Here is a 72,089-nt window from a genome sequence, read left to right as displayed (position 1 = left end):
AATTCTTCTATAAGAAGGTCAATCAACTCAAGAGATTCTTCAAGATTCCTCTTTAACTATTCTAGAACCATAGGGATCTTACTCAAGCTATTAAGCCTCTTTAGACTAAATTTTCTCTAATATCAATTGTTAGAAATAGATAACATTGAGAGTGTTAATCTCAGATTGGTTCTGACATATGAGTGACAATATACTTAGGTCATTTACTTAGTTCATGTCAAACAAGTAATAAATGTTGAGCATAAGTTATCTGATAATATATGCTGAGTGAGAGATATTTAGTAAGTGTCGAGTAAATAGTATGTACCGAGTCACTCAAGTGTTGAGCAAATAGTAAGTATTGAGTTATTCAAACATCGAGTGATCAATGGATGTTGAGTCATTTAGAGGCTGAGTTACAACATTGAAGTTGTAGTTGATGTCGAGCATCAGGGACTTCAAGTGCCAAGTAATATAGTTTTCACATAGTTGTTTGTAATTACACAAACTATTATGTAAACCATTTTGGAGCTGACTTGAGGATTGTTTTGTAATCCTAGATGATAAGGATGAATCTTTATTGAGAATCCTTATGTAGTACATACAACCAATCAAGAAAATGGAAGGATTAAGAAGCAATATGGGTAAATTGTAATCGTTGATTTATACCTAACCCTAAGTCACCTAGGTCTTCTTAAAGAGGATAAATCCTAAACTTTTCATTTGTGTATGAAAGCAGATAAAGAGTGAAGTTTACATGGATGACTAATGTAAAATTTTGTATCTTCATATCTATCTTTCAAGTTCTCTTTCTTTTATTAGATGGTCAATCAACTCAAGAGCTTCTTCAAGATTTATTTTTAACTATTCCATATCCATAGGGATCTTACTCAAGCTCTTAAGCCTCTTTAGAGTAAATTTTCTCTAATACCAATTGTTAGAAATAGATAACATTGAGAGTGTTAATCTTAAATTGATTTTGACATATGAGTGGTCATATACTTAAGTAATTTAGTTAGTTCATGTTGAACAAGTAATACATGTTGAGCATAAGTTATCAGATAATATATGCCAAGCAAGAGATATTTAGTAAGTGTTGAGTAAATAGTAAGTATCGAGTCACTCAAGTGCTGAGTAGATAGTAAGTTTTGAGTTATTCAAATGTAAAGTGATCAATGGATGTCGAGTCATTCAGAGGCTATGTTACAACATTAAAGTGCAGTTGATGTCAAGCATTAGGAACTTCAAGTGCCGAGTAATACAGTTTTCACATAGTTGTTTGTAATTGCACAAACTACTATCTAAACCATTTTGGAGCTAAATTGAGGATTTTTTTGCTATCCTAGATGATAGGGATGAATTTTTATTGAGAATTCCTATGTTGTACATGTAGCCAATCACAAAAAGGGAAAGATTAAGAAGCAATATGGGTAAATTGCAATCGTTGATTCATACCTAACCCTAAGTCACCTAGGTCATGCATGAAAACTAAGTCATGAATGTATGTATTTAGTATTTTTTTTTACATGCATGAATTTTGACATGGATGTGTGGTGAATGATTTTTTGATTAAAGTTTTAAGTATTGAGTTACCTCCCCTCCCCTCCTTCTAAGATTTCACTTTCCCTATTGTATTTCCAACAATCAGTATCAGAGTAGAATTCTCTAAAAAATAAAGATTTCTAGCTTCAATGAATGATCTTGGAAATGGAAGTCTAAAAGTTGGTAAAGACTATTAAGAACTAGAAGATTGAAATATAGCTTATGAATGAAACATGAGATGAGTTAAATTGATTATTGGAAAGAAAGAAAGCGATAGCTATTGAAGATAATGACACACATTACCAACATATTAACACTATTGAATTATTTGTAGATGGAAATGTAAGTGAATTTGATGCAATAGTTGGAAATATAATGGAAAAGAATGGAACCCTAACTGAAGAGGTCAAAAATCTCAAGATAGAACAAGAAGTCCATTCGGTATTTCTATGTGAGGTAATTGAGTAGAAAAAGAAAGCTTAAGAGGAAAAAGTCATGTTTGAAGATGACAAAAGGATGTTGACAATAGAATGGAAGAGAATGAATTAGAGGTGAATAGGATTACTCACATCCAATTGGAAACATTGAATCAAATGATGATTGTAAATCATGAAAATAATGAAAGAGATATTGAGATCACAACAATGAAGTTACAGAATGAACAACTGAGAAATGATCTAAGAAGAGAAAAAGAGGTTGTTAAAAGCTTCAATAGACCTAGTGAAGCTATTGAGTATTTTGAGAAATTGATGAGATCTACAAGATCTAATAGAGATACTACTAGATTAGGTTACACTAGTACTAAATAAGGAGAATCGTCGAAAAGTGGTGAAGAAAGAAGTAACAGAGGTAAGAAATCAAAACCTACTTGTCATAATTATGGTAACATAGGTCATACTGTCAATGTTTGTAGGAGCAAGACTACAAATCAAAATCTTAAGCATAAGTTCATGAGTCACTGCCACAAATGTGACAAACAAGGACATCAGGACATGAATGTAGAACCAAGACCACAAGAATAAAAATATTTGAAGGTTACTATTGTAACTATTAGAAGTATGGACATAGAGCATATGATTGCAGATCCAAGCCTAAATGGTCATCAAAGAAGAAGACAAAGGTAAAGCACAATGGGAACTCTTATAATTGGGATTATAACACTAGGTGTATATTTCACTATTGTCAAGAGTATGGACATGTTGCTAAAAATTTTATAAGAACATGTTGGAGTTTCTTAACTACTGAACAATAGAGGGCCTCAATATGAAAATGATAATACTTATGCAACCTAAGGACTAGCCATTTCCTATTTTTAGTTACACATGCACACCATTTGGATCCAACATTAACAAAACTAGGAATGGTTTTCTTCTCTTTGGGCTCTGTAAAACCAAGGTGGGTATACCTAAGGGATGACTCAATCTGACTATTGTTGTTTGCAAACTATCTTAGTTTCATTTTGATTCTCATCCTCAATCCATAAACATATAGCTAATTGTGACATTTTAAACAAAATACATCCCATTTAACAGATTTGGTCATAAAGTCTTCTATAGATCTGTAAGTATTCTTTGCAACAGTGGCTAACTAAGGCTAGAATATTTCATGCAAACAAGTATTGACCAACTTTGAAGATCTTTAGGAAATAAAAGTAAAATTGATTGAAATTTGGCATTTGATACTCATGTATGATCTATTTCTCTTTCAGCTAAACCAATTTGATTAGTGCCTAATCCAATAGGGTTCATAGTCTACTACAAATCTATAGATCTAATTTTTTGCATTACAATAAATATTATTAGTAGTTCTTACTACAATCCATCACTCAAAATATCCTTCTCATTATTTACATCAACCTTATCCAATTCATCAAAGAATTTACTCAATTCATTGAATTAATATAAGTGGTGAAGAGATATACAACCCAAGTGGATTGCATTCAAATGCACAAGCCTTTATTTACAAAACATCAAGATGACTAAGTAATAAAAAAGGAGACAAAATTCAGAAAGAACTGATAGGGGGACAACTCATAATTTGTATTCATTTTCTTTGAAAATTGTATACACTTGCAGTAAAACTTAGAATGACCTTAGGAAGAAACAAAGAGATCATTCTATATTAATATATCCTCAAAAACTAACAAAGAAAACACATCACAATACTTGCTCATATATTGGACCAAAAACAAACTAAATATTTCACCTATAGCATTAGAAATTGGACCCTCACATTGCCTTGAAAACTTACTGATATAGGCATGAGTTGCAACAAGAAAAGGGCAAATGTGATTGACCAGTGTCCTTCAAAAGATTCTTACATACACCTAATACAAGAAGACAAAACTATGAATAACAGAAAGATTGGTACATTGAAAATCATTTTTTAGGTCCCTTTCTATTATTCCACTTGGAAAGATAAAAATACTATGATCAGATTCTTTTATCATTCTGGTTCCTCAGGGTAGGTGGCCATCAAATGTGAAAGTGATGAGTCATCTCCTGCTACCTAAGGATTTTCTTTGTCTTTATCATCAACGGCAGGGGTGACTTCTATTTTTGTACACTCTTCTTCCTCATCATCCTCCACCTCATCAACTCTTACCATCTATTCTATAGACATAAATTTCTTTCCACTCATTGTAGGCAGTGTCATCTGGCCAATCAAAACTTAGGACCTCTTTGTGTATAGTTATCCAGGAATTTACAATTGCCTCCATATCCACAAGATCTTTTCTGATAGTGTTGTAGAACAACTGCACTTTTACAAGCTCTTCATTCATAATTTCCCATAATAAATGGCCTGGTTCATTTATAACTATATTTATTCTTTCACAAAATATTTCATCCAACTCCTTCTTCCAATCTTCCCTTTCCTTCACTTTCTCAATTGTCTTTAAAGCACAAGATAATAAATCAAATTTCTTTGTAAAATACTTAGAAAAAAAAATAGTTAATCTTCTTTCAAAGGAATCTTGTTTATCATCAAAACCTTGCAATTTATTTTAAAAAATCAAAAATCTTTTCTATCTAATGACATGTCAGCTGAATAAAAAATATACACATAGCATTGATATCTTCATTTCTTTTTGTCCATTTTTGTACAATGGGTCTAAATACAACTATATTTCCTTTTAAGTCATCCTTGATAGCTACAATCCTTGTTATTAAATCAAAAAATGATGGCCATTCAATTCTATCTACTAAATACATGATACCCTACCTCAATTTTTCTTCATATTGATTACTAAGTTCTACATCTAATGCATATAATTTATTTTTCTCCTCTTCAAAATCCTCTACAGTATAGAACTGAGGCCTTTCTAGGATATCTGGTATCTCAACAATTGGTGTTTATTTAAAAGGCTCAACAAGTGGCCATGGGGGGCATGCAATCCTATGTTTACTGGATTCTCCTAATTTTCTTTTCCCAAGAATCTTCACCATTTGAGTCACTTTATTTTCTAATGATTGTATTTGCATACCCCTCTCCTTATATGCTTTTAAAACTTCTTCAAACCTAGCATTGAGTTGGGAAAATCTATCTTCTTCTTGGCCAGACAACACACTACCAAATTTTAGCATTTCTGATGCCATTCCCATTATTTGTTTACTACCTACCTCTCCAACCCTGAACACTATCAATGCACCAGTATGCTCTGTAGTAGAAATCTCATGCATTCTATTATTGTTCCCTTTTTCCATAGACCAAATAACAAGGGCTTGGTGGTCATCACTAAACTTGACTCCTCTATGAGCCTGTAATATCTCTTCCTCAGTCCTTAATTGAACATCCCTCTATTTTCTTACTGAATAAAAAATAATGGCATTTACAATAACCCATTCTAGTAGAAGGAGGACTCCTAACTATTTAACTATCTGCCTCCCAGCTTCAGGATTAAATTGAGCAAAGTCATTCAAAAATTTAAACTTTACCTCTTCCTTAATATCAGAGTCAGGTTTGTCTAGATGTTCTTCCTTTATCTTCTCACAAGTTTTCTCAAAATTTCCCATATTTAATCTCCACAAAAATTGAGCAAAAACCCTAGATTTTAGAAAATTCTCATCATTAATAAAAATTTTTGAGGCTTGGGAAACTATGAAATCAATATCCTTACCTTGATAATTGGCCACAATGAGATCCAATGAAGGTGTAGGTGGTTCTTGAAGCTCTCCAATCTCCAAATCTGTGGAAGTAACAATTACATCTACCTCTCCACCAATTTTTTGAAGCTGCTCCCTTAGGGATGTTTCATCATCAATTCTGATAGGGGATTGGCTTGGGGAATATTGGGCCACTTGGGAAGAAGACCCTTTCTCTAATCTTTTTCTTTTTGGAGCACTGGGTATAGATGGGCTTCCTGGGTCTAGTCTCTGCTAAATAGGAACCTATTGCACATTTTGGATCATCACATATCCTACCCTTTTTTGAAAGGTATATTGGCCAAGGGCCACTACATTTCTTCTATTGATCCTCCTTTGCACCTCTACAACATTGTTTGGATATGTCTCAACATATGCGTCTTTCTTTTCATTCATAGTTTGGATAATCATAGCAAAATTGCTTATTAATGCTCGCATCTTGGCTCCCCAATATGTTTTATCTTTCAATGGGTCATACTAGGGGTCAAAAACATTAATAATTTCTAGGGTCTTGGTGAATACTATCCATTTCTCCTTTCTCAATTCTTGTTCTTGCAAAGTAAAAATATTTTTGATTATATCCTCTGGATAATAAACTTGTTGCACCATGCGAGAAGCTTTCACCCTCTCTCTTAAAAGGTCATGGAATCCTTCAAGATCAATAAATTTGGCATGAGATTCTGCCATGTTATATCTATCTAGAAACAAATTCAAGTGCTTCCACCCTTTTCTCACAAAGACAAAATCATGTACCACAGTAACAATTGGAAAAAAGGTACCATTCTTAGGCAACTCCCTCTCATCTATAGTGCCTATTTTCCATAACAGCTCAGCTATTCCTATCTTCAAGGGCACATGAAATGGGAACACATGTGGCTTCCCCAAAAAACCATATACTCTTATTACAATTGAAAAATTATAAGGGATTATATACCCCCAATTATGACTAACCAATAGTCCTTGTGCATGGTCCTTAGGTCTGACCAATTCTAATAGTGCTTGTGGAATTCTAGAGATGTCCCCTTTCAAAAGTAATCTAAGCTTTGATCCTCACATAACTAGCATCTGTAGCCTTTGAAGTCATATCCACACTCCATAACTATACCAAATTCCTCTCTCCATCCCTGGTTGTTTCCAACTCCATACCCTTAGAGAAAAAGGTAAATCCCTTGTACAAGCATATAAACATAAGTAATGAATACCAACAGAATGTTTTGTCTACTTTTCCTTGCGCTATCCCTACCAAACCATTGTGAAATTCCTTTGCAGGAAAACTAGCAAAATCTAGAATGGTGCTCATCTTGAATTGAAGAGTTTGAGCCATCACAAGAACAATTGAGCCTAGGATTTGATCAGCTTCATCTATCCCAAAAAAATTTCAAAGAGAAAAATATAATTCCTGAGCCCTAATGTTAAAATGTCTTCTTAGTAATGGCTTTGGAGTGTTGGCAGTAATCATAGACAAAGTACCAATTTTAGCAGCATGTTCTTGCAATGGCCCTGTCCTTAAGTAAATCCTTTGTGCATCATACCTTTCTTGAAGGTCATCCATATCAATAGTTTCATGCACAACATGATTAGGGTTGAGATTGAAAACTTCACTGATTAATTCAAGGCAAACCTTAAAAAGATTTACTCTAACATGGTTCTTTACCCACCCTATAATTGGATCATATTTTTTGGCTAAATCCATCAATAAATCACTATCAAAGAAAACTATGGGGACTGTTAATTTCCCAATATCAAATTCCCATACATTGCTCATAGGGTTATCTAGTTTGCACTCTGCAAACCATTTCTTGAACAACTCCAAACCCCCCATAGAAACCTAGGCATCTCTTACCCAATTTCCTTTATCATAAAAACCTTCTGCTACAGCTACCCTAGTTTGTTTTGGAATGAGTTCCCTCCCCTTAGTTATTTCATGTACTGATAAAAGGAATTGTTCAAGAAAATCATTGTGCATAGAATGTTTCAAATAATCTATTTGTCTAGTGAACTCTTTTCAGGGAGGCATTTTGAATAAACCCTAGAAATTTTATAACATCATATACTTGATTTTTAAAGAAACATAAAGTACTTAACCACTAAATTTGCACTTCTACACTATGTGATTTCTTTTGCAACTTACTGGATCGCTAGATAAAGTTTTTGTGCCCTAGCTCTAAAAATTTTGTATGCTCTGATATTCTATCTGCGCTTTGGTGATTCATTAATGGTGAAATCATGAGTTCTTTTCATGCATTGAAATTGCACGAATGAACTCTGAACCATATTTACTTTTGGTAACCGTTACCTCAAAATTGCAACCAAATTTAAATCCTATCCATAGATTTTCACTAGATCAGATGGCTTTGATTTAAAAACAACAAGCTTTATGGCTTTAAAAACAAGGCCACATTTTGCAATACTACTTACCCATGTTCCTTAAATTTATTGCACCTTAAAATTGTAGGGAAGCACCATTCATTGATCAAGATAAGATCAATAGTCAGATAGATCCACAATTGAACAAAGTCTAGTTAGCTACATTGATCAATAGGAAGCCTTTATATGAGTTTGTGCCTCTTGACAACTTCCACACCAGTGGATCCCATATCTTCTTCTGAGCAAGTAGGTGCTTGACATCATTCTTTGCACGTGTCAAGCTGGTGCATTCGCGCTTTCATTATTGAATGAACATCTTCCAATTGCGAGCTTGTGATAGTCATCAATTTTGTAAAGATACACAGTGAGACTACTTGGATCCTATAGGCCCTCTGAGATAGGGATAGTGACATCATCATGGACATGTGCCTACATGGTGCATACCAACATTCCTTAAATTTCTTTCATGTTCAAAATGTAGGCTTGCACTCATTGTTGATCAAGACAAGATCCATGCTGTAAAAAACTCTACACTTTATGATTGAAGCATCCACGTGGACTAATGGAATGACTCTTCTCAATCCTCATGCTCTGACCCATCTGACTACTGCATTAATTTTTGAGGTTTTTGTGCCCATAGCATAAGTACTTCCATCTAAGCACAATTGATGGACCACATGGCATGACTCATCATTTTTCCATAATTTGGCCCCACTGTGACACATGGCACAAAGGCACATTCCCACTTTCATTATTGAATGAGCATCTTCAAATTATGGGCTTACACTAACCCTAGATCTTTAAAAGATCTATGGTCAATAAAGCTTTGCTCTTATCTGGTAGACAAACTTCTTTAGTGGAACATCTGGCAGTACATATCAGTGATCATTTTATAGTGTGGCACACTATAGCATATACTAGAGATTTTTGACCCCACCTTGCTACATGTCAAAAATTGCTTGCCCGCATTACTTATCTCTTATGTAGCTTGAAAATGCGAGCATGTACTGGCCTTTGATCTTTGATAGATCAACGATCATAGAATCAAGTGTCTTAAATACCACATTAATTGCAATGATGAATAAAATACTTCCATCCATTCCAACTCATCTAACACTTTCCACAGAGGACATCTCAACATCACCCTTGGGAACGGTGGGCCCATGTTGTTAGACTATGCCACTTGTCCTATTGATGCTTCCCCGCATTAGTTGATTTACGAGTATCTCCTTTTTGTAGGAAAGTGCTAGCCCTTGATTTAAATGAAATCAATGTTTGATGAATCTTGGTAATAAAGGCATACCTCTATTAGTAACTCAACCAATGACATTGCAGGAATTCTAGAACATGCAACAAAAGTACTGACAAATCTACAAAAGGTTTTAACAACTTATGAGTCATCAAAAACTTTACGACTCACTAAAACTTGTAAAGGGCAAGGGCTGTGTGTCACCAAAGTGCATGCCCATATTATTTAAAAACCTTTCATCTTGAAATTGTATGAATGTGATACCCATTGATCTGAACAAGATCAATGATCATATAAAATTTTTATCACAACGAGTATTTCTTAATAAAATGATCTAGTGATTTGTAGGCAAAGCATGACCACCTAAGGTTTTAAAAAGACTTTAATGAAGTCATGCTTGTGCAAGCCCTTCATTGGGGAAAAATTAATATGCCTTAAGAGCATTTTTTGAAATATTACTTTCGAGGGTTTCCAAGACTAAGGTAAAATGTAACAAAGAATTAGGGTTTTTCAACTGATTGCTTTAATGACAAACTTTGAGAAAATGATAAAATTCCAACAACATAGAGATCAGGACATGAACTAGGGCAATCTAAGAATTTAGAGAAATACAATGAGAAAACCCTAAATTGCATAATATAATGCCCTCAAATGACTTTTCACTGATGTTTTCAAAAATTTCTCTATACTATGAAAAATCAAACCAACAGAACACATTTCAGAAGTGACTAAAAAAGATGCTTGAGTTAAGCTACATGTTTTAGTTGTTTAAAGATAGGTCACATAAGCATGAATTGTCCAACAAGGTCAAAGGCACCTACCGGTGAGTTCAACAAAGGAAAAGGAAAGGTAGATGTTGAAAATTTTTAAGATGAGATGAACAAGACATGGGAGAGGAAGGAAGATTGCAACACATTAAGTTTTGATGGGATCACTTCACTGAATGGGTCAGGTGATCACACAACCTCCAATTAAGCAATCAAGAGGTATGTGTGGGAATGATATTTAAAATACATACTATACATTAGTTACAAGGTTTTAATTTTAAAAATATTATATTTTTGTAAAGAAAGATGCAAAGTGTTGTTTAGAATCTAGAAGAAATCTTTAAGATTTGTTAGTTATCATGTTACTGCCAAGCAAGAAAAGTTTCATTATGGTTTTTGAGTGAAATATTGTTAGTGCCAAGATATTGCAAGCAATAGTGTTGACCAATCTTGTAATGGTTTCTCAGTGTAAAGGAAACTACATGGAAGCTGAGTGAGTTGAAATTTCTATTCAACCTCAGCTTATAGTTGTGTAAGTACTAAGCATTAATTGCACAATTTTAAGGTCTAGTTATAATCAATTTTCAGCTCATTTGACATCATTCAAAACTAGAGAGAGAATGAAGAGCTAAAGAAAAAATGAAGAGATCATTCCAATGATTCATAGAGTGAACTTAACCACCATTTGACATCATTCATCAAATTTGTGAAGGTTTTTATCATGTGCCAAGATACGTAGTTTGAATTTTTGCAAACCCTAGGTAGTAAATATGGTGTCTAGTTCTTTTGATACTAAGGTAAAAGAGGGAAAATAAGTTTTAAATGTTAAACTTATTAGCAATGAGATTAGACATCCAAATTTTAAGCCAATTCTTGACATTGTTTATAAACAAGACCCATGTAGTGTGTTACCCATGATACCATCACAAGTCTTAATGATTCAAGATGTGAGATGTTGTTACACATGCAAGGTTGGTAGCATAGGAGATATGGAAATCAAAGACCTATATGGAAAATTTTGTAAAAATGAAGTACTAAAGGATGAAAACAAGATTATAGAGAGAAACGGTTAACTCATGCCCTATAATTTCCAAACATCTTGAAGACAAATTGGATTAAGATTATCTTGACAAGAATTTATGATAATTCTATATGTATCAAGATCACTAAGAACTTTACATAGAGGATAACTTGGTATCCAACTCAAGATAGGTGCAAAACCATGAGAACTGATCGAAAAGAGGTGATTGAGAAAAATACAAAGATAGTGTGGAATGAGGGAGGAATGACAATTGATACCATCATAGATCCCCTAATTTCTTTTGTAGTAAGGATTATTTCACACAAATTATTTCAATCAAGCAGGTTGAACAATTTACCTTGTATTTTTGTTCATGTGAGATACAAGATAGTAAACAAGGATCATACTTATGACCTTGGTGAGCTATAGTTAAAACAATTATTAGAAAAGTTGGGAGCCATAAGGAAAACCAAGAGTGCACAATGCAAGTTTGGATCAATACTTGTATATATATTTTTCTATGTGTAGAACACATTTCCTTCCTTTGGAAAATTGCATTGAAGACAAATAGGTCTATTGTAGTACAAATAGGTGAATTTATTGAATAGATGTGAGAAAATTTTGAGTCTATTATGACTATTTATTTTGAGGACTATAAGAAGTCTACAAAACAAAGACACAAGATTCCAGTTTCACTAGTTGAGAAACATTTTAAAGATTCTTTCTTTCTAGTTAATACTAATTTCACATCTATAGAAGTTGCAATTCTAAGGGTAAGATTGTTAAGACCTCTAGGATATGAGATCAATGTAGATGAGGCATCTACATCAATTATAGCTTTTCTTGTAGAAGAAGTAGATACTAATGCTACTACCTTTGGAAATTATTATATTGCAAAATCAAAGATAACTATGGACTTGAAGAAGGCATCTGTAATAAGAAAAAAGAACAAAATTGTTAATAATCTTCAAGAAAAATTTGGTGGAGGAGTAGAGGAAGATGAAGAAGAGGAAGGAAATGAAGCTGATGAAGAAGAAGATATTTCTACTCAAGCACCACTGACCCTAATTGAAGGTCAAGGAGAAGATCAAGGTCAAGAGGAAGTTGATTTTGAAGAAGGTGCCAAGGGAGAAGAAGCTAGTGAAGAACCCATAGTCACAGAGAAGAAGAAGAGGAAAGCTAAAGCTCTAGGAGTCAGCAAACCAAAGAAGGTTGTAAAACCTAAACTACAGTTCTAGCTACTTGAACCAACACAAAAGCTACTTTTAACAAATCTCAAAAAGTGGCAAAGCCAAAAGAAATGAAGGCTAGAAAAGCTACACAAGATGATGAGTTTGAGAAGAGACTGTGGAGAAAGTATGTTGGTTGAGCCAAATTAGATGAGGTCAGGACATAATTTGATGATAATAGCCAATTCAAAGTGGTAAGTCACAATTGTTTTCTTGATTTTGATAATCTATGTGAAAATATAAAGAATAATGTAGATTTGAATGGATTTTCACACTTTGAATTTGATAAGCTTGGAGAGTTAGATATGGATAAGATAGAAGATTCAGTATATGCCATGATGGAAATGTTCAAGATGACTCCAATTGAGATTGCCAACTCTCTCCCAAAGAATTTATATGATAGAGTTTAGCAAAGATGGAAATATAGTCTCACAATAGAGAGAAATACAAGAGAAACTACACTTGCAATAGTGATGCTAGATTTAGATAAATATGAGATGACTAAGGCCATCAAAAGGTATGTAGGAAGATTTTATCCAAAGTACTGAGCATTTCATATGTTGTAGAATAAAATTGAAGATGTTGTTCAGCAGAGTACCCAAATATGGAAGGAAATTTATGGGCTAACAACACCCAGGTAAAAGTACAAAGTTATGTCACCTTTTAGGCTGACTTATTAGAATGACTGAATTTGAGTATTTTTATATAAAAATTAAGTTTGTTCAAGTATATGATCTAGATAAATTCATTCTAGCTAAGTTATTTATGCTCTCACACTTTTCCAATTGGAAATGTCTCCTAAATGTATGTTTTATACTAGTTTGTATCCAATTACTAAAGAAATAAAAAAATTTAGAAAAAAGAGGTTTCAATAACTCTTACTATTTTTTATGATATTTTTAAAATATCTTAAACATCATTTTATAGATCTCAAACTCAAGAATATTATCATATAGAGTTTATAGTGTTTTAATTAGATATAGTATATTGTAATTAAAAAATTCTACAAGCACATATTTTAACACTCAAAAAGATATCAATTTTGAGAAGGAAAAAATATTAAGTCATATGAAAAAAAATCTAAAAATTATATTATGTTCTAGAGGAGAGTTTCCTCTTCTAGAATGTATAGTTTTTCTTCTAGTTAGAATAGATTTGTTTTGAAAAATCTGATGGGAGATGAAAACCATTGATTTCATGTGAGCTGAAATTTGAATCATTATAAAGGAGAAAATATAGGTCTAAAGCCTTTATTATTATTATTCCAGATATATATGTTATCTATAACATAGTCTGAGATCAAAGTGAAATGAGTTTATTTCCATATAGTTTTATGGTGGGAACTAGACCCCTTATTTTTAGTGGTTTTCAATGAATAAAAAATAACCTATGAAAATTAGGAAAATACATCAATTCTTATTCCAAGTAATTATTAAAAATTATAATCCTCAACTTCTTCTATTTCTACACATTTCATTCATTTACTTCATTTTCAAATTCTAAATAACAATACTAGTATCATGTAATTGAAGTTGAACAATTATACTTTTGTTAGCCTTTTCCTTTACAAAAGGGTGAGATAATTTTGTGGTTTTATCCACCTAAGGAAATTGAGTAGACATTTTTTGAGGTAGATGATGAAAATGATGAATAAGAAGTAACTAAGGTTACTATAGTTGATACTGAGAAAGATGCACATGTGGAAGGCAATAAGACAAATACAAATACACAGGCAATAGTTGAACATGGGCAAAAACTAAAACAAATTATACCATATATACATATGTTGTTTGGTAGTCCACAACATGTGACAAAAGTAGACACTAAAACTATAAAGATCAAGGATGTTTTTAACAATGTGAATCAAAACATCAATCCCCTAGAAAATATTGCAAGACACCACCACAAAAGTACAGTTATGTAGTCATCAAATATTGGTGAGTTTAGATGAAATTACAAAGGTAGAGAAGAAATATGCAGAGGTGGAAACATAAGACATATCAAAAACACCTCAATTTACTATGATACAACCTGCATTACCCCTTGCAGTGTATCAAAGAAAAGAGCCATCCATGACCAACATCAAAAAATTTGTACACATTGTGTCAGTACCAAAAGTTTCTACAGAAGCCCAAGATACAACACAAGTTCCAACATGTTAGGTAGACACTCCTACACCTATAGCACAAGTTCAAGGTGCAATTACAATTAAAAGGCAAGAAGAGAAGAGGACTGAAGAGTCATCCTTGACTACATAGCCTTAGGAGCAATTAGCAATACAAACCATGTTTGCTTTGCCAGCAATTACTACTGCTCCAAGTCAAGCACTTCACATGATGAGTGTAGAAGCTACACCACTACAATCATCAAGGCCTATTCCTAGTACATCCAAGATAGATGAAGTTACATCATTTGCTTATGTAAACTTGGATGAAGTGATTGTTCAACCGAAGTTTGACCTTGCAACTATCACTATTGAAAAATTGAGCATACTATAGGATGTACCTACAAGGAAAGAGCAACAAGAATTGCTCACAAGGGAGCTTAGGTAGAAGCAATAATTGCAAAACATCAAGGACATATTTCTTGATGCATTCAACCTACCAAAACCTAAAGAAGAAAAGCCTATCATGGATCAATTAGTAAACATTATAGAACAAATCAATGATATAGACCTAGATTCCAATATTAAATTACTTGAATGGTCTAATAAAAAATTTCAAGGAAAGGAAAATGAAAAGAGATCAAGTGTTGTTGCACCTAGTCAGGTTGAGTTAGCAACCAAGATTGACAGCGTAAAGAAACTCTTAGAGAATAATTTCTCACTTTACACTAAGTTGTGTGATACAACTTTGTTCACACAAGAAGTGCAGTGCCATATTAATAATTTTAAAGGAGATATAAAGAAAATAGGTACAACTCTACCTCATTCTTTAGCTTAGATTTAGATGCACTAAAGGAATTTGATGAATTCCTAGGGTAAGTTGTTAGCTTTGCATGCTCAAGATGCAAATATTTGAACTACATTGATCAACATCCAATCCATGTTGACACCACATGTGGAAATATTGTACAAGGAAATAACCTTTTTAGAGATATTAATACAAAAAGATCTCCATATTTCAACACATGAAGGCTTAGTTCATCTTGCTACTAAGTTATCAATCCAAATCAAATCATTGGAGATAGCCTATGATAACTAGGATGCATCTCTAAAGATAATAATTGAGGTCCAAAAAAATTTCTTGGAAAAACACACTATAAGTGTACATCCCATGGCATAAGTTTCAAAAGGGAGATCATATATAAAGAGGGAGAATGCATGATAAGGATAGATAAGTTTTGAAGATCAAGCAGAAACTAAGTTAGCAAGTCATCATATGCAAAATCTACTTAGAAGGAGTATTTAGTTTTTCAGTTTACAATGGGTCAATCAACTCAGGGGAGTTATTGAATTTTGAGGTATGACTAATGAGTCATAAGTTTTTGCAAATTTTTTGAAGTTTTGAAATTTTTGAATGTAAAGGAATATTATCTAACTTATGCTTGAAAGGCTAAAGTTATTCATGCACAATCAAGTATTTTGCCACTCATGTCAAAGGGGCATATTGTTAATCTTAGATTGGTTTTGACATATGAGTGACAATATACTTAAGTCATTCACTTATTTCATGCCAAACAAGTAATTCATGCTGAGCATAACTTGTCAGAGAGTATATGTCAAGCGAGAGATATTTAGTAAGTATCAAGTAACTAGTAAGTGTTGAGCCACTCAAGTGTCGAGCATATAGTATGTTGGTGTTTCAAACTATTGAACAATAAAATATTCAATATCATAGTGAAAATACTCACACAATCTAAGGATTAGCCAATTCCTAATAGCAATTATATGAATAAACCACTTTGTCCCAACTTCAACAAAACCAAAGGATGGTTTCCTACTCTTTAGGCTCTTCTAAACCAAGGTGGGTATACCTAGGAATGATTTTAATGCAGACTGCTATGTAGACATTCATTTAGTTTCATTCTAATTCTCATCTATTACCCACTAACACATGAGCAGTTCACTTCACCTATTTTAATGTTCTCAAACTTGTATGCATCCCTTATTAGCAGATTTGGTCATAATTCTCCTAGGATTTACAAATATTCCTAGAAATAGAAGCTACCTAAGACATAGAGAATAGATATAAATGAGTAGTGACCAGCATTTATAACTTTGAACAAAATAGACTGAAAAATAATTTTGATTTTCTAATTGGTTTGATATGCAGCAACAACATTCATCCTTGTTTACTTCTGACTTAATTGACCAGTGCCTTATCCATTGGGTAAAAAATTGACTATTGGCGGGAGATCTAATTCAAATAACTTGTAAATGATTTAATCAATTTTAATCATCCATTCCAATTATTATTAAGTATCCCTCTGATAAATTTATAAACCCTACTAATTCACTGATGCATTTCTATAATTCCTTGAATGAAAAGCAATAATGAAATCAATATACAATCCATCCAGATTGCATTCAGCCAATTTAAACCTTATTTAAATAACTTCAAAGTAGATAAACCCATAAAATGGAGATAGAAATTGATTGCATAGATATAGTATAAATACCCTTTTGTATTATCCCTTTAGATGACTAACACAATGACCAATAGAATGGAAAGCCCATAATACCTTGCTAATTCTATCATTTCAATATATCATTAAAAAGTAAAATTGGAAATAAAATCAAAACAACTACACACTATTGGACCGACGATATTCTCTCCAAAGACTAAAAATTATACAAAATTTGGACCCTCACATTGGCTTGAAAATTCATTTATATATGCATGAGTTGCAACAAGCAAAGGGTAGATGTGATTGATAGGTGTCCTTCACAAGATTTTTTACATACACCTATAACAAAAAGACAAAATGCAAATAATAGAAAGGCTAATACATTGAACATTCCTTTGTGGGTCCACTTCTTTTATTTCCTTTAGAAAGGCAAAAATACTTTGATAAGATTCTTTTAGCATTCTGGTTCCTCAAGATAGGTGACCATCAAATGTGATAGTGATGAGTCATCTCCTACTACCTGAGGGTCCTCTTTGTCTTTATCATTAGTAGCAGAGGTGGCTTCTACTTTTGTACCATCTTCTTTATTATCATCCTCCACCTCATCATCTCCTTCTACCTATTCTGTAGACATAAACTCTCTCTTCCACTTATTGTAGGTAGTGTCCTCTGACCAGTCAAAATTTAGAACTTCTCTTTGTATAGTTACTAAAGAATTTGCATTTGCCTCTAAATCAACAAAATATTTTTTGATAATGTTATAGAATAAATATACTTTTACCAACTCCTCATTTTTCATTGCCCATAACAAATTTCTTGTTTCATTTATAACCTTATTTATTCTTTCACAAAAGACTTCATCTAGCTCCCTCTTCCATTCTTCCTTTTCCTTTATTTTATCAATTGTTTTTAGAGCACAAGGGAATAAATCAAAATTTTCCACAAAATACTTAGAAAAATAAATAGCTAATCTTCTGTAGAAAGAATCTTGCTTATCATCAAAACCTTGCAACTTATTTACTAAATCAAAAAATTCTTCTATCTGATGATATGTTTGCTGAATAAAAAATATACACATAGCAGTGCTATCTTCATTTCTATCTGTCCATTTATGTACAATGGGTTTGAATATATATTCGTTTCTTTTCAATTCATCCCTTATAGCTGAAATCCCTGCTAATTGATCAAAAAATGTGGGCCATTCTATCTTGTCTATTAAATACATGATACACTGCCTCAATTTTTCTTCATATTGATTATTAAATTCTACATGCATTGCATATAACTTATTTTTTGCCTCTTCAAAATCCTTTGCAGTATAGAACTAAGGCCTTTCTAGAGTATCAGGTATCTGAATAATTGGTGTTGATTTAAAAGGCTCAATAGGTGGCTGTGGGGGGTATGCAATCCTAGGTTTACTAGTCACTCCTAATTTTCTTTTCCCAAGAATCTTCTCCATCTAATTTACTTTATTTTCTAATGATTGTATTTGCATACCCCTCTACTCATATGCTTTCAAAATACCTTCAAACCTAGCATTGAGTTGGGAAATTTTATCTTCCTCTTGGCTAGATGCCATGCTAGCAAATTTTAGCATCTCTGATGCCATCCCAATTATTTTTTTACTACTTATCTCTCTAGCCCTCAACACTATCAATGCACCAGTATGCTCTGTAGTGGGAATCTCATGCATTCTAGTATTTTCCCTTTTTTCCATGGACCATATAACAAGAGCTTGGTGGTCATCACTAAATTTTTCTCCTCTATGAGCCTGTAGTATTTCTTCAGTAGTCCTTAGTTGAACATCCCTCTATTTCCTTACTGAATAAAGAACAATGGTATTTGCTATATCCCATTCTAGTAGAAGGAGGACTTCTGACTGTCTAACTATCTACCTCCTAGCTTTAGGAGTAAATTGAAAAAAATCATTCAAAAATTTAGATTTCACCTCTTCCTTAATATCTTAATCAGGTTTGTCTACTTACTCAGCCTTGATCTTCTCACAGGTTTTATCAAAATTTCCCATGTTTAATCTCCAGAAAAATTGAGCAAAAGCCCTAGATTTTACAAAATTCTCATCATTAATAAAACTTTCAAAGGCTTGGGCAACTATCAGATCAATTTCCTTACCTTGGTAATCAGCAACAATTAAATCCAAGGAAGACATAGGAGGTTCTTGTGGTTCTCCAATCTCCAAATTTTTGGATGTAACAATTACATCCCCTTCTCCACCAATTTGTCTAAGCTACTCCTTTAGAGATGCTTCATCATCTATCTAGATTGGGGACTGGCTTGGGAAGTATTGTTCTTTATGAGAAGAAGAAGACCCCTCCTCTAATTTTTGCCTTTTTTAAGAGCTGGCTGCAGATGGACTTCCTGACCTTGGCCTCTGATGAAGGGGTGCCTGTTGCACACTCTGAACCATGACATAACCTGCCCTTCTCTGCAATGTATACTAGCTAGGAGCTACTATATTTTTGCTCCTTATCTTCCTTTGTACTTCTGGAACCTTGTCTGGATATTTCTCAATGTACATGGCTTTCTTTTCATTCTTAGTTTGGATGATCACAACAAAATTATTCATTAATGCTTACATTTTGGCTCCCCAATATTTATTGTCTTTCAATGGGTCATATTGGGGGTCAAAAGCATTAATAAATTCTAGGGTCTTGCTAAATACTATCCATTTTTCTTTCCTCAGTTCTTGTTCTTGCAGAGTGAAAATATTTTTGATTATATCCTTTGGATAATAAACTTGTTGTACCATGCGCGAAGCTTTCACCCTCTCTCTTTAGAGGCCATAGAATCCTTCAGGATCAATAAATTTGGCATGAGATTCTGCCATGTTATATCTATCTAAAAAAAAATTTAGGTGCTTCCACCCCTTCCTGACAAAGACAAAATCATGTACCACAGTAACAATTGGCAAAAAGGTACCCTTCTTAGACAATTTCCTCTCATCTATAGTACCTATTTTCCATAGGAGCTTAGCTATCCCTATCTCTGAGGGCACATGAAAAGGAAACACATGTGGCTTCCCCACAAAACCATATACTCTTATTATAGTTGAAATACTATAAGTGATTATATCCCCACAATTATGACTAACCAATAGTCCTTGTGCATGGTCCTTAGGTCTATCCAATTCTAACAATGCTTGTGGAATTCTATGGCTATCGACTTTCAAAAGTAGCCTAAGCTTTGATGTAAAGTATCTATCAAATCTCACATAACTGGCATCTATAGCTTCTGAAGTCATATCTACACTCCACAGCTACACTGGATTCCTCTCTCCATCCCTAGTTGTTTCTAGCTCCATACCCTTGGAGAAGAAGGTAAATCTCTTGTACAAGCATACGTGCATAAGCAATGAATACCAACAAAATGGTTTGTCCACTTTTCCCCATGCTATCCCCACCAGGCCATTGTGAATTTCATTCACAAGAAAAATAGCAAAATCTAGAATAGTGCTCATCCCAAATTGAAGAGTTTGAGCCATGATAAGGACAATAGAGCCTAGGATTTGATCAACTTCATCCATCCCAAAAATGTTGCAAAGAGAAAAATATAATGCTTGAGCTCTCATATTGAAATGCCTTCTTAGCAATGGCTCTAGGGTGTTGGTTGTAATCACAGACAAGGTGCCAATTTTAGGAGCATGCTCCTGCAATGGCCCTATTCTTAATTAAATCCTTTGTGCATCATACCTTGCTTGAAGGTCATCCATATCAATAGTTTCATGCATAGGACAGTTGGGATTGAGGTTAAAAACCTCACTAATTAATTTAGGGAAAACCTTAAAGAAATTCACTCTAGCATGGTTCTTTACCCACCCTGTAATCAGATCATATTTCTTGGCCAAATCCATCAACAAATCACTATCAAATAAAACTATGGCGACTGTTAATTTACCAATGCCAAACTCTCATACATTGCTCATAGCAGTGTCCAGTTTTCACTTTGAAAACCATTTCTTAAACAACTCCAGATCCCCCATGGAAACCTAGGCATCTCTTACCCAATTCACTCTATCATAAAAACCTTCAGCTATAGCTACTCTTGGGTGTTTTGGAATGAGTTCCCTCCCCTTAGTTATTTCATGTACCGATAATGGTAATTGTTCAAGAAAATCATCATGCACAGAACACTTCAAATAATTTGTTTATCCAGTGAACTCTTTTCGGGGAGGCATTTTAATTAAAACCATAGAAATTTTATAATAGCATATACTTGAATTTTTTAAAGAGTCATAGAGTACTTACTCACTAGAATTTGTACTTCTACACTTCTTCTACAATTTTACTGGATCGCTAGCTAAAATTTTTGTCCCTTGGCTCTAAGAATTTTGTATGCCCTGATGTTCTTTCTATGCTTTGTTGATTCATTAATGGTGAGACTATGAGTTCTTTTCATAAATTGAAATCGCATGAAGGAAATCTACACCATATTTACTCTCAATAACTGTTACCTCCAAATTGTAACCAAATTTGAATCCTATATGTCAATTTTCACTTGATTTGATGGCTTTGATTTAAAAGGAAACAAGCTTTATGGATTTAAAAAATAAGGCTACGTGTTGCAATACCACTTGCCCACATTTCTTAAATTCCTTGCACCTTAGAATTGCAGGGAAGCACCACTCATTGATCAAGACAAGATCAATGATCAAATCAAGTCAGCTATACTGACCAATAGGAAGCCTTTATATGAGTTTGTCCCTTCTAACAACTTCCATGCCAGTGGGTCCCATATCTTCTTCTGAGCGAGTAGGTGCTTGACATCATTATTTCCACATGTCAAGCTAGCGCATTCCCTCTTTCCTTATTGATTGAGCATTTTCTTATTGTGGGATTGCACCAACCATTGATTTTTGAAAGATCAACAGTGACACTAATTATACCTTGCAAAGCTTCTGAGTTAAAATTTTAGATGTCACCATGGACAGATGTCTATAGGGTGCATACCCACTTTACTTAAACTTCATTCAAGTTATTAATGTGTGCAAGTGCCCTTTGTTGATCAAGACAAGATCAATAGTGTGAAACAATTTTGCATTTTATGCTTGCATAATCCAAGTGGGCCAATGAAATGATTGATTTCAATCCACATGCTCTAACTCATCTGACTATTGCATTAATTTTTGAAACTTTTGTGCCCACATCATAAGTATTTCCAGCTAAGCAGAAGTGGTAGACCACATGGCGTGACTCAGCGTTCTTCCATAATTTGGCCCCACTGTGACATGTGTTGCAAAGGTGCATACCCACATTCCTTATTTGACTAGAAGCTTCTTAATGTGGGCATGTGCCAACCCTCAATCTTTGAAGGATCTACGGTCTAACAAAACTTTAGTTGATTTGGCAAATGAAACACTTTATTTGCATAACTGGTAGTATATATCAGCAATTTTTTTATAGCTTGGCACATCCCAGTGCACACTGACAATTCTCAACCCCACCTTGCCATATGTCAAAAAACAACTTGCTCACATTATTTATCTCTTGTGCACCTTAAAAATACGAGCATGCGGTAGCCTTTGATCTTTGACAAATCTATGGTTATAGAATTAGGTATCTTAAACACCACATTGGTTGAAGTGATGAATAAAAAATTTCCATCCATCCCAACATATCTAACACTTGCCACAGAAGACATCTCAACATCATCCTTGAGAACAGTGGGCTCATCTTGTTAGACTGTGCCACTTGTCCTATTGATGCTTCCGCACATTATTTATTTTATGAGCATCTCCTTCTTGTAGGAAAGCGCTAGCCCTTGATTCAAATGAAATCAATGGTTGATGCTTCTTGGTGATAAAGGCATATCTCTATTAGTAACTCAACCAATGATATCACAGGAAATATATAACGTGCATGAAAAGTACTGACAAACCTGAAAAGTTTCTGACAGCTTATGACTCCCCACAAACTCTATGGTTCACTAAAAATTTAGAAAGGCAAGGGCTACATTTCACTGAGTTGCATGCCTACATTATTTAAAACCTTGCATCTCAAAATTGTGGGAATGCAATACCCATTGATCTAAACAAGATCAATGATTATAAAGACTTTGTGTCATCAGAGGTATTTCCTAATAAAATGATCAAATAATTTACAGGCCAAGCATGACCACATAAGGTTTAGAAAAAATTATAATGAATTCTATGCTTACGCAAGCCCTTCCTTGGGGTTTTATTTTTTTTAGAGAGTTTTTAAAAGTAGGGCAATCTAAGGGTTTGAAAAATACAAGGAACAAACACCTAATTTGCAATATTTTAAGACTCAAATAATTTTTCACTAAAATTTTCCATAATTTCTGCATTGTGAAAAATCAGACCAACAATGGCTCTGTTTGGTGATGACAGACTACCTAAGTCTATGCAAGAATTCAGAATCTATGGAGGAGAAGACCACATACTTGGTGCAAAAATGACAACTTCTTCAGAGAGCACAGAGCAATACAAAAAAACAAGAAACTAGACTACATAGGGATATTTACAAGGATTTACAAAATATACAGAATGTACAAAAATACCAAGAAACCCTAAAACTACTGTTCATGGAAAATAGATACTTCAAGAAAAGCACCTCTTCAAGAATTATCCATGAACTATCAATTCAAGAATACCTCCAGTTAAATCTTTTAGAAAATATGAATCTTCTCCATTTCTATCACAAATGTTATATGGACAAGGCCAGATTGGGTCAAATTTACCATGCTTTTCCTTATCTTCCATTCTAGCATTCCACATTAATACCATATCTCCTATTTCAAATTTCCTATTACTGGCTTTTTTGTCATACAAATGTTTCATTTGTGACTACAAATTGGCATTTTGAACAACAGATTCTCTCCTTGTTTCCTCTAGCTACAATATATCATCCATTCTGAGTTGCGTCTCATCAATGATACCATCTTCATACAATTGAACAAATATGTACATCTCTTTAAGGTTATTTTGTGGAATTCTAGCCTATATACCATAGACCAAGTCAAATAGTACACATAAAAATGGCCTTTTTCATAGTAACCCTATCAGCCCACAAAGCTAATGGCAACTTTGAGTCCTAGGCCCTCTTGTTTTTTGCCAAAATCCTCTTGATGATTTTCAATATACTCTTATTACTAGATTCAACCTAACCATTACCTTGAGGGTGGTAAGATGATGATGCTTATTCTATAATTCCATACTTTTTACAAAAATCTTTATATTCCTCTAATCTAAAACACATGGCATTATCAGTTATAATCTTCTAAGGACATCGAAATCTAATTATAATATTATTCAGGATGAAATTAATCACCACCTTGCTTGTTGCATTCCTAGTAGGGATTGCCTCAACCCACTTGGTGAAATAATTAGTAGCCACCAAGATCCAAGAATGACCTCCACTAGACTTGTTTGTGATTTCTCCTATAAAATCAATTCCGCATTGTTGGAAAGGTGCTTGCATCTCAACAGGTCTTAAGGGTAGATTTCCAGAAAACTTCAACTTCCCACTGAATCTTTGACAAGTATCACATACTTTCACAAAGTTATGAGCATCTTTAAAAAGTGTAAGCCACCAAAACCTAGCCCTTAGAATTTTATGAGCAGTAGTTTTAGCCATATAGTGACCACCACATACACCTTCATGCATGTCTTTCAAAATCCTTCTAGACTCATTTTCATCCACACACTTTAAAAGGACTCCTTCCATGCTTCTCCACCTCAAGTATCCTCAGACTATAAGATATCTTATAGCATGAAACTTAAGGGATCTATTTTGATTATCAGTTAACTCTAATGGAGATTTCATAGTTTGCAAGCAATAGATTACATCCTTGTACCAATCAGAGGTGTCCATATCATAGAGATCTTCTCTACAATTATCATCCAATTGATTAATTTGGATTTTCTCTAGATTTTCTTCTACCATCAACTTGGCCAAACCTTGTCCTCTAACCAATTTGGTAATCTGGATGTTAATATTGAATTCTTGTATTCTATTGATCCACCTACACCTCCTGCCAGATACCTTTTGTTGTGAGAAGATGTCCTTCACAGTACCAGTAGGAACAAAAGCAATGAAAGTAGCTCCCATTAAGTAACATCTAAAATCTTTCACCCCTTTTACCAGTGCATATGGCTATTTTTCATTGATTTCATACTTTAGCTCAGCTACTTGTAAGGACTTGCTGAAGAGTGCCATTGGTTTCTCATAACCTTCTTCATTTTTTTGTAACAATAATGCAGCAACAGTGTGAAATGAAGCAAAATAAAATATGTGCATTGGCTTATCATAATCAGGAGCTCTGAGAATAGGGGCATCTTTAATAGCTTTCTTAATTTTCTTAAATGCAATATTAGGTTCACCATCCCATTTTATCTTAGATCCTTTCTTTAGCATCCTTGATATAGGGCTACTAATCTCTACAAAGTTAGTCACAAACCTTCTGAGAAAATTAATTTTTCCAAAAAATGATTGAATTCTCATAACACTTTTAGGCTTCTAAATCTTATCTATTGCTTCTACCCTTTCAAGATCAATACTTACTACATTCTTGCCACCTAAATGTCCTAACAACTTTCCTTCAGTGACACCAAACAGACACTTTTTGGGATTTAAAGAGACACCATACTTGAGGGCTCTGATAAAAACCTTTTCTAAATGCATGCAATGATCATTTTCATCCTTAGAATAAGCAGTTAAATCATCTTGACATACAACCAAGAATTTATTAATGATATCAGCAAAAGCCACATCCATTTCTTCTTGAAAAGTTGCCCCAACATTGGTAAGCCCAAATGGCATTCTGACATAAACATAAGTACCCCATGGAGTAGTGAAAGCAGTTTTAAATTGTTTTGATTCTTTAACAACCACTTGGTTGTAACCTGGAAATCCATCCATCATTAACATAAGCTCTGAACCAGTGACCCTTTGCAACATGGCTTCCATATTTGGCAAACCATAATTATCCTTTAATGAAGATATGTTAAGATTTCTGAAATCAACACACAACCTTATATCTCCATTTTTCTTCTTGAAAAGAACTAAATTTGATTCCCAAGAAGAATGTCTAATAGGTTTTATGATCCCAACATCTCTTAACTTAATCAATTCTTCCTACATTTTGGGAGCCAAGGTTGGATTTATTGATCTTTTGTTTTGTCTAAAAGGCTTAGTATTTGGTTTCAAAGGGATTTCATGTTGAAAGAGATCTTCCCTATAGGCCTTTAGATCATCATACGACCATGCAAACACATGTCTATATTTCCTTAGTAGACCTATCAAACCCTATCTTATCTTAGGAGACAATTTTTTACCAATATATACCTTCTTAGGGGTTTCTTTAGTTCCCAAATTTATCTCCTCCAAATCCTTAGCATTATATTCACTAGTATCCATTTGAGATCTATCATGATTATCAAAAATAGTTTCCAAGACAACTAAACCTTTTGGTATTTTATTTGTTTTCAATTGCACAACTTCTTGTCCAAAAATAGTATCTTTTCCATCTATGTTTTCTACATATGTTATAAAATCAATTTAATTGCCCTAATAACATATACTCACAATTCAAAAACCTTAAAATATCTTTATCATCCTCAAATACTTGCCAATTTTGGACATTGTCAGGAATAGAAGGCCTGATTTGAGTTTCAATTTTAGATATACTACCTAATGTAATATCATCAAGTTTTATTGCTATATTTTCCAACAAATCCACCATCTTATTGTTAGATCTGTTCTTCCAAATTATCATGAATGCATCAAAGCACTCAATCATATCCCATACTACATTTCTATACTGTTTTAACCTTTTATTCTTTGACACATAAACATTTCTCACCTGGGATACAATTAACTTAGAATCCCCTATTTCATGTAAACACTTTATGCCATGCTTGTGAGCTAGTCTAAGTTCTAACAACAAAGCCTCATATTTTTCTATGTTATTAGTATAGGGGAAATTCAATGTGAAAGAAAATTTGTAAGTTACCCCAGCAAGAGAAATTAATAAAATACCTACACATGCTCCATCTTCGTAATAAGCACCGTCAAAGAACATGGCCCATAAGTCACCTTTATCTATCTTTGTATCAACTTCCATTTCTATCTGAGATTTTTTCTTTCTTTTCTTCAAAGTTAGGACCTTAGCTCTAAATGCATTGACATCTGTATCCACAAAATTTTTCATATCATCCTCAACTTCCTCTACTATCATATTTATGTTTTTTGGCTCTTTATTGATCCTTACAAAATTTCCATCAATATTAAAATTAGCAAATGATAGGTCATATTGTAAACTTCCTCCCATGGCAGCACTCCATTTTCTACATAATAACATACCATATTGAGGTGGTATGTAAACAACCAATACACTCATAATGAGTTCTTTATTCGGATAGGCTGTCAATCTATAGGGTAGGGCACTAATAGTGCCTATGACTATAACCTCCCTTTTATCCATAGCACAACATCTTCCTTGAGTAGTATCTACCTTCAAACCTAATTCTTTCCTTAACTCAAAAGGCATAACAGTACTAGAAGCACTACAATCAATCATACAATTCTTTAATGTCTTACCATTCACTAAGATGCTTAAGAAAAATGTTTCAACATTTCCCAAACATTCATTGATAGAGTTATCCAAAAAAATCTGAGCAATCTGAGACACAACCACTTCAGTGTCCTGTTCCTTTACCTTTTCCTTTTTCAAGCTTTTAGGAACATGATTTTCATTAAATTCTTGACTTACCTTTACATCAGTATTCTCCAACCATGCTATGGCTTTATCTCGGTGCACTAGGATTCTCAGTAACTCAAACAAAGGAACCTTAATATTAATATGAGACAAAATAACAAACATATCTATAGAAGAATCAGAAAGGTTATCATTATTCACATTCCCTTTCTCATCATGCTTACCCAAAGTGTTTAAGGGATTATGATGACTCTTATCTTGCTCAGTGACATTCTATTATATCTTCCCATCTCTTTTCTTGGAGATATTATTTGAGTGCTCTATATCCTTAGGGTTGTCCCCTTTCCTTATTTCCCATTTTTTATTTGAAAATTTAACCTTCACAGTAGGGGACTCTTTAGGGTTTACAATTTCCCCTTTCTTATGGTCAGTCCCCTTTATGAAAATACTAGCTACCTTATTCCCCTCACTTCCTTGAACCATACTTCTAGTTTGAACCTGAGCCACCATATTAGTAGTAATTTGGTTGATTTCTTCTCTAGAGGGTTTTCTCAGGGTCACTTCTTCCTTTGAACCTATCATGTTACACACATTATCCTCAATATCACTTTCATAAAAAAATACTTCTTATTGATTGACACTATGAAAACATCTTTGATCATTTATGCCTCTATCACAACCTTCATTGTCAGAAAAATGTGAATCGAACATGTTACATCCTACATCATCATTGGTTTCCTCCTGTTCCTAAAACTTTTCTGGACTATATTTTGATTTCCAAAAAATGACAAAGCTACTACACAATATTTAGGGGCATGGGGTACTTAACAAGCAGAACACCATGTAGGTTCAGCAGAGAATTTAGGATCATCCACCAAATTTATAGAGTTTTTGGATAAAGGATCAGGGGTCACCTAGTTATTTGTGTTCTTGGGGGGAGGAACATTAGGTTGACCATCCTTCTAAGTAGTGTTATAAGGGAAATTTTGCATTCTATTTTTTCTATTGAAATTTGATTGGTAAGGGACCCTATTTTCAGTGGGGTTCCTATCATTCTTTACCTGAGGAAGATTCAAACCTTTTATAGCATTTAGAATTTGACTCATTTCACTAGGCTCTTGCTTTTTCCCTCTAGTAGCTTTATGTTCTTCCTTTATATTTCCCTTATTACCAAATAACCTAGGATCATCTATTTTTCTTTCTAACCTCCCTGAAATCCTTAAGTTATTTTCTATATTAATGGCAATTCTGAAAGCATCTCTTAAAGTCCTAGGCTCCTTATCCCTAAGTTGGTATGTCATTTTACCATCAAAAGAATTTAGATAAGTAATCAGACATACCTTTTCATCAATTCACATGGCTTGCATTAGCTTGTACATCCTTTTTGGGAATCTAGTGTTAGATTCAGTTATAGATTCATTAGGCAACCTCTTAATATTATTGAATTCACTCATAATATAACTCTGATTTTTCTTGTCACCATATTGCTCTTTGAAATAGTATTCAATATATTTCCAACCAATAATAGATAATTCGAGGAGTCTCTTGAACCATTCTCTAGCATCTTCAATTAGTGACTGAACAAACAACTTCATAATGACATCTTCAGCTTCAACATCATAGTCACTCATCATATCAAGAAAACTCCTCGAATGATCCTCACAATAGATAGCATTATTTCCATCAAATTTAGGCAATATTTTCCTCATTTCTTGTCATATAGGATTAGGAAAACCAAGGATCCCATAAAAACATATTTTCCATTAGCCTTCTAAGTGGACAGGTCTCCTTTGTACATCAATCTTAAGCTGATTAGCACTATCTTTCTTAGTATTATTCATAGTGTCACTAGTGCTAGCATCACCAATAGATTTTTTGAGATCTACTTTTAGTGAAGATGAAGACAAGAAAGAAAGAGATACCTTAGTAGTATTATAATTTGCATCATTAGATCCATCATTATCTTTAGGCATAGCTGCAGATTGCTTCGTGGTATTTTCTAGGAATTTGATCTTATTGTTCATTTCAACTATAGCAGCCTCATTTTCTACAATCTCTAATCTCTTGGCTAAAGCATCCCTTTATTTCCTTCTCTTTTCCAATTCAATATCAAAGAGTCACATAGAATCATTTATTTGAACTGTCTTTACTAGTTCCTTGATCTTAACACCAATCTCCTTTTTTTTTCCTTTGTCCTTAGCCCCTACAACAGGTTCCACATTCTTTACTCTATTGTTATCAACTTCTAGAGTAGTATAGTTCTTAACTTTCTATATCATAGGTCCCTATAGATTCATTTTCTAAGTTTCGAGCAACTTCTTCTCTTGCCTCTTAAGTTGTTCAACTTGTCCCACAATCGCAGGCTTCCATGCACTAGCTACTATCTCATTTTTCTTCTTTAGAGTAGCAATTTGCCTTAGTAATTCTTGTTTTTTTTCATAGTTCCTTGTAATCACTGCTTCCCTTTCCTTTTGAGATCTCCTATTAATAGCTTCTTGCTCAAAAAGCTGTGCTTTCAAAATTTCATTCTCATTAGGATCAGGAATAGTGAACTCAGACCTAGATGTTTTCTCATCATTAAAACTTTCAGGTTCTAAGTGTCTAGGTCTGATCTTTTTAGGGGAATAATCTGACAAGAAATAGTTTGTACTATGTTGGAAAAGATTATTACTAGTCCTTTCCTCAAGACTAAAAAAATGTGGTTGCACAATCTTCTCCTTGCATATCATTTCAAGGGCATTATAGAAATCATCATCAGAAAAAATTGGATGAGATCTCAGACCTTTGGAGAAAGGCACTTTTTCAACAGCAGAATGGTGAGCATTATCTTTCCCTACTACTTGCTCTTGTGAATAGCTTCCTTTCTACATTTGGTTTCCTTTCATAGCCCAATTCTATATTACTCTAGGATGGAGATTAGTTTGTAATTTGATTATCGAGTTTTTCCTCACATTTGCCAGTGTATTTCTTTTATTCTCCATAATTTGGGACACTAATTTTCTTAATCTTGACACTGGTTAAAACCTTTTGAGTCACCACCCACTCTATCAGAATGGGAAAAAGAACTAAAAAAAAGATAAATCATTTAGTGATAGTCTTAGGCAAAATGTATGAAAATTCCAAATCCACGGGAAACTTCAGCATTAAAATCTGCAACTCTACCCAAGGAGACATAGATCTCTAATAATTCACTATTTATAACAACACTAAGTGTAATTCCCTAGTAGAATCACCATTTTGTTGGTGTTTCAAACTACTGAACAACAAAATGTTCAAAAGATCAATGATGACATTGATTATACCCTACAGAGCTTCTAAGTTAAAATTTTAGATGTCACCATAGACACGTGTCTACATGGCACATACCCTCTTTACTTGAACTTCATTAAAGTTCTTAATGCGGGTAAGCACCATTCGTTGATCAAGATAGGATCAATGGTGTGAAAAAATTCTACATTTTATGCTTGTATCATCCACTTGGGCCAATGAAATGACTTCTTTCAATCTGCGTGCTCTGGCTCATCTAACTATTGCATTAATTTCTGAAACTTTCTGTACCCACATCATAAGTATTTCCAGCTAAGCACCAGTGGTAGACCACATGGTTTGACTCAACATTCTTCCATAATTTGGCACAATTGTGACACGTGTTGCAAAGGCACACACCTTCATTCCTTATTTGACTAGTAGCTTCTTAATGCGGGCATGCACCAGCCCTCGATCTTTGAAGGATCTACGGTCTAACAAAAATTTAGTTGATTTGGAAAATGAAACACTTTATTTGCATAACATGTAGTACATATCAGTAATTGTTTTACAGCTTGGCACACTACAACACACACTAACAATTCTTGACCCCACCTTGCCATATGTCAAAAAACTGCTTGCCTGCATTATTTATCTCTCATGCAGCTTCAAAATGCAGGCATGCACTAGCCTTTGATCTTTGACAGATCTATGGTTATAGAATTAAGTATCTTAAACACCACGTTGGCTAAAGTGACGAATAAAATATTTCCAACCATCCCAACTTATCTGACACTTGCCACGGAATACATCTCAGCATCATCCTTTAGAACGATAGGCCCATCTTGTTAGATTGTGCCACTTGTCCTATTGACACTTCCTTGCATTATTTATTTCATGAGCATCTCCTTCTTGCAGGAAAGTGATATCCCTTGATTCAAATGAAATGAATGGTTGATGCTTCTTGGTGATAAAGGCATATCTCTATTAGTAACTCAACCAATGCTATCATAGGAAATCCAGAACGTGCACGAAAAGTACTGACAAACTTGCAAAATTTTTTGACAACTTATGACTCCCCACAAACTTTACGATTCACTAAAACTTTAAAAAGGCAAGGGCTACATGTCACCGAGTTGCATGCCTGCATTATTTAAAAATCTTGCATCTCAAAATTGTGGGAATGCAACAGCCATTGATCTGAACAAGATCAACGATTATAAAGACTTTGTGTCATCAAAGGTATTTCTTAATAGAACGATCAAACAATTTATAGGCCAAAAATGACCAGATAAAGTTTAGACAAAATTATAATGAATTCATGCTTGTGCAAGCCCTTCCTTGGGGTAAATACAATAAAAAAAAATTGAGGGTTTTTTAAAGTAGGGCAATCTAAGGGTTTGAAAAATACAAGGAACAAAACCCTAATTTGCAAGATTTTAAGACTCAAATGATTTTTCACTAAAATTTTCCATAACTTCTGCATTGTGAAAAATTAGACCAAGATAGTAAGTGCCGAGTTATTCAAATACCAAGTGATTAATGGATGTCAATTCATTCAGAGGCTACATTACAACATTGTATTTGTAGTTGACGCTGAGCATAAGGGACTTCAAGTGCCAAGTAATAAAAATTTGACATTACAGAATCAGTTAGAGGAGAATAGAGGAAAGGAATTAGAAGACAATAGAGATGCATCTGGTCAAGAAGGATCAAGTACACATCAGGTAAAAGGTGATCTATCATAAAGCAATAGAGTGCTTACCAAAGGATTGTTTTTGAGGCATTCTAACAAGTCAATCAGTTAAATCTCTAAAAGAATAGTCTTAAAAAGTTGTTGTAAATCCTTTAATAGGGTGCTTACTTTATTGTAAGTCAAATTCCTTTTACCAGACACACTTCTAATAGGGTATTGAAATCCTTTAACAAGGTAAGATCTAAAAATATTGTAAAGCCTTTAATAGGGAAAACCTTTCACAAGGTAGATCATGTTTCATGATAAAAATATTGTAACTATAGTAGTGAAGATTTTTGGGTGTCATCCCCACCCCAATTTTATCTTCTCCTTGGAGGGTTTCTCGGTAACCCAATATCTTGTGTCATATATGTGTTGAATGTTAATTTACTTTCAAGTTATGAATGCATGCATCTAGTATTTTAGTTTACATGTCTAGATTGTGTTGGCTCCTAATTTAACAATTTTGAAAATAACCAAGTAACTAGACAAATGCATCTAAGGCTAGAAAATTCCTATGAGGGATACACTTGACTGTAATCTTGGGCCAACTATAAGGCATAACTCCTTCTCCACTTCATGCTCTATAAGACCTGGTCAGGTTAAGCTTGAGGTTCTGACATATGGTACCAATGCAATTCAAACATAAATCTGAACCTAATAGTCATAGATGCAACCCTTTATCTCTCCTATTAACTCATGCAATAACACAAATCTATAGTAGCTAAATGAAAATCTATGAAATTCACAAGTTGAGTGAGGGTTAGAATTTTCAGCTCTTCAACATGAAAGGGGGAAAAGAATTTGATTAATAATGTTGATTTCAACAAAACCCCTAATATGTAGTAGCATGAACAAGTGATCATGTAACTAATCATTGCCTAATCCACCAGGCAATTTTATAAATGAAATACATACATATGAGTACTTGAGACATATCTGTATCTTTAAATATCTGATCTATCCATTCACCTTGTAAATAGAATTCAATGTTCAATCTAAATCTCATTCATACTTGATATCCTCATCACTAAACTTTCAACCCTATTGATTTCCTTGAAGCATTTGCATAACCCCTTGAGTTATAAGCAACAATGAAACAATATACAGCCTTAAGGGACTATAACTATGACTTAGGCTCTTTGTTCAAAGATCATAAAACATTGAAGATTATTGATAAAGGAGACAAGATTCAAGGTGAAACTCAACCTATTTTTCTTTGTATTAATTTCATTGAAATAATACATTCATATGCTTACAATTAAAATGTAGAAACACTTAAAAGATTTGAACTATCTATGTTCTCTTCATTACTATTGTTCATACAAAAGAAACTTGCTAAAGGAAAATGTGGTGTCACGGTATGGGAGCACATCAAAATTGGAACCAAAACATGGTATCATAGTAGTGAGTGGTTTTTCTCCAAAGATTGGAACCAACCCTACAATGGGTGAGAGAAAGAAAGACATAGGAGAAGATTGAATTTCCAGATTTGATCAAACAATTACAAGTGTCCCCTCAGAATTCTTTCCCAAGAAGCTGAAAATATCTCTCTAATCTCTCCCCTCAACTGCAAAATCAAATCCTCATCATTTGACCTATACAAGCACAAAATATCTGAGATATTTGGTTGATAAGATAACTGATTTTGATGCCCAATTTGGAACTAAAAACCAAAGAAAAAATCAGTTGAATGACCTCAAAAATATAATATAATCTTTTCAAACTTTTTTTTTTCCACATTCAGGCTTCAAAAAGCCTTTATATCTATCTCCTATCCAATCTTGATGCTTCATAATGAATTCTGCCCATTCTGTTGAGAATGCCTCAAAAATTGTAAATCTGCTTATAACTCGAACTAGTGAAGACTCAATAAAAAACTAACCCCAAATCTAGAAAATTCATCTTCTCTTGGTTCCTATGGTATATTATAGTGCCTATTTTGAACAAAAAATTCCCCTTGGTAGTAGTTTGAAATTCAAGCCTAGGCTATGACTTTGCATTAAAATGGAAAAATTTAAAATTTTATATAGTTTGAACTATATAAAAACTTAAAAATTTATTCAAATTTTTTATATGCATTTGAAACTTCTAATTTTCATTTGATATTTATACTCTTCCTTCCATCTACCATCACCATGTTTTGAAATCTGATTGGTTGTGCAACATTTGAGACATTTTTAATTAATTAATATTTTAATATTAATTAATCTTCTTAATTTCTTACTTTATGTTCTCACGGGCACTCACATATTTATGCATATTAATATTTTCAATATCCCATAGCACCAAAGGTCTCCAAATTTTTCTTTACATGCATATAGGCTGGGCCTTTATGCTCACATGATGAAATTTCCCTTTACGCTCATACAGGCATGTAAACCTTCAGCCCTTAAAAATTTGTTTTCTAACCATATAGGGAGCTTTCCCATAGCATCAAGAAGCCTTAATTTTATCCTTATGATTGTATGCTTGAAGCTTTTGCGTAGCATTGGGAAGGCTTATTGCTTCAACCTCTACTTATACACATGAAGTTTTAGATTGTTCTATGTATCAAAATATGCCCACATTACCTATCGACCATGGCCAGGCTCCACCACATGAGCCTATGGCTTCAAAAGTCATGTGTCATTAGGCACAATAGCTATTGTGTGTTGTTATATTTAAACAACGAAAAGAACTTTCTCAATTTGAATGTGGAATAAAATCTCATAACATTCAACCTTTGACCATGAGTTCAGACTAGATATAGAGCATGGATTCATGAAATCTTCACACCCACATTATATCATGCAGGTGTTGAAGCTTCTTTATGTCACACCTACAAAAAAATACATGCTATCTAATGCCTTGTTGTTTTAATGTCCAATGCTATTGTCCCTATTCATGCAGGAAAGTGGATGCCTCTTTTCATGCCACTTCCAGAGATTTTCCCCTTGTCACTATGGCTTCTTCTTGTTGCAGTTTCTTTGACCAGTAGTTTCTTACTTTAAAATGGCACTTCCAACTGTGCTTTCTTCATGCTTGGATGCTTGAAGCTTCTCTTCAATGCATCAACTGCTATCATGGGCTGCCTTTTACAAGACTCTCTTTGGATATGTGGAGTTTCTTATACTATTGCAGCTTCATCTCTTTATTTAGTGGCTTATATTCCTTGCACATCCCCTGCTTCCTTTTAGTGGTGGAAGCATCCTTCTATTTTGGCACCTCCCTTTGTTCAAAATGATTGCTTCCTCAGCGTGGGTTTCCTATTACAATGTGGCTCTTCTCTTGCATGAATCTTCCTTCAAACATGGATTACTACTTTGTATCTACCTCTTGCACTTCCATATCCTCCCAATCCACCATATGTATTGCTTGACCCATACATACCAAAAGTATATCCTGAATTGTAAGGTGCCATAGAACCATAGGTAGAATTATAATTAGTCAAGAAAGAAATCCTCCATAATTAATTCCATAGCAAGCCCCATGATTTTTTTCCCAAGGTCTCATTGGCATAGATCTAACAATATTATTTATGTCAGCAATAGAGACACTTCTTTCAGTATCCATAATCTTCGGTCCATTTTTTTATATCTTTAGCTACCTCTATAATAGTTCTTATGGGACCATTTGAAGAAGGCATGAATGGAGAAGGACCAGATGAACTTCTGCTCCACTCCCATGGCTTTTGTAGAGGCATATTACCATTTGATAGAACTCCCCATCTAATGTATTTGTAAATTGAGATTGATTGGATTCTGTAAAACTCTGCAAAATTGTCCATAAAATTTCTAGTATTGCTAACTCCCCACCTCTGTGTGTTACTCACATAAAATGAGGTAGGAGAAAGTATTTCATTATCACTCTCATAAGTCCTTCCTTCCTCGGATGTTATATCTAAACTGCCACAATTTATTGCAAAGTGAAAATAAGTACTACAATTCACTTAGTTCTGTAACATATGAAGGGATTTCACCAAAAATCTCATTGTTTCTTAGAACTAATTGAGTTAATTTCTTCAAGCCTTGTAAGAATGTCAATGATCTAACACCTAAAGTTAAGTCACTTATTTTTAATGTCATTAAAGAGGTTAAGTTGGAGAAGCTTGAAGGAATTGGACCCTTGAGAGTAGTTCCCTGAAGTCTTAATTCAATTAGATCAACCCAGCTTCCAATGAAATTAGGTATTGCACCTGTGAATAGATTGTCATGTACCCATACTTTTTAAAACTTCCATAGATTTCTAAAACTGCTTGGAATCTCTCCACTTACTCGAGAACTATCAATATACAGTTGTTCCAATTGAGTTAGGTTGCCAAGCTCCGAGGGCAGTGTTCCATTTAAATTGTTTGATGAAAAGCTCCATCAAAGCATCCATCATTTCTTTTTCATTGTGCTGGAACTGATCACTTGGATCTTTCTCAAAAGAAAGAGATTGTGCTCTATGTTTCTGATGTATTGGTACCATATGTTTCTTGAAATTTGGCTTGTGTAGATTCCTTACACACAAGATATTTCCACAATCCTCAATATTGTCACAAATATGATGAATTTAGCTTGGCCCCAAAGTGGATCTGGCCTAAATAAATTTCATTTTCAAACACTTGAACTATCAAACTAATCCACTAAACACTTGAATCTGATTGGAAATAATCTATACCATTGGTTCAACTTTTAAAACTCATTTTCATCTCTTCTTGCAACTTTTTGACTTTGTATCGGAGGTACTTTGGCTCGCCTTAAAACTGACAAGGACACCTGATTTGGCTTTGAAAATTGGCATGCTAACTCTCTGTTTCACCTACTTGCACCCTATTAAATCTCATCTCATGAAGAATTCTTTGTGAAAATATATTGACTATCAAAGTTTCCTTCTTAAAATCACCTACAGATAAACATGTAAAAAAACACTAAATTGTGTTCGGATTTGGCTTCAAAAATTGGGGAAACTGACACTTGGGGGCACAAAAACTTTGGTGTAGGTTCATTTTCATGAGGAGAGTATAAATATATGATGTGGGATCATCATGAATAATAGGATTCAAATGGAAAGTGGTCAAAGTAGGCTACTTAGAATTGGCAAACTAGAAACACTGACAAAAAAACATCTTTTGTGAATGAAATAGATTTAGGAAAGTATGCAAATGGATTCATAAAAATGTGAAAATTGGCACACTTAAAGTATTTTCGAAGTACACCATAGTGATACAATCCATTAAATCTCACCTATCACAAAGTCCAATTTAGAACATCACGAATAGGGGTTCTGACAAATTTGCATTTCTTGACACCAGTAAAAAGTTAGAAATTACATTTGGAATCACATTTGAAAATTGATCAAACGGATTTTTCATAAGCTCAAACTTGAAACATTGAAATTCTCTGACCTCTAAAATGCAATGTAAATGGAATTTCAGCATTTTGGTCAACTAGGTCAAAGTTATAACACGTCAAACAAGGCTTCCCAGAATTAAGAATAAATTGTAGTAGCATGACATCAGTGAATGACCAACATTGAGGGGCTTGAAACCTAGTCAAACAGACTCAAAATGACTCAAAATCTGAAACATAGGCTCTCTGATATGGACACTAAACACTCCCAAAGTAGAAAGTCATGAAACACTACTGGGTATGAGATATTCAATGGAAAACATAGCCTCTTGTCATTGTTTGACACAAAATGTAGATTTGACAAATGCTCAAAATTGGACCGCACCAAAAGACTCAGAATAGTAGTTTAACTTCATTAAATGAGTATATATTTTGAATGCAAGGTTCTAGAAACATTTAACACCTCTTATGCTTCAAATGGACAGCTGGGTACATAGGCATCAAAAAGCGCTTATAGGGCTTAATTTTCCCAATGGTGCTCAAAATCGGGGCTACAATTTTGAACACCAATAGATTCTGAGATGGATGTGTGGTGACTAATTTTATGGTTAAATTATTAAGTACTAATTCACCCCTACCCCACCACCTCACAAATTTTACTTTCCCTATTGTATTTCCAACAAAGAGGGGGGTGGGTATTGAATCAGTATTTTACAATTTTTTTCCCACAATTGAATATTGTTAATTAATTTATATCTTGTAAATGAAAGTAAACCAACAATTATGAATAGTAGATATAAACATACAAAAAGAGAACTCATAACACCATTATTTTTTAACTAGGGAAACCCTGGCCAATAGAAATCCATGATGGGGATGATGCCCAATAGATGATTCACTAAATAAAACAATCTTGTTTAGGATATTGACCTTATTAGGAGTTTGTGAAGTACAAATAGGTCTTGAGTCTTTATTAGAGGACTAGGCCATGTTGAAATAATCAACCTTGTTACTAGTTGCTTCAGCATTGATAGAAGTTGGTAGATCAAATAGAATGTACACAAGAAGAGCCCACTGTCTTAACATGCATTAAGCAATAAAGTTCTTCACAACTATGGCTACACATACAATACTTTCTCACTACTAAAACTCGCACTTGATTTGATCATACATCAGATTTTGTATCACATAAGGCTCTTATATCTTTTATGATATCTTAACAGTAGTTCATATGTCACATATCTTACACATTATTTATGCAAGATAAGATCTTTACTTATATTGTGAAAATTAACAAATCTCTTCTTAGTTAGCCTTCATATCTTCACACACTTGACTTATATAAAATTAATTAGAAAGTAGTATCTATAATGTTAGCTCATCATGAATTTTTTATTATTTTGTCATGAAAATGATTCCTTAAGTCGCACATGTCATACTTATGATATGCTATGTTTTATCTTGTTAAATACCTAAAATCACATATCAACTGTAACTTGCATCATACTATACATAAACATCTCCACAGTAGCCTACATCATCGTGACATCATCATATAGCTATCTTAAATTGTGCATGAGCTAACTCAAAGTGTTTTATCCATACACATCACATTTTTCTCTCTATTATTGCAAACTGTCCAACAATTTGATAATTTTCTAACTCAAAATACATAAATGAAATATTGAATACATGTTTCCATAAATGAAAAGAGTGTAGACATCTAACTTGCCATATTGCCAACAAAAGTAGCTAATGATTGGAGGTATGTAATTATGTAATGTAATGTATTGTAACTCATTTTTGGAGACATGTACATATGATGTATATAGTGAATTCTTTTTGAAGATTGAGCCATACTCTAAGGGTAATGCTATTTTAAAATTTTCAATGGAATGATTAGTCATAAAAAAGTTTTTTTGGCACAAATGTCAAAGGGGGAGATTATTGATTTACATGCCATGTTGATTATTAGTGACAAATGCATAATCATTTCCTAGGAAGAGTTAGTCATCAATGCAACTGAGTTATCCAATGAAGGCAAAATAAGTATGGACTTATTTATATTTTAGTTTGAGCTAAGAAAGTCTTAGGTTAGCAAGCACCCTAGTATAAACTGAGTTCCAATTTATGCAAAGTAAAGAAAGTAGAAATTTTGCTAAGCAAGGTTAGCTCATGTTGAGTCACACAATTAGTGCCAAGAATATAGAAGTTGAGGGACAATATGTTCATATCAATTATGACCAAGAGTCAAGGTATTCAAGTGCCAATTAAACCAATCTTAGTACATGTGTTTGTAATGGCACAAACACTTATGGAAAATGCTTTTTATCCAACTTCTATATCTGGTTTAAATATTGTAGAGATAGATAAGGAGTTGTTTACACATTTTTTCAGAGGTCACCAATCCCTATGAAGGTATTATAACCAATCAAAAAATTGGAGTGACTAAATGAAAAAAGGGAGAAATATAGATCATTGATTATGATTGAGAACCTTATCCAAGTGGTTATTTAAGGAGGGTCCAAACCCTGAATCAGTGAGAGAGATTGTGTATGTGTGTGAGAGATAAAGAAGAGATTGAAGAGTCAAGTGTATGAGAGAAAAAATGCTAAGTTTATATGATTAGAAGCTGAGATTAGACTAAGAAACCTACAAGTGAAGCACAAATTTTTTTTTATTAGATAAGGGGATCAAATCAAAACTAGAAAGAGGAGATCTCTAATCCAACATTAGAGCACTAACCCAAGGATCGAGAACCGATATATTTTAGCAAGTGAATTATGGTAAATATCATAATAGAGTGGTTCTAACAAGCCTACTCAAATCTCCTAACAAAGTGATTACTTAGTTGTGAGTTTAAATTATTTAATCAAGGTTGACTAGATAAGTCTTGTAAGCTCTTAGCAAGGTAGAACCCTCATAGGGTAGATCACAATAAGTGATAAAAAATTGTAGCCTTAATAGGTACAATTTATTATTATAGTAGTGAAGTTTTGTGGGTATCATCCCCACCCTAGTTTTACCTTCACCTTGGAGAGTTTATGAGTAACCAAATCTTTTGTCTTATGTGCTTATAATTATTTTCATGTCTATGCATGTGATGGATAGTTAGATCTATTTTATTTTATGGTTATATGTTTCACAATGCTAATATGAGATGGGTTAATGGTGATGTTGGAAATTTATGTGGGCCTAGGTGACTTTAAGGGGGGGGGGGGAGTTGAATTAGGAACCAATTAAACTTTAACTTAGATTCACCAATTAATCCTTCATAAGCTATTTTGATCTAATTAAATGCATGAAAGACTGAAAGAAATAAAACATTCATAACACTTGGCATAATATATGGTAACTTAAAAGCCTTCCAAATAGAAAGTAAAGTTGGGGTGGGGATGATACACAAAAGCTTTATGAATGCAATATAAAGTTGACCTGTTAAGGCTTACAATTGATCACTTATGGTTACTTTCCTTGTTAGGAGGAATAAGGACTATTAAGTCCACCTTGTGAAATGATTTATAAAATACAATGAAGTATGCAGTCAGTTAAGAGATTTAGCATAGGATATTTAAGTCCACCTTGTTAGAGGATTTGACTAATGCACCTTTTAGGATGAACTAGTAGTTGATCTCTATTCTGTAACTTGGTTTTTTGTATGAGATTCCTTTAATGTAAAGTGACCACCTTTATGTAATGGATGAGACTCTCCTTTTCATTATCCTTCTTGTAGCCTTTGTTTTCTAATTCACATTCATTGTACTTCTTACTCATTATAAATTTTTACTTGGATATGAAGAGTTGTATTGCAAATATGCCAATCCAATTAATTACCTTCTAGAATCAGCTACAACACTAAATTCAAACAATCTTGAGTAAGTTGGCTTACTATTGTAACTCAGGTTTTGAAGACCACTCCAGTGATATTTTGACACTTAGCAAGCTCCAACACTTGGTTGACATTGGTTTTTGGTTCACATCGATCACTTTGGAGTAGACACTAACCCTGTTATCATTTGGTGACTTGAAAAGCACTAGAGATCTTGGTAGACACTAAAGGGTTGCGTTGACACTATAGCTCGATCAACACTACCTTCTTTCTACTTTGTTAACACAGATAACTTGGTAGACCTTATTAGCTCATTTAACACTACATCCAATTTGGTTTACACTAAAAAGCTCAATAGAGTCTATGAAGTTTGCTAGAAATGTACCCAATCAAATTGATTAAGTATTTAGTCACTTACTAAAAATTGATTTGACCATTAGGTCAAAAATCTCCCCATTTCGTATCAATGACAAAAAAACTTATCAACCAAAATAAGAATACTTAAAATATAAGTCAAAACTCCCCCTATCAAAATTCTTGGGTCTCCAACTCAATTTTGACTATTGTGTTGACAACTCAGTAAACATTGACTTTGTGTTTGAATTTTCAAAATTGTTTTTTATAGCTTTGTTATACATAACTACATTTCCCCCTTTCCATATTTCCCTTTGGATGCCCTTATATATATATATATATATATATATATATATATATATATACATACATATATATACATACATATATACATACATATATATACGTATAGATATGTATATATATATGTATGTATATATGTATGTATGTATATATATATATATGTATATATATGTGTGTGTGTATATATATATACATATATATATACATATATGTATGTATACATATATATATATACATGCATATATATATGTATATACATACATACATATATATACATACATATATGTATGTATGTATACATACATATATATATATGTATGTATGTACATACATACATATATATATGTATGTATATATATATACATACATACATATATGTATGTATGTACATACATACATACATATATGTATGTATATATATGTATGTATGTATATACATATATATATGCATGTATATATATATGTATACATATATATATACATACATATATGTATGTATGTATATATATATACATGCATATATATATATATATGTATATATGTATGTATGCATGTATGTATATGTATATGTATATATAGATATACATATATATTTGTATATACATACATACATACATATGCATGTATGTACAAATATATATATATACACATATACATATACATATACATATATATACATATATGTATGTATATGTATATCTATATATACATATGTATATATATATATATATATGTATATATATATATATATATATGTATATATATATATATATATATATGTATATATATATATATATATATATGTATATATATATATATATATTTGTATATACATACATACATACATATATATAGCACTGTATAGTATGATAATAACTATTTTTCCCTTGATTTTGACACAAATGCCAAAAATTTATATTTACAAGTTAACACCAAAATGTGAAAGGAAATCACTCTCTACCTTCCAAATTATGGATATGGTTTTGTCCCAATTCTCTTGAAAAACTTTGGAAGCATGAAAATTTATCTTCACTATAGTTGATAATCTCATCATTGTCATGGATTAATATTTTTCAATGGACAATATGTTTTTTCATTACATCCATTTTGGGGATTATCATATTCTGAACATCTACTAGTATAGCCCTTATTTTGGCTTCTTCTTATCATATTCTGAATATCTGCTAGTATAGCCCTTATTTTGGCTTCTTCCCTCAATAATTTTTCCTAGAACTATGTTTGATACTTGATGTTTAGAGAATGTGCGGAGTTAGTGCCGAGGTCAAGTGACAAATAGTGTGTGCTTACTTTTAGATCAACATCAATTTTTGACCTATGCTTTGTTTTCTTTCTAAAATTTGTAGTGTCACTTAACTTTACAAATAATGAAACAACATTATTAATGAAAAAAAATTCAAAATTTCCAAGAATATTGTACAATTCCACTTGATCAATGGCAATGTTTTGAGCCATTTTTTCCAAAAAAAAAAAAATTTAATTTCCTTTTTGCCCTCTGCAAAAAAATTGCTTGTCCACTCAATTCTTCATTAAACTTGTGCACAATGTTTACATCTTGATCCAATATAAGTTGCTTATACAAATATATATATATATATATACACATATACATATACATATACATATATATACATATATGTATGTATATGTATATCTATATATACATATATATATATATATATATATGTATATATATATATATGTATATATATATATATATGTATATATATATATATATACATACATACATACATATATATAGCACTTTATAGTATGATAATAACTATTTTTCCCTTGATTTTGACACAAATGCCAAAAATTTATATTTACAAGGTAACACCAAAATGTGAAAGGAACTCACTCTCTACCTTCCAAATTATGGATATGGTTTTGTCCCAATTCTCTTGAAAAACTTTGGAAGCATGAAAATTTATCTTCACTATAGTTGATAATTTCATCATTGTCATGGATTAATATTTTTCAATGGACAATATGTTTTTTCATTACATCCATGTTGGGGATTATCATATTCTGAACATCTGCTAGTATAGCCCTTATTTTGGCTTCTTCTTTTCATATTCTGAATATCTGCTAGTATAGCCCTTATTTAGGCTTCTTCCCTCAATAATTTTTCCTAGAACTATGTTTGATACTTGATGTTTAGAGAATGTGCAGAGTTAGTGCCGAGGTCAAGTGACAAATAGTGTGCGCTTACTTTTAGATCAACATCAAATTTTGACCTCTGCTTTGTTTTCTTTCTGAAATTTGTAGTGTCACTTAACTTTACAAATAATGAAACAACATTATTAACGAAAAAAATTTCAAAATTTCCAAGAATATTGTACAATTCCACTTGATCAAAGGCAATGTTTTGAGCCATTTTTTCCAAAAAAAATAAATTTAAATTTCCTTTTTGCCCTCTGCAAAAAAATTTCTTGTCCACTCAATTCTTCATTAAACTTGTGCACAATGTTTACATCTTGATCCAATATAAGTTTCTTATCATTGACCTCTATTCTTAGTGCATCAACAAATATACCCTTAATGTCTTCAAGAACTTGATTTCTCTTCTTCTTTCCATCTCTCAACTTTTGTTGTCTTTCCCTTTTCTTCCAAAGCTCTCCTAGCATGTCCATTTGATCAAGAGTTATATTGGAGACATCCCAATGAAATTGTATGAATATGTCTTTCTCTATATCAAGCTCATCATTGGAGGCTTCTTACTTTTTATTCTTTTCTTTCTAAATAGTAGAATGAATAATTTCTTTTCCTTTGCTCAAATCCTCCATGCTTGGTTGAGGCTTAACCTCAACTATAATTACACTTATTGGTGAAACACTAGAAGCATGAATAATATCAATTACAAAAGAAACAAAAATAATGCAAAAATGTTCACAATACCTTGCTATTTAACTCATCCTAACTCATTGGTATGAAGATTGGGGTCTAGTGCTTGGATGATGAAGTGGTGGAAACACCACTCATTATTGTAATTGGTAAAATAGCTCCAATAGTCAATTGGGTTCATGATGGAATTATGTTTACCTCAATTAATTGTGACTCATTAGTAACCTTCTCTGAGCTAGATGGAACTAAGGCTTTTCTCTGAGAGTTATGAAGGCACGTCATTACCTCTCTTGCTCTCTTTTCAGGATTAGAGTCTTGGATATCCTAAATCTTAGGTAGATTGTCACTGATTGAGTGATCATCCAAATCTTTTTCATCATCTTTCTCATTATCATCTTCCTTATCATCAACACCATCTACTTGTACAACCTCCTTAGTAGGTTTTACATCATGCAATCCATAGATGTTCCTCCATGTATTTTTATTTGATTGCACCACAACTTCAATAGCCTCTTACAAAATTAGGAATTCATTGAACCTGGAAATTAGTTTATGTACATTCTTAATTCAATGCTTCCTTCACTTTGTTGTCAAAAAGATTTGTCATTATCTTTCTTAAGGTCTGTGTGTTGATATCTCTAGCAATATTTACTACATTTTCCCATTGATGTGCTATAACCTTTAGTAAGATATGAGGAACTTGTTTGGTTAGTTCTTCTAGAGAGTACTTCCACTTAGCCATTTTATCTACTAGGGCTTCTTCAATTTACTTTTTCTCTCCTTCACTCCTTGTTTCATAGTTAATAAATTTAAAGTCAGTCATATCTCCACCATCTTTGATTTTCTTAGTCTTTCCTCAAAAGTGGGAGAAGACCTATTAATTTTTACTTACTACCCTTCTTCATCTTCCTCTTCATCCTACAATTTGAGTTTCTTCCTTGATTTGGCATGTCTTCTTATGAAGAAAACCAAGTAAGGACTTCGATGATTTCTTTATTATAACCTTCCCCTTTTTCTTGGGAGCTTCTTCTTCTTCTGGTTCTTCTTATTTTTCATTTCCTCTTCTTCTTTCTCTTCTTCAATATCATCACCCTTTCCTTCTATCAATGAAAGAGGGGAAGTAGATTTCTTTCTCTTCTTTTGATTTTTCTCAACCTCTTCTTTTCCTCTTTTCAAAGCCTAAGGTAGCTTAGTTTCCAAAGAGATTCTACTCTTAGCCTCTTCATAGGTGCCAAAATATAGTGCCTTAGGGTCCATTGGATCATTGAAAATATCCTCAATGATATCTCTTGTGTTATCAATGTTTACCTCATATCAAAAGGTTTTTCCCATTCTATTATTGGCCTAGCTATCTGAATATGCATCTTATCACAATTCACAAGAAAATAGATATCTTGTTCATAATCATCAAATAATTGCTTGGGTATTATGAATCTTCTTTGCATTCCTTCCTTGAATGTCTCAAAATATGTATCCATGATACCCTCAAAATTGTCTCCCATTTTAGCTATGAACTCATTGTTTGATAAAGAATAGGTCTATCTTTCTTCCAAGCTATGGTACCTTGGGAAAGGAAGAATTTATGAACATAAAATAATAGACATGCCAAAGGTGAGCCAAAATTACATAGATGTGTCATGGATTCTTGGATGCTTTCCATATTGTTTCTTAATTAGTTTAGCTACAACTTGGGAAGGTCAAATGATAGATTGTTCTTGACCACTTTGTATGCTAAGTCCATAACTTAACATAGGACACTTTTTTAGTTTGTTTGAACTATAAATTTTGTGAGCAATCACATGAATTCTGAACTTTCTTTCCAAGTCTATAACACCATTGAACTTAATTCCTCTACCATCCTACTTAGAAAAAGTTTTCTTCTCTAGCTCAACCCAAGCTAGGGTTTTCGTTGTTTTTTCTTTGTTGAGCAACAAAAACCCTATGAATTATTTTCTTTTTTATCTAAATAGGTTAATCAGGCCAAATTTCATGTCATGGACATGACTCAAGACAAATCTAAACTATTTTATTTTGAAATCCCTTGGCATATGTAAAAAGTGAGTTAAACCTTTTATTTCCAAATGCTTATGCTTTTATTTCAAAATTTCATTCATACATAATGCCTCATATGCTTGATTCATCTCAAAAGTACCCAATTCTAGAATTAAACAATTATAGATGAACTAATGTCATAAATCAAGAGTACCTTTGGAGGGATTTGTAAATGAGCTCTGACTAGGTCTAGTTCCTCTGTGATTGTTGGACATAGTTTGAACATTAGGGTTCTATATCTGACACCTCTAATCAACATCTTAGAACCTTTCTTCATTGTTTTTTAATGAAGACACCATTACATTTAGTAATTGATGATAAAACCCTTGAAAACTTCACATTAAATCACTCTCAATTTCTTGGGGGCTCAAGAATGCTCTACTGATGTAGTGTAAGGCAAGAGTATCCCCAAAGGAGATGTCCTAGGCCCCAAAGATATAACCACATAGAAAAAACACAATATCAAGAAGAAATAATGCAAGATCTTATACCAAATTACAATAATTTGTTCATAAAATATAACTATTACATGCAAGGTGTCGAGCTATAAGGCCTTCCTAGTTACAACCAAATATAAAGTAATTACAATTATAAATTTCTAAAAGATCCCTCAAGATAGAATCCAAACCATAGCTAGTGTAGATCACACTCTATTAGAAACCTCTAAGGAAGATCTAAACTTGTGCTTGCAAGCCCACCAAGCAATCTCCTTGTTTTCCAAGCCACAGCTACTAGCTCTTCTCAAAATTCACTCGTCTACCACATCCTCTTCTCCAAGATAGATAATCATCCCCAAAAGACTTCACCACAACCCCTTACCTATACCAATATAAGCCACGACTCAGCCCAAAATGCCAAAAACTAACATTAAATAGTTGAAGAGCCACAAGTTGGCCTCCAATAGAAATTAACTATCTAGAAATTGATATCTGAGAAAAATTGCAATATCTCCTAGTTTTGATTGAATTAGAACTCAAGCTTTAAAAAAAAGGTATAAATTTAGGTCCTCTACAACCCCTTAAAGGTACAAAGTTTTATTCACCAAGGATAAGTGCAAATCCAACTTGAAAGTCATGCATAGAAAAAAGTTAGATATAACTACCACAAATTGATACTCTAGGAGAATTGCTATATCTCCTAACTTATAAGGAATTAGAACTTTCACCTTTCATTAGATATAGTAATATGGGCCTAATTAAATCCTTGAAAATAAAATCCTCTTATTCATTGCAAAAAATTAGTTACATGCCCTACAACAGGCACCTAGAAACCAAAAAACATAGTTCCAATAGCAAGGTACAAGCAGCTCAAACTTCAACTCAATCCATCCAATCTCTATGCAATCATGAGGAAAGGTTCTCCAATGTGTCTCTAATACATCCATAACCATGAAAATCATAACTCCACCAAAATCCAAGCTCGATGCTCCTACATTAGACTGCCCAGGTAAATAGAAAATTATGTCCCATACTTTGATGCCCAAAGAAAGATCTGTAACCAACTTCATATTTAGCAAAGGCTTCCACTTCATCAAGGTAAATAGAATAAATATGAAAATCAATCATCTATGCTTCAAGCACTAAAACATAAAAATAAAATACATATTAGCAACCCAATCAACATGCTCACACACAAGAAAAAACTAAACATAATGCTTCAACAACAAACCCTCAACCACATCAACAATTAGTGAATTCACACTAGCAGAAAAATACCCCCCATCAATAGAAACCAACTCCATAGCAATAGTAATATGTAGATATCCATCAAAAAATTCCAAACTCACACTACTAGCAATCTCATTGTTCATAAAAAGATGCTTTGCAACACACAACTCATCACCAACATCAACCAGATCATTCATGACCAAGTGCTATACAATTTCCATTTTAGAATCAGCCAACTAATCATGAAAACCAACCACTATTCTAGTATCAACAAGGATAGGAATATCTTTAGTAGCAACCTCTATTTTCTCTACAATCAAACTCCACAATTTGATCAACAAAACTAACCTCTTCCTCCTCAACCTTGTCATGCCATCTTCTCTCACAAACAAGTCTCTTAACTAGCCAAATAACGCTCTTCTAGATCATTAGAATCAAGCTCCATAATTATCTACAAAATGCCTTCCTCATCTTTTCCTTATCTTGATCAGCCAAACTAGTTTCAAATTGAGCAACCACCTTCTTAGTTCAATTAGCCAAACTAGCTTCAAACTAAGTAGATAATTTAAAAAACCTCCTCTCCACCACATCATGGAGATTCATAATCATCTCAAGGTCAAATCCTCTTAGAGCCATCTTCTAAAATATTTATAAGCCCTCTACAACAAATCCTTCCCTCACTCCTTGTGAAAAACACAAATTGTTTGTAAGCTAGATCATAACCGTCCACCTCACATGAATAATTAGGAACCAAATCACAAGTCTAGGACCATGGATCTATAATCCACAAACTCTCTATGATCATGCCTCAACAAGATGAGTCTTCCATCTTTGCATCCATCAATCCATTTGCAAGTCCTCTACAATTGCAAGTTAGAACCATGATCTACAACCTCACAAGCAAGAGATCTAGGAATCCAAAAAGGAAATCCACCACTAGATCAAGATCAACTCAAATCTACTCCTCCAACCCAAGTCTTGTTGCAAACTACCACAACTTCAATGATCTATCTAAACACTTAGGAACAACCTTTACTTTGATACCACCTGATGTAGCATAGGGGAGGAGTATACCCAAAGGAGATGTCCTAGACCCCAAAAATATAACCATGCAATGGAAACATAATAGCAAGAACCAATAATGCAAGATCTTATACTAAATTAAAATAATTTGTTCATAAAATATAACTATTACATTCAAGGTGTCATGATGTAAGGCCCTCTTGGTTACAGCCAAATATAAAGCAATTACAATAATAGTTCTACAACATCCCTTGAGATCCAATCCAAACCTTAGCTAGTCCATATCACACTCTATTAGAAACCTTCAAGGAAGATCTAAACTTGTGCTCGCAAGCCCACCAAGAAATATCCTTGTTTTCCAAGTTGCAACTACTAGCTCTTCTCAAAATTCACTCCTCTACCACCTCCTCCTCTCCAAGATGGATAATCATCCCCAAAAGACTTCACCACAACCCCTACTTATACCAATCAAAGCCACAAGTTGGCCTAGAATGCCAAAAACTAACACTTAATATTTGAAGAGCCCCAAGTTGGCCTCCAACAAAAATCAACTGTCCAAAAATTGATATCCAGGAAAAATATGATATCTCCTAGATCGGATTGAATATATCAGAAAAATATGATATATAGATTCTTCTAATTCTCCCAAAAGTCATGCATGGAAAACTATCATGCAAAACTACCAGAAAATTCATCCTCTAGGAGAATTTCCATACTTATGAGGAATTAGAACTAGCACCTTTAACCAAAGTAGTAATCTAGGACTTGTTCAATCCCCAAAAATTGATTCCTCATTCATTGTGAAAAATTAGTTACACACCTTGCAATAGGCACCCACACAGTTCCAACAACAAGGTATAAATAGGTCAAACTTCAACTCAATCCATCTAATCTCTATGCAATCATGAGGAAAGGTTCTCCAATGTGTCTCCAACACATCTCTAACCATGAAAATCATAATTCCACCAAAATCCAAGCTCAATTCTCCTACATCATCTACTATGTTTTCTCTAAAATTCACAGTGAAGAATAAACCTTTTGATTTCATCTTTTAACAAATTTTTTTCTTCAAGATGTATTTAATGCATTGTAAAATAGACAGATTAGTGATATCCTATTCAACTCAATAATACTTGGTATGTATCATCAACACTTAGTTGGAGCTTTGAACTCACAATCTATTTCAAAGCTCATTTAGGTCTAGCAACCTGACCTTGCTTGATAAGGTCTTGCAACTTGACCTTGCCCAGTAAGTTCTTACAACCTAACCTTGCTTAGTAAGGTCTTAAGGCATTACTTTAACTTTCATATAACTCAGTGATCCCTATGTGTTTAAAATACTAATTTGGGTATTATTTCGTGCTGATTGGAACTAATATGAGATGATTCCTTTGAATCATAGTTCCAGTGATCTCCATGTCTAACTAGTTTGAAATGGTTGATTTACCCAATTCATTGACTTGGATGTCAACATTTTCTGGACATTGATTTGTATTGTCTATAGATTTCTGTACCCATTGCTACCTCATTTGACTTCTCATATTGTCAGCCTTTTCTTTCTTCTCATCTTCAACTTTAGCTTGGTTCATACAGTTTCTAGCTAGATATCAAAGTTTTGTATATACATAAAATATCTTTGTATGGTCTCTCTTCCTCATGTGAGTTCTTATACAATTTGGTTCAATATTACCATGCTCACCAAATAAGTGACATTTGCATCATGTGTTATAATCACAACCAAAGATAGCTTTCACAATTTGTTCTGCTACATTTCATTTCTTGGTCTTATATTCTAAAGATTTGTTCTCTTGTTTGTTGTAGTTGAAACACTTTCCTTCAACCTTATATTTCTCTATGCATTCACTTTCTCTATGTCCTTTCTTGTTACAATTGTAAAAGTTTCCACTGAATTTTGATTTCTCATTACTCCAACACTAGTTTGATGTATGCCATGTCTTTCTACAATGATTACAACTAGGTCTTTTGTTATTTTAAGTTCCTTTTTGAGATGATTCACCTTTATCTTTATAGCCTTATAATTCTTCACCTTTGTATCTAAATTGATTTTTCTTGTCCGATTAACTCATGATTTCTTGATATTTTATTATCTTCTCATTCGTTTGTTTTTAATGCTAAGATCATTCTTCAATCTTTTACCCTCTTTCCTCAAGTTGATAAACTCTTGATTTGCAAAACTGATTTTATTGATCAAATATGTTTGTTGAAGAGATAGGTGATGAATTTCAATGTCCTTTTCTTCTATCCTTTTAGTTAGAAACATTTTCTCTTCTTTGGATTTTCCCTTTTGTTTCACATCTTCATACATTCTAACTGATTGGATTCCTTGTTCTCCTTTTCAGCTTTTTGACTTCTTCATGAAGAGTAAGATTATTTTCAAGTAGATCTTTCATTGTTACATCAACTTCATCTAATCTTTTTCCTTTCCAAATTTCTTCAATTCTTTCTTAATATAGAGATTTTCATTCATCTATGCTACTAGATATTTTCTTCTTTTCAAGGATTGATAGAGCTACTCCTTCATTTACTTAAATTGATCTGCTAATTGCAGATTCAAATTTCCATTCTCAATGGCTTTCTGTAGTCTATACACTTCCATTGCCTTTGATCTTTTCTCAAGCTACTAAACTTCAGACATGAGAACTAAATTCTCTAATACCAATTTTTGGACATGTATGTGGGCCTAGGTAACTGAGAAGGGGTAAATCAAGAACCAATACAAATTTAACTTATATTCACCAAATAATCATTCATAATCTATTCTAATCTAATTGCATGAATGAAATAATTAAAGTAATAACCCATTTATAATACTTGGCACAATATTTGGTAACCCATAAACCTTCCAAATAGAAAGTAAAACTAGGATGAGGATGATACTCATAAGCTTTATGACTGCAATAAAAAGTTTACTTGTTGAGGCTTATAATTCATCACTTTTGGTGGGGTAAAAGCACAAACCTATGTCACCCTTTCATAAAGGAAAAGGCTAATAAAATTATAATTGTTCACCTTCAATGACATATAACTAGTAGTATTATTTAGAATTTGGAAATGAAGAAACTAATGAAATGTATAGAAAAGGATGAAGTTTATGATTATAATTTTTTATAATTATTTGGAATGAGAATTGATATATTTTTCTAATTTTTAAAGACAGTTTTTTAGTTGTTGAAAAATGCTTAAAATTAGGGGTCTAGTTCGCACCACAAAAATATATCAAAATAAACATATTTCTCTTCAATGTTATATTATATTATAGATAACATATATATCTAGAACACTCAAAAATAAAAATTGTCCTTATAGCTATATTTTATGTTTTATAATGATTCAAATTTCAAGTAACCTTAAATCGATAATTTTCATCTCCCACCAAATTTTTGAAAACAAATATATTCTAACCAAAAGTAAAATTATACATTCTCAAAGAGGACTATCTCATCTAGAATGTCATATGATTTTTTAATTTTTTGATATGATTTAATATTTTTTTCTTTCTCAAAATTGATATCTTGTTCAATGTTAAAATACGTACTTGTCAAATTTTCTAATTATAATATACTATATCTAATTAAAACACTATAAAGTCTATATGATAATATCTTGAATTTGAGCTCTATAACATGTTTTTTACATGTTATTAAAAAAAATCATAAAAAATAGTAAGATTTATTGAAATGTCAATATTCTAAAATAATTTTAATTCTTTAGTAATTGGATACAAACCAGTATAAAACATGCATTTAATGGACATTTCCAATTGAAAAAGTATGAGACCATATATAACCTAGCTAGAATGAATTTATCTACATCATATGTTTGAAGAAAATTGAATTTTAGATAGAAATACTCAAATTTATTTGTTCTGATAAGTCAACATGAAAGGTGACATAACTTTGTACTTTTACCCAGTGATCTACTCGATTATGAGTAATAACGACTGTTAGGCCCACCTTGTGAAAGGATTTATACAATACAATGAAGAATGCACTCAATTAGGAGATTCAACATAAGACTATTAAGTCCACTTTGTTAGAGGATTTTATTGATGCACCTATTAGGATGAGCTAGTAGTTGATCTTTGTTCTACAACTTGGTTTGTTTAATGAGATTCCTTTGATGTAAACTGATCACCTTTATGTGATGGATGAGACTTTTCTTTTCCTTATACTACTGTTAGGCTTTGTCTTCTAATTCATATTTATTCTTCTTCTTACTTGTCACACATTCTTACTTTCACATGATAAGATGTATTCTATATATACCAATCCAATTAATTACCTTGTCAGGTTGTCTACAACACCAAATTCAAACAATCTTCACTAAGTCAACTTACTTCTATAACTCATTTCTAAAGGTCACAATGGTGATATTTTGACACTCAAAAACACTATCACCTTAGAAAACTTTGGCACTTAGTTAACACTAGTGCTTGGTCCACATTAATCACTCAGGAGTAGGAAAGAACTCAGTTAGCAATTGGTGACCTGGCAAAAACTAAAGAACTCATTTGACACTAAGAGGCTTGGTTAACACTACAACTCAATCAAAACTACCTTACTTCTTCTTGGTTAACACGACTAACTTGGTATACACTATCACCTCAATTAACACTACATCTTACTTGGTTTACACTACGAAGCTTGATAGACTTTGTGAAGCTTGGTAGCAATGTAGCAAATCAAACTAATTAAATATTTAGTCACTAACTAAGAAATTATTTTCCCATCAAGTTAACAAGTGAATGCATTTAATGTATTTCAAAGAGTTAAAAGTTTTAAAGGTCCTCATTCACCCCCCACCCCCCCTCTCAATATCTTTGCTTATAAATAGACTTCCAACATTAGTAAACTAATCTCTTGTTGAATGTTACATGTTAATCCAATAAGGTATCTAGCTACCTTAACACTTTCCATCTTAACAAAACTGTACCTTGAGCATAAATTATAAAACTCCTTAGTGTAAGTACTATGATCAATTCATCCTTCTACTCTAAAATTTTCTTCTTCTTCTTATGTAATTTAATTTCATAATCTTCTAGCAGATATGTTTTTCTCACCTTGGAAATTGTTATTTTCCATGTGGTAATGAGATTATTGGCTTCTTTATATTTTTTTTATTTGACAAAATTCAATGAATTAAGGGAAACTCCCCTGAACCTAGATTTTCCTACATTAACTTTTTGAGCTTCACTAATGTTGGCCCAATTTTTCACCCAGCTAAAAACTTTGAAATACCTTGGAAAAATCAAGAAGAAAATGTGTTTTTGTTGCTTAGGGTTTCTAAAAATGTGTCATTCCTCATAAAACCCATATAAAATAGTCATGGCCCATGTTATGATGGATTATTCATAAATTGGCATGCAAGTATAAATAGGGATATGTAAAAAGTCTTTCTTATATGTTGGTATCCCTGAGTCTTTTTGATCTTTTATCACTTCATATTTCATGCCTCTTGAGTATTTTAAGTTGTGATGTTGTGAAAGTCTTTCAAAGGAAACATCACTTCTTTGTGATCACTAACCATTTTGAAGGATGTGAGGATGTGAAACAGTCATCAAAATCATTAGCATAACTTCATAGTTGTTAATATTAGATGGCCAATTTAAGTTGCAAAGGTGTGAAACACAATAATAGTTAAGTTAAGTAGCTATCACATCTTTGTAGGTGGTTAAAGGTAACCTAGAGTTAAGGTGGCAAAGAAGTGAAATGCTTGTAATCTTAGCTTCTCAATGTTAAGAAATGAGTTATGCATGCAAGAATGCAATGAGAGGAAATAGTTTGCTTCAAATAGTTCTAGCAACATCATAGGCTAGGAATAATTGAGTACATTTTAAGTTGTGAAACTATGAAGACAATCTAATAGTTAAAGGAAATGATCTTTGTACCATCACAAGGGTTTGAATTAAATTGAAAGATAAGTTGTGAATGTGTGAGAGATAACCATGGAAGTCAAGGCCTATGCAGTCACAACATCACACATAGTTATTGCAAAACTATGATTAAAGTTGTGAATTGGTGAAATGTTTTGATTACATCTTCGTGAGATTAAAGCTATGGTTAAGACTTAAGGATGTGAGGCTATGAAATAAGGAACATTTTAAGGTTTAAAGGCTAGTGCAACATGGTAAGGTTTCAAAGGTAGTAAAAATTTTGAGTTGCAATATTGTAAATTAAAGTAATAGTTAATTAGAAAGGTTCAGTGCAACATTGCAAGGTTTCATTTGTAGTTAAGGCCTTTGGTTTTGAAGCTATGAAGTAAAGTGGTAGTTAATCAAAATAGTGATTGTGACATTGCACTACTAGAGAAATCCTTATGTTCTATAGTTGTGGAGGGGCAACAAAGGTAAAGATAAAGTTATCACAGTTTCATAGGTAAATGAAATTATAATCCCTAAACTATGAAGATGTTTTGAAAAGGTTAGTTTGATGGTCATCACAAGATCACATGGGTTAATAAATTGAAATGATGTATAGTTATGAGGTTATGATAAAGGATTGAATCAAGAGATAGTTTTCTTGTAGGTCAATTTGGTGAACAAGGAAATATAGTTAGAAAGTCATGAGTAAAATAAATGTATCATAATATGGTCCAAATGGCGTGTTTTTATTGGTTGAAGACATTGATTCTCACAAAGAACCATGATCTTCTTGAAATTGTTAAATCTTATTTAATCATTGGTTGTCTCTTTCTCATTTTATAAAGATTGAGCATTTGAAAAGTGACATGGTGGGACTAAACTCTACTATGGGCCATGAAAAGGAATATATCAAAATGAGCTGTCATAATGGAAAGTTCTGGTTGATTGAAGGTGCTAACTATCACAATGGATAGATATTGTTGATTGAATGTAGATCAGTTCCTATCACTTTCTCTCTTTATAAAGTTGCATGAGAAATAACCAAAGAAAGAATGTGATGCAATGAAACATGGAGATGGTAGGGCCAACCCATGTTGTGAGTTGCAAAGGTTTGTAGGTGACACTTACTTTAGGATTCTTCAATTTAACTTTTTTTGTCTTATACTACCTTTAATCATGTATATCTTCAACTGATTCCTAATAGCAGAGCCTTAACATCTCCAACTACTTCCAAAAGTTTATTTCCTTCTTGGTGGTCATTTAGTGAATATTATTTCATCTAAATCATCAATATCTAATTTTGTTCCACCTAAAACTTGAATCTTCATTATTTCTATGTAGATTAAGCATAAAATATCTTCATAATGATGGAGAACAAAACTAATTGGAAATGATACCAGATTTACTATGAATGCTCAAAAATTTATAAAATTACCTATAACTTTCACCATTGAATACTTACACAAATTCTGACTGCATATTTGAAAATTTCATCTTCTTACCTTTCCAATGGTATATTGCACTTTATATTTCAAGTAAAAATGGTGCCCCTAGTGTGCATTTGAAAATTCTAGGCCCATGGACATGAACAAGGCTTTAAAAAGTGAAAATTTTAAAAATTCATATTGTTTGAACTTTATCTAAAATAATCAAATTCATTTCAAACTTTTATCCTTGAATGTTAGCACTCATTTTTTTGGAATATCTGATTTCAATATTTCAATTTATTATTTACTTTATCTCTCTAGTCCTACTTGAGCACCACATGTCAAGTTCTCTTTCGCCATCTCATTCAAGTGGACCCCACAAAACCTTATGCATAACTTCAAAGGATTGATATTCTTTATCTACAATATTATGAACCCCCTATCTTATGATTTTTGTAAGATCACAACCAAGAACTTAGGACATTCCCAAACTAACGATCTCACCATTAGATTTTGATTTTCATAACATCTCAATTCCATGATTTCAACCTTCGAATCTTAAAATTTTAGGAAGATTATAAGCTTCATTCTTCATCTTTGTGATCTCACACTAATCACAGCATCTTATCTCTTCAAACTTCAACTTCAAATCATCCAAAATCTTGTAACATCTTGACTCCATCTTCTGTTAGTCCTAACCTTATGATTTGCCATGTCGTATCTCTCAACCTTTGGATACCTAACCATATGCTTATCCTTGGAGCATACCACATTTTGTTCCTTCCTACAATTACTTGGTCAAAATTTTGTTGAATTCATTTTCACTTGGCCTTAAGTAGGCCCACTCCACATGAGAGTTTTTCTTGTCTTTAAGCCAAGTTCTTAAGACACATAACGTTGGAGTGTTTCTTCATTTAAAAGAAAAAGAATGTCATCCCACAACCAATGTGGGACAAAACTCTAGCCTTTTCTTTTAATTCAAGTGCCTCTTTATCTATTTTCCATCATATTTTCCCTCCTTATGCTCCAAAATCCATCCTACAACCTTGTATGATCTCACCTCCCTCTTGAAAATTTAGAACTCATGGAGGAAAGAGTTAATGTAAAGGAGATCCTCATGCTTTTCAAAGATATTGACTCTCTCCTACAAGTAGAGATTATCATTCATGCAAAGATGCAAAAGCCTTTCATTTTTCAATTGATACACATGTGTCTGGAAAAAAAATATTGCTACCTTATCATGGAATTCATTAGCTCTAGCTTGGATATGATATTGAAAGAGCGAGTCAGAAGGAGATTGCCTTTACATTTGGCTTGCATTCAAATAAAAACCCTCTGCAATGCTTTATTCAAAATCCTAGCAATGTTTTTATACTTAGTAACAAAATCATTTGAACTAAGATCTAACTCCTCCTCTTTGGCCTCATTGTCAAACATATATCCCCTCCTTCAAACATGCTTAGAATCAACAGACCCATAAATACCCCAGGGTTTCTACAAAAAATTTTACTTCTAAGGTTCTTTAACAAACAAAAAATGTGATGAAGAGGACTTCGAGAAGGGTAACCTATGTTGTTAAATGGGTGTTGATTGTATGACAAGAGGTTAGAAACCATTGTGCTTACAATCAGTATCTATCACACATAAAATTTCAAACAAACATGTCATACAAAAAGGATTTAAAACATTCAAAATATGTTTCATTTTCCTTATGAAGTGATCTTAGATTTTAGGCACATTTGATCATAATGTTGAATTGGAGAACAAGAGAATGTGAGCATTTGGACAACCTAGCGTGTTTAACCTTCTCCATTGTTGGATTGAATTTGTGGATAATGGTGGAAAATGTTTTGCCTCATTGTGCTTTAATTAGCTCTTACCCTCTAAGCCTTCAATTCACAATAACTCATCTCATGAAGTACAAACCACCTATCTTACCAAATCATGACACACTTTTCCTTTTTCCATGGAAGTTGTTCCACATGTTTATTTTCCTCATTGTGATCATATTTGTACATTCATATTTGATGGCCATATTACTTCTTTACAAACAAAATAATTTTAAAACCTCAAAAAACCTTTAGGATTCCACAACATTATATCAATCTAAAGCAATCACATGGACCCCAAAGTGGGTCAGGCAAAAAAAATTTGAACTAAAACACTCGACCTATCAAATCCATTAATTATCTATTCTAAAATTCTTTTACCTTGTTCTATTTCATCTGATGATGAGATCTGGGTCAAAAATTATTGACAATCAAAGTTTCCTTCTTTAAATTGCCTATAAACAAACATGTCAAAAAACCATAAAATGTGTTCGGTTTTGGCTTTGACAATTGATCAAACAAACACTTGGGGGAATGAAAACTAGGAAATTATTTTATTGTCATAGGGAAAGTATGTATATGTCATTTAGGCTCATGACAAATAACTGAGTGTATTTGGCAAGCATGCAAAGTTAGGTGCTTGGATTTACAAAACTGGGAACACTAGCAGAACTATGATTTTCACAAATGAAATGGACCTGGGAAAAAGTGTAGATAGATTTGTCAAGACACACAAATTTGCACACTTAAAGTATTTTTAGAGTAGAAAATAGTGTTGCAATCCATTTGGTCTCATCTATCACAAGTTTAGGGTTATGAATTCCTAAATAGGGTTCATGATCAATCTACACTTTTAGACACCAGTCAAGTTTTATAAATTGCATTTTGAATCACATTTGAAAACTAGTCAAATAGATTGATCAAAGGCTCAAATCAGAAACATAGCATGTGTGTGACCCCTAGAATACAATGAAAAAGGAATTTTCTCATTTTGGTCAATTGGATCAAAGTTATAACTAGTCAAATAGGGCTGCTTGAAAATCTGAGAAATATATATCAGCATGACAACAATAAACAACCAACTTTGAGGGATTCAAAACCTAGTCAAAACATATCAAGACAACTTGAAAATTTAAAGATGGGTTCTCGTATATTCATAGTAAATAATCACAAAGTGGTGAGTCATAAAACTTAATCATGTGCAAGATATTCAAATGAAAACTAGGTTGCATGTCACGTTTTGACGCTTAAACCCAAAGTGATGAGTCATGAAACTTAACTAGGTGTAAGATATTCAAATGCTCAAAATGATGCTTCATTAAAAGATTTGGAATAACAACTTATCAATATGGGACACATGCATGTATTGAATGAAAGATGTTAGAAATATAAAACACCTCATAGGCCTTAAAGTGACAGTTGGGTACACATCAAGAAAAGCTCTTATAGGGGCTCAATTTGACTCAAAAATTTAGAATGGTACTTAAAAATTAGGGATTAAATTTTGAGTCACATCAAGAAAATTAGTAAGTTTCAAGTTGTGAAGGGCAACCTAGGAAAATAAGTCAAAGATGGTTTCACTACTTCATAGGCTATTAAAGGTGACCTCAGGTTAAGGTTGAGAAGCTATGAACTAGGATAGTAGTTATGCAAGGTTAGTATTTCCACCATCACATAGGTCAAGATTAATGTAAGATAGATAGTTATGAAGGAGCAATAAGGGTTAAAATGAGGGCTTCACTACTTTGCAAGATTAAGTCAGTGGTCACAAGAAAGGGCTATGAAGTAGAGATATGATGGTTTTTCAACTTTGTAACTCTGTGTTTCATTGATGTTGAGTGATTGTTTATCATCTACAACTACTTATTGGTGTTTCCCATGCCTAATAAATGTAAAATATGTCTTTCTATAGTCATTTTTATCCATCTACTCTCTAGAGCATTCATATCTGATATCTTGTGTCACTTCTAGGGTGAATTTGTGTACAAAGATTAGATTTTATTTCTAAGTGGGTTTTACATAATTATAACAAGATATTTGAATTTTTTTTTGGGGAAATGATGACAATTCAGCTAATGGAAGAGAGATGATAGATGTTATAAAACAACAGGTGGAAGTTTTTCAAGTGGACAAACAACAACATCATTGGAGATCCAAGATTTCTTCCATTCTATTTATTCTCTTTTCCTCTCATTCTCTAGGGTGGTTGATGGTTTGCTATGTTTGAAGCATGAATTCTAATCATATTCCTTTGGTTATTATTGTAGATATGTTACTATAATGATATGTTACATTCATGACTAAGTTTGTTATTGATGTCAACACAATAGCTTTCTGTGGTATCTGACAAAAGAACAACATAATGATCAAGTTGGTAAGGATGACTAGTTCAGTATTCTCACTATCCAATGTTATGGTAGATACTTCTAAGTATCTAGTATACTCAGTTAATGTTGTATGAAGAAATATTAATTCTGGAATAATATATGCAAGTTTTGGTAAATATTGTTCTAAGATAGAGTTTACAGGGGCATGTTCTAGTAAACTTGTTATATATCTTAGCAACATTTTTATTCTAAGAATCAAAATTGAGTATGTAAAGAAGACATGTTGGTGATGATGTGGCTAAGTTTTCTCTTCATAATATTTTTTGTACGTAATGTTATTCAAGTTACAAGACAGAAGATTAATGATGTCACTAAGTGCAATGTGTTCTTAATGTGGTCCTATAATAATTAATTAAGAAGGTTTAATAGCCAACTCAAGGAATTGTTTTATGGATTTGGTATAAAGGAAGGAAATTTTCCTTTATCATGGGAGACATAGAGTATTGATTGTAAGCTACATAGAGAGTGGAATATGAAGTTGAGAAAAGCAAACCAGAAGTGAAGGAAACTTCATTGTCAAAGTTTTATTGTGTGATCTGATGTCTGATATTTAGATTCAAGGTTTGTGACCTATTCTAAAAGGTCTAATAGTGATTGGTTTGGTTTATAGAATAGAGGAAAGAGGAACTGAATAGTAAATTACTTGTTTGGGTAGTGAGCTCTTCTTGTAGTTGAAATTGCATGTTTGGGCAGTGGGCTCTTCTTGCATAAATTGTACTACAACTACTAAGGATTCAAAGTCTCCTAATAGGGAATCATATGTACTAAATATTGTAATAAACTCCTAATAGGGTCCATCCTTTAACAAGGAATATTTATATTAGTACATCATCTTGTGGGCATCATTCCCACTGGGGTTTTCCCTCTAATCAAGGGATTCCCCAGTTAACATATCTAGTGTAATTGTCTATCATCTTGTTATGGTTGTTATTTACTTTGGTTGAATGGTTAAGTTTACTTAATTAAGATAAATGTTTTATTATTGGTTAATTGATTCACCCAGCCCCCCTCCCTCAATTATGTTGGTGGACTATTGTTTCTAATACTTGGTATCAGAACATCAAGTCCTTGAAGATAAATATTAACAAATTTGGGAGGTCCATGACTAGGATGTACAAGAAAGATAGTCCAAAGTTTGATGGAAAAAATTATGATAGCTGGAAGGAAAAGATGAAGACACATATGTTGTGTATGGGTCCAATATATTGTATCTTGACAATATCAGCAAAGAAAATCATTGTTGAAAAGGATTTGGAAACTTGTACTGGGTAAGAAAGAGATCTTTTTATGTGTGACATGAGAGCTAGAGAAGTACTATTGACTACACTTCCTAAACTTCAATACAATGAGGTAAAGTCCCTTGTTACTTCACATTTGATTTGTTAAGCTTTGGAAACTAGTTTTGAAGGTGATGAGCATTCTAAGAAGTTGAAGCTACAAAGTTGGATTTGTGCTTTTCAAGATGCTAAAATGATTGAAGATGAATCTATAAGAACATATGTAGGTATGATATTAGAAATTACTACAAGTATTAGATCTCAAGGAGGAACCAAAGAAGATGATGAGGTGATATGGAAGATATTAAATATCTTAACACCACCATTTAAGCTAGCAATTCAAATGATACAGTTGTTGATATCTTCTACCAAATATTTCACAAAGGAGACATTTCTTGGAAGATTTGAAGTAGTTGAGAATGAGCTTAGAAAATCTAGAGAATTGACCAAAATTGAAACAAGTTTCAGTGCCTTGACTATTCGACCTATTTTATGGAGCATGAAAGCTAGAGGAGATTTTACTAGCAACAAAAGATCTAATAAGGATAGAAATATTGAAGAATGAGTAGCCCTTTTGGTAAGAAGAGAAAAATTTGGTAATAAAATCTTTAAATCTTGGACTTGCAATGAATCTGGTCATTATGTATCTAAGTATCCTAAAAGAGAGAAAACATATAAAGAAAATTACAAACCTAGAAGAGATAGACAGTATTTGTATGAAAATGAAGAAAATGATTTTGATGAACAAGTAGTAAGTGCCAGTAATGATGAAATTAGATTTTTAGCTATTAAAGAAGAAAGCCTGGAGAAAGTAGCTTTGTTATTTTAGGTTGAAAAGAAATTTGATTAGATAATTGATAATGGTTGTTCACATCATATGCATGGTGATATGAAAAAGTTTGTTGACTTAAAAATTCACAATAGAGGCATTTTTAGAGCACAAACAATGTGGCATGTCAAGTTAAAGGTATTGGATCTATAGTTCTTAATGGTAAGACTATTACTGAGGATGTATATTTTGTTGATGGTTTGAAGCACAATCTTTTGAGTGTTGGAAAATTAGTGGACAGAGGTTATTGGTTGTAGTTCACAAAGAAGTCATGCATGATCAAAAAAAAATATGGAAAGGTAATTAAAACAAGAACCGGATCTAAAGATAATGTGTTTCAATTGAATCCTACTAAAATGACATGTTTGGTTGCAAAGATAGATGACAGTTGGTTATGGCATAAGAAATTTTGTCATATAAACTTTGAGAGTATTTAGAAGACCAGTAGTATGTTTGCAATTAGAGATTTTCTTAAGATTGTAAAACCTACTAATACAATTTGCAAGAAGTGTGTTTTCACAAAGCATAACAAAACTTATTTTGATAGCAAGAAGTTTACTACTACAACAAAATTGAAGATTGTACACAAAAATCTTAGTGGTCCTACAAAGACTAATGGATTCTATGGTGAAAGGTTTTTTATGATTCTAGTTGATGACTTTTCTAGAATGATGTTGGTTGTATTTCTTAAATAGAAATCTGAGGCATTTGGTAAGTTCAAGATATTCAATAATAGAGTTGAGAATGAATCTTGCATGAAAATTAAATTTTTAATATTAGATAGAGGAGGAGAAATTACTTCAAATGAGTTCAACATATTTTGTGAAGAAAATGGAATCAAAAGAAAGTTATCAACTCTAAGAACCCCTGAATATAATGGCATTAGAGAGAGATGGAATGGGTCAGTTACAAAACTAGCAAAAGCTATGTTAGCTGAGGATGATGTATCCAAGATTTTTTGGAGAGAAGTTATAAATAAAATAGTCTACACTATGAACAGAGTCCAATTCAAGAAAGACACAAACAAGACCCCTTACAAACTATGGTTTGGTCACTCACCTATAGTTAAGTATTTTGAGAATTTTTGGTAGTAAGTGTTATATCAAAAGAGATGATGATATTGGTAAGTTTTATGCTAGAAGTGATGAAGGTATTTTTTTTAGTTATTCAATGAAAAACAAGGCTTATAGATGTTATAATCTTAGAACTAAGACTATTATGGAGAGTGAAAATGTGAAAATTGATGAGGAAATCAAGATACAAGAGAGAATGATTGATTACAATTTAGATGATGATGTTGTTACTAAGCCAAGGAATCTTGAAGTATTCATTGAGACAAATAATGATTTGTAGAATGAAGGAGGTCCAAGGTAGGAACAAATATCAAAAACTTTAGCAGAGCTAAGAGTTGAGATAGAAACTCCTACTTTTGGTAAGAATATGAAAAATAATCATCCACCTAAGTAGATCATTGGAACCAAAGATAAAGGTGTGATGACAAGATGTAGAGTCAATGAAGAACTATGTTTGATATCCCAGTTGAACCTAATAATGCATATGAAGCATGTAAAGATGATCATTGGAAACAATCTATGAAAGAAGAATTGGATTAGATAGCAAAGAATGGGACATGGGAATTGGTCCCCAAACCAACAAAGAAGAACGTGATAGGAACTAAATGGTTATTCAGAAACAAGATGAATGAAGAAGGTGAAGATATAAGGAACAAGGCAAGATTGGTATGTAAAGGTTACTCATAGCAAGAAGGAATAGACTATGATGAGACCTATGCTCCTGTGACAAGAATAGAAGTAGTAAGGTTTTTCTTAGCATATGAAGAATATAAGAAATTCAAAGTGTATCAGATGGATGTCAAGTTGGCATTTTTTAATAGAGAACTTGAAGAAGAAGTGTACATAGAGAAACTTGAAGGTTGTCTTTGATAGATGACAAGGACATAGTATGCAGACCAAAGAAAGCATTGTATGGCTTGAAGCAAGCACCTAGAACCTGGTATGCAAGATTAGACAAGCATTTGACAAAGCTTTGATATATCAAAGGTATGGCAAATAGTAATCAGTATTGGAAAGAAATCAATGATGGATGAATTATTTTGGTAATATTTGTTGATGATATCATATTTGGAGGAAATGATGATGAAAGTGACAAGTTTGTAGAAGAGATGAAGATGAAATTTGAAATGAGTATGGTAGGAGAAATTAAATATTTTCTAGGATTGTAGATTGGACAAGATAATGAAGGAATCTTTATCTCACAGACTAAGTATTTGAAAGATTTACTAAAAAGGTTTTGTTTGGAAACATGTAAACCCATAAGAAAACCTATGGTAACTAGACATAATTTATCTACAAAGGCTCAAACACCTACTTTGAGTAGAAGAAGTACAGATCTATGATCATACATTTGCAATATCTAACTCACAAAAGGCTGGATAGAGAAAATGTAGTTAGAATTGTTGCAAGCTTTTGAGTTGATCCCAAAAAAGCACATTATGTAGCAATCGAAAGGATATTTAGATATCTAAAGGGAACATAAGAGTTTAGATTGTGGTATGATAGATCTAATGATTTCACTCGAAGTTCTTATATTGATGTTGATTAGGATGGAAATATGGATGACAAAAAGAGCACCAGTGGTGGAGCCTTCTTTAGTGGAGCAAGATTGGTTTCTTGGCTAAGTAAGAAGCAGGATTGTACCTTAGAAAGTAAAATGGAAGAAAAATATGTTTCAGTGGCAAATAATTGTAATCAAGCTTTTTGGATGAAGTAGACACCAAAGGATATAAGGATAGAAATCAGTGAACTATTATCATACATTGTGACAACACAAGCACAGAAAATATGTCTAAGATCCAGTGTTGCATTCTAAGACCAAGCATATTTCTATCAAGTATTGCATATTGACAGAGAAAGATTGAAGAAAGTAAATTAGATTGGAGTATGTGAGCACTAAATAGAAGATTGCAAATATATATTCACTAAGTCTCTTCCCAAAGGGACTTTTGAGTATTTTTGAGGTATACTAGGGGTTATGGCCCTTCCTATATTAGAGTAGATGATGCAAGAGTGCATCAGTCCAATGTAATAGAGCACCATTGTTTGTCTAGACTAAATGTTGATGCTTCATGTATGGAGAAGTATCTATGATGGAAAGAGTCATCTAGGACTCTTTTTGGATTTTTTTTGAACAATGTGTTTGGACACTTGAGCTAGTAAGAATTAGTTGTTGCAGAGATTGTTGGTTTCTAAAGCCTTTGACATTGATGTCAATGGGGGAGAAGTACTGCATAAAAAACATCATGTGGGAGAAGCAAAAACAAGAAAGAGAAAGTACAGTATGTTCAAGAGAAGCACTATATGAAACTAGTTTAAAATGATAGTTTGATGTAAAGCACATTGAGGTATATCAATGGGGGAGAATGATTGATGAAGAGGACTTGAAATAATGATTAACAGTCTTTTATAGTTGGTATTCTTGGAACTAGATTTTTTTCATCTATGTTGCCATCAATGCCAAAAGGGGAGATTATTGGATGCATGAATGCTAATGATATTCCTATGGGGGGGTATTGTAGATATGTTACTACGATCATATGTTACATTCATGACTGAGTTTGTTATTGATATAAAAATAGTAGTCTTTTGTGGTATCTACAAGAAGAAAAACAAAAAGATCAAGTTGGTATAGAAGACTAGTTAATTATTCTAACTATTCAAGGTTATGGGAGATACTTCTGAGTATCTAGTATATGTAGTTAATGTTAGATGAAGAAATATTAAGTCTAGAAGAAGTTACTCAAGTTTTGCTAAATACCATTCTAAGATAGAGTTTACAAAGGCATGTTCTGGTAAACTTGTTATATCTCCTAGTAGAATTGTTATTGTGTGTATGGAAAGTTATTCAAGTTGCAAAGCAAAAGATTAATGTTATCGCTAAGTGTAACATGTTCTTAATGTGGTCCTATAATAATTAATTGAGAAGGTTTAATAATTGACTCATGAGTTTTTTTTATGGCTTCAGTATAAAGGAAGGAAATTTTCCTTTATCATGGGAGACACGAAGTAGTTACTGTAAGCAGCAGAGAGAGTACAATGTGAAGTTAAGTAGATTAGAGAAGAAGTAAAGGAAACTTCATTTCCAAGGTTTTATTGTATGATCCAAGGTTTGATATTTGTATCTGAGGTTCATGACTTGGTCAACAAGGTCTAATAATGATTGGTTTAGTTGACAACATAGAGAAAAGAGGAATTTAATAGTAAATTACTTGTTTGGGTAGTGAGCTCTTGTTGTAGTTGAAATTGCATGTTTGTGTAGTGGTCTCTTCTTGCATACATTGTACTACAACTCCTAACAAGGTTGGGATCTCCTAATAGGGATCCAAAGTCTCCTAACATGGACTCATATGTACCAAATGTTGTAATAGACTCATAACTAGGTCAATCCTCTAATAAGAAATATTTGTATTAGTATGTCATCTTATGGGCATAATTCCCATTGGAGTTTTCCCTAAAATCAAGGGTTTCCCTAGTTAACATATCTGGTATAATTGTCTACGTGCATCTTTTTATGGTTTTTTTTATTTTGGCTAAATGGTTAAGTTTATTTAAGGAAGATAAATGTTTTCATTTTTGTATAAGTGATTCACCCCTACTAATTATCTTGGCGAACTATTTTTTCAAACAGGCTATCTCTAGACTATTAAGGAAAGCATTGTTGGAAATTTGGTCAACACTCTCCTTGAGATTCATGACAAGGGCTTAACTACCTTTGGTGTACTATAATCTGAGTCATTGTGTTGGGCATTGACAGATTGGTATTTAGGTGCAACAAAAACCCCACTCTAACAAGTGGTATTAGAGCTTGGTCATAGGTTTGAATCCTCAAACCCTTGGGTAATGTTGAGGGTAAGATTATTGGAAGTTTGGTCAGTTCTCCCCTCAAGATTGATGACAAGGGCTTAACTACCTCCTATGTACTATAAGGATAGTGGTTGTATTGGGTATCAATAGATCAATCTTTTGGTGCAACTTCAACCCCACTCTAACAAGGTCTAGCTAAGAACCCACATTTTATGCCTAACATTTCTCTTTGTATTTGAATAATGTTAATGGAGTTAATATAGAAATTTCTAGTCCGTTCAACTATTTTATGAGTTAATTTCATGCATCCTCATGTATTTATTTCAAGGAAATAAATAAAATGTAGCAATTCAAGTTTATCTTCAATCAAATTCTTGTCTCATATCTATATTGTTTGTAATTTTTTTTGGTTTATGAATAAAGAGCTTGAACCAAGTTGTAACTCCAAAAAGTTGTATGTCTTAGTATGTTTTTTTATTGGAACAAAGAGCCAAGTAAATTCTTCATATATTTGACAGGGTTGCAAATTTTATAGAAGGTTACGTTAAGTATGAGGTTTAGCCTTGATGTAGATGTTTAATTCACAAAGTGATAGGTTAGATCTGGAGTCTTGATATATGAGATGCATCAATGATATCCAAGGATGTGTATTAGTGATTTGTGTAGTTTTCCAATAGATAAGGCATTGATCACCTATCGGATCTATATTTTTGTTGTTCATACATTGGTTTTATTGATAAGCAACACATTAATCAATGTCTTTTCCTTTTTATGTTGAGGAGCTGAAGGGATTTACCCTCACTTAACTTATCAAGTTCATAGGTCATGTCATTAGCTATTTCATGTCTATGTTGTTTGCACAAGTATAGGATAAATAAGGGTTCTATTTATTTTATCCAAATTCACGTGTATGTTTTGAAAACTAGTACCATATGAATGAATTTAGGGTTCACCTACCTAGGTTTTGTAGAGCCTAAAGTAGAAGGAGTATAGCCTTATAGTTGGCCCTAGTGTTTGAATAGGTATGTTGAACATGGGAAATAGATGCCCCTAGATGTATTTTTTTTCTCATCATTGGGTTTTTGGAACCTATAGTTTTAAAACCCAAACAAAATCGTGACTCTCCTAGAGAATTTATTGAATCTATATGATAGAAAAATTTTCAAAATTCAATAAACAAGATTCAATACAATAGTTAGGAATTTGCAACAGCAAGTTCATGAAGTATTTTCCATTTCTTTGCTGAAGATTCATGTCTCCTAGTGGTTACATTGTCTAGGATAGTAGTACTTTAAAAGTTGAATGTAAATTGCATTGTTACTAGTGAATTCATCATCATTCAATTCAGCTGGGTTATGTTTTGAGGTACTGTTGCAAATGCACCAAGCCAAGAATGAACAAAAGTGTTTATTCTATTTTTCAAGTTTGTAACTCTTCAAAAGTGGTTTGATGATTTGCATGTTTTTCCTATAAATAGAATGTTTGGTCCAAATTTTTTAAGTGACAAATTATGTTTTAAATATTTTTCACAAGTGTGAGTGGTGACTCTAATTCTTTGTACTAGTTCCCTAGTTGATTTCATATTGAGTGTTTTGAAGGATTTTCAGTTTGTATGGGTAGATTTGAAGCTTTTGATAGTAGTTCTTGGAAAGGGAATTATAAGGTCTTTATTAGAGAGTGTAAGAATTTGCCTTAGGGCAGAATTCACCCAAGACAAAAGAACTCAAAAATAAGCACAATAGTAGACCAAAGAGAGAGTATGATCTGAATGACAATATTTTCATTCAATATGCCATATGAAAGTACACTAGGAGTGCCTATATATAAAAGCCTTTGGAGAGCTTCTAGAATGCATAGAAGTCAACAACATGATAAGTCATACAACTAGGCACATGTCCACCAGATATAGGTTATCCTCCATTAAGCACAAAAGTAAGTGCAATGGTGAGAGGATAAACCTACAATGGTGTATCATGCAAATTAGTGTTGTAGACAACATGTACTAAAAAGGGAGTGTGAATAACTGTGTTGTCTATATGACAACTCAGTGAATGATGCAAACTCTAGTGTTATAGACACCATGTGCTAAAATAGAGTTGTGTACTTCTATGTTGTCAACATGACAACTCATGAGATTACACAAACTCCTAAGTGTCTCACAAAAATAAATAATAAAATAATGCAATATAATAAAATAATGTACTAACCTAAGTAAACTTAAGTAAAGTGTAAATAGTAAATACTTATTTACACCAACACCCCCCCTTAAGTGTAACTTAGGGGAATGCCTTTAAGCTTACAAAAAATATGATGAAATGCATGATGGGTCCTAGCTACTAGGCCATGCTAGGTACCCATGTACATAATTAAAAGCAATCTCTCATAAAGTAGAGAAAGAGGGAAAACCTCATGGGAAAAACCCTCTCCCAAAAAGAGAGATAAAAAACACATATGATGTATGGATGGATGGAGTAATCAAGACCACCTCATTACAACATACATCTAGTATATACATAAGAGAATGAGGAGAAGAGGAATAGAGATAGGAAAGGCTCTCACCCTCAAAGAAGAATACCTGCTAGTGATTGCTTTGATGAAGAAGTTGATCCAGGATTGTAGAATGGTGTTCCTCCCCTTAGGAAGAAACAATGCCAAAGGTAAAGATGAGATGCTTCCACTATGTGTGGAAAGAATCCCATAGATAAGTGTTGTCTCTAAAACTTGCTCAACTGGCTGAAGAACCTATCTCAAAAAACTATTTGTCTCATTAGCTAATGAAGAACCCTTCTACAATTGTTGATCATAAGTATCCACAATCACTTCAACTTGTGACAATTGGTCATGTAGACAATGAACAAGAGGGTTAGATGGAGCCCTTGTGTCAACTGAAGAAGGTGCTACAACATCAATAAAGAAGAGGAAATCAACAATATTGTCCCACAAATCTGTCACTAATGCTAGACCTAGAAGACTGGATGTACCTTGTTGTGTTGGACCTATCATTGTGGTGATATATGCATGTGGACTAGACTAATGTAGTGATCTATCATTGCAACTATCAATAGAACCCCATGTGTCTAAATCTATTGAAGCACTATCACTAGTATCACTATCAGTTTCCACATGATGTAATGTGTAAAGAGGATAAGAGGACAAGCTTGGTGAACTTTCCTCAAAGTGTACATCCTTCTCCACAAAGATCTGATGGGTCTCTAGATCCAATAGTTTGTATGCCTTCACACTTTCTTCATAACCAATGAAAGTACAAGGAAGAGGTGATTGTGCCTTGCATCCCCTAGAAGATATATTTTCCCATGTAGGATAATTGAAGACTCTGAATTGTGTCACAATAGGTTTTCTACCATACCATGGCTCAAAAAGCATCTTACCATCTAAGGTTGGATGAGGACACCTGTTAAGAATGTGAGTGGCACTGCTAATTGCTTCAACTTCAAGTGATGGATCTAGAGACTTGGCTTGTATCATGCAACTTTAAATAGACTTAAGAGTGTCAATCCTCAATGCTATGACATCTATCTTATGTGGACTGAATGTTTCCAGATTCTCAAGAACAATTCCCTCAAGTCTACAAAATTCTTTTAGTCTTCTATTCACATACATGCTTCCATTGTC

The sequence above is a fragment of the Cupressus sempervirens genome, chromosome 11, assembly GCF_028749045.1.
Source record: "Cupressus sempervirens isolate cs-2001-9-10 chromosome 11, ASM2874904v1, whole genome shotgun sequence".
Classification (NCBI taxonomy): domain Eukaryota; kingdom Viridiplantae; phylum Streptophyta; class Pinopsida; order Cupressales; family Cupressaceae; genus Cupressus; species Cupressus sempervirens.
The sequence above is the reverse complement of the archived record's forward strand: the minus strand, read 5'-3'. Positions refer to the sequence as shown.